The 72,089-nt window shown below is 46.4% G+C and overlaps 1 protein-coding gene across 5 annotated transcripts; it reads left to right on the top strand.

Moving 5' to 3' along the window:
• Positions 1–24,908: 24,908 nt before the first annotated feature.
• LOC109883520 (M-phase inducer phosphatase 2) lies at positions 24,909–49,223 on the top strand. 5 transcript variants are annotated; one of them, XM_031829388.1, is made up of 11 exons: positions 24,909–25,018; positions 25,270–25,431; positions 26,228–26,313; positions 26,730–26,781; positions 29,367–29,408; positions 29,570–29,888; positions 30,094–30,285; positions 34,551–34,733; positions 39,067–39,228; positions 41,841–42,185; positions 48,703–49,223. In XM_031829388.1, exons 1-11 carry the CDS (start codon positions 25,011–25,013, stop codon positions 48,841–48,843), a joined length of 1,692 nt encoding a protein of 563 aa, XP_031685248.1. In that variant the 5' UTR covers positions 24,909–25,010; the 3' UTR covers positions 48,844–49,223. The 5 variants fall into 5 exon arrangements, with proteins under 5 accessions (XP_031685248.1, XP_031685249.1, XP_031685250.1 ...); XM_031829389.1 differs by having other exon boundaries at positions 24,918–25,111; XM_031829387.1 differs by having other exon boundaries at positions 24,929–25,018; positions 25,173–25,431.
• The last annotated feature ends 22,866 nt before the right edge of the window (positions 49,224–72,089 follow it).

Raw genomic sequence — 72,089 nt, forward strand, 5'->3', positions numbered from 1 at the left:
TCCATTCCGTCCTCCCTATTGTCATAAGTAACCTGTCTTATATAACCATACCAAATGTAACATATGAACCCCTCTCCGATTCCCGAGATTAGGTTTACTATGTTACGTCTAGTCTATGAGACCAGGCTGCAGTAACACGGGATAATCGAGCTTCAAAGACCACAGGCCTGGTTTCAACAACCCTCCTGATACAGTACAGCAGGAAGAAACATTTCACCTATTCAAGAGACGAGGTTGTCATGTAGATCTGACCACATTGAGAATCATCTATATCTGACCACATTGAGAATCATGTAGATCTGACCACATTGAGAATCATCTCAATCTGATCACATTGAGAATCATGTAGATCTGACCACATTGAGAATCATCTCAATCTGATCACATTGAGAATCATCTCAATCTGATCACATTGAGAATCATGTAGATCTGACCACATTGAGAATCATCTCAATCTGATCACATTGAGAATCATGTAGATCTGACCACATTGAGAATCATCTCAATCTGATCACATTGAGAATCATGTAGATCTGACCACATTGAGAATCATCTCAATCTGATCACATTGAGAATCATGTAGATCGGACCACATTGAGAATCATCTATATCTGACCACATTGAGAATCATGTAGATCTGACCACATTGAGAATCATGTAGATCTGACCACATTGAGAATCATCCAGATCTGACCACATTGAGAATCATGTAGATCGGACCACATTGAGAATCATGTAGATCTGACCACATTGAGAATCATCTCAATCTGATCACATTGAGAATCATGTAGATCTGACCACATTGAGAATCATCTCAATCTGATCACATTGAGAATCATGTAGATCGGACCACATTGAGAATCATGTAGATCTGACCACATTGAGAATCATCCAGATCTGACCACATTGAGAATCATCTAGATCTGACCACATTGAGAATCATCCAGATCTGACCACATTGAGAATCATTCAGATGTGACCACATTGAGAATCATCCAGATCTGACCACATTGAGAATCATCCAGATCTGACCACATTGAGAATCATTCAGATGTGACCACATTGAGAATCATCCAGATCTGACCACATTGAGAATCATCTACAGAATTGGAGAGCGCTTGATTTTTTTTCAAATGGTTCCAAACAAGACAGTTTATTAGAAATATTGCAAAAATTCAAAATGAGAATGTTTAATAGGTTTTGCTCTAAATTCAAACTTTCAATCAACTGGTTTACATATTGAACCTAATTGGACCAACTCTAGTATATAATGAGATGCTGTGGTAACCTGTTAGTGAATGGGACTCTGTGGTAACCTGTTAGTGAATGGGACTCTGTGGTAACCTGTTAGTAAATTGGACTCTGTGGTAACCTGTTAGTGAATGAGACTCTGTGGTAACCTGTTAGTGAATGAGACTCTGTGGTAACCTGTTAGTGAATGAGACTCTGTGGTAACCTGTTAGTGAATGAGACTCTGTGGTAACCTGTTAGTGAATGAGACTCTGTGGTAACCTGTTAGTGAATGAGATTCTGTGGTAACCTGTTAGTGAATGAGACTCTGTGGTAACCTGTTAGTGAATGAGACTCTGTGGTAACCTGTTAGTGAATGGGACTCTGTGGTAACCTGTTAGTGAATGGGACTCTGTGGTAACCTGTTAGTGAATGAGACTCTGTCGTAACCTGTTAGTGAATGGGACTCTGTGGTAACCTGTTAGTGAATGAGACTCTGTGGTAACCTGTTAGTGAATGAGACTCTGTGGTAACCTGTTAGTGAATGAGACTCTGTGGTAACCTGTTAGTGAATGGGACTCTGTGGTAACCTGTTAGTGAATGAGACTCTGTGGTAACCTGTTAGTGAATGAGACTGTGGTAAACTGTAATGACAGCCTCCTCCCAGGTGGTCTGGGGGTTCTACATATAAACAGCATTTAATGGAGGTGAGAATTGGAGGGCTGGACTTTAACACCACACTTGTGTTGACACTTCCTGTGTGAGCCAAATGGCCCCTATTACCTTTATACTGCACTCATTTTGAGCAGGGCCCATTAGTGAACTACTGTATATAGGGAATAGGATTCCATTTGGGATGCACTGTCTACTAACTGTCCCTGCCTCCTGTAAGGCTCTGTAGTGAAAGGACAGAGGCATCACCCTGGAGATGAGAGCTGAATGCTCTGTCCTTCTCTAACTAGGATTATACTGGAAGGCCATTTCCTCCCTTCACATTCTCTGTCTGCTTATATTATATCCACATGTCACTTCCTGTCTCTCTTTCCCCTGTTGGGTTTATAGTGAAATAAGGCTTCTGCATTATTCAACATGGAAAACAGATTAGATTTTGGTCATCATGTCAACCTTTTCATTATTCAACATGGATAACAGATTAGATTTTGGTCATCATGTCAACCTTTTCATTATTCAACATGGATAACAGATTAGATTATGGTCATCATGTCAACCTTTTCATTATTCAACATGGATAACAGATTAGATTATGGTCATCATGTCAACCTTTTCATTATTCAACATGGATAACAGATTACATTATGGTCATCATGTCAACCATTTCATTATTTAACATGGATAACAGATTAGATTATGGTCATCATGTCAACCTTTTCATTATTCAACATGGATAACAGATTAGATTATGGTCATCATGTCAACCTTTTCATTATTCAACATGGATAACAGATTAGATTAGAGGAGGTGGAGGAGGTGGTGGAGGGTGAGGAGGTGGAGGAGGAGGTGGGGGTGACGAGGTGGAGGTGGCAGGCAGAAGGGTGAGGAGGTGGAGGTGAAGGGTGAGGAGGTGGAGGAGGTGGTGAATGGTGAGGAGTTGGAGGAGGAGGTGAAGGGTGAGGAGGTGGAGGAGGAGGTGGAGGGTGAGGAGGTGGAGGTGAAGGGTGAGGAGGTGGAGGGTGAGGAAGTGGAGGAGGTTGTGGAGTGTGAGGAGGTGGAGGTGAAGGGTGAGGAGGTGGTGGAGGGTGAGGAGGTGGAGGAGGAGGTGTAGTGTGAGGAGGTGGAGGGTGAGGAGGTGGAGGTGGAGGGTGAGGAGGAGGTGAAGGGTGAGGAGGTGGAGGGTGAGGAGGTGCAGGAGGAGGTGGAGGGTGAGGAGGTGGAGGAGGTGGTGGAGGATGAGGTGGAGGAGGAGGTGGAGTGTGAGGAGGTGGAGGGTGAGGAGGTGGAAGTGGGGGTGAGGAGGTGGAGGTGGCAGGCAGGAGGGTGAGGAGGTGGAGGAGGAGGTGGGGGTGAGGAGGTGGAAGTGGGGGTGAGGAAGTGGTGGAGGGTGAGGTGGTGGAGGTGGCAGGCAGGAGGGAGAGGAGGTGGAGGAGGAGGTGGGGGTGAGGAGGTGAAAGTGGGGGTGAGTAGGTGGTGGAGGGTGAGGAGGTGGAGGGTGAGGAGGTGGAGGGTGAGGTGGAGGGTGAGGAGGTGGAGGAGGAGGTGAAGGGTGAGGAGGTGGAGGAGGAGGTGGAGGGTGAGGAGGTGGAGGTGAAGGGTGAGGAGGTGGAGGAGGAGGTAAAGGGTGAGGAGGTGTAGGTGGAGGGTGAGGAGGTGGAGGAGGTGGTTGAGGGTGAGGAGCTGGAGGAGGTGGTGGATAACAGATTAGATTATGGTCATCATGTCAACCTTTTCATTATTCAACATGGATAACAGATTAGATTATGGTCATCATGTCAACCTTTTCATTATTCAACATGGATAACAGATTAGATTATGGTCATCATGTCAACCTTTTCATTATTCAACATGGATAACAGATTAGATTATGGTCATCATGTCAACCTTTTCATTATTCAACATGGATAACAGATTAGATTATGGTCATCATGTCAACCTTTTCATTATTCAGCTCCATGGAACATAATGCAAATATATTTTCACCAGAAATCGAGATGGAAACGTCATTATAGATTTAATATAGAGTTCCCTATTTTGGTCAGCATTGGTCAGCATTGAATCTCTCGCTCTCTCTCTCTCTCTCGCTCGCTGTCTCTCTCTCACGCACACCTGATTGAAATGTGGAGGTGGAAATGTGGAGGTGGCAGGCAAGAGGGTGAGGAGGTGGAGATAGCAGGCAGGTGGTGGAGGGTGGTGGAGGGTGAGGAGGTGGAGGGTGAGGAGGTGGAGGAGGTGGTGGAGGGTGAGGAGGTGGAAGTGGAGCGTGAGGAGGTGGAGGGTGAGGAGGTGGAGGAGAGGGTGGAGGGTGAGGAGGTGGAGGAGGTGGTGGAGTGTGAGGAGGTGGAAGTGGAGCATGAGGAGGTGGAGGGTGAGGAGGTGGATGATGTGGTGGAGGGTGAGGAGGTGGAAGTGGAGCGTGAGGAGGTGGAGGGTGAGGAGGTGGAGGAGGTGGTGGAGGGTGAGGGGGGGGACGAGGAGGTGGTGGAGGGTGAGGAGGTGGAGGAGGAGGTGGAGTGTGAGGAGGTGGAGGGTGAGGAGGTGGAGGAGGTGGTGGAGGTGGAGGAGGAGGCGGGGGTGAGGAGGTGGAAGTGGGGGTGAGGAGGTGGAGGTGGGTGAGGAGGTGGAGGAGGTGGTGGAGGGTGAGGAGGTGGAGGTGGAGGTGAAGGGTGAGGAGGTGGAGGAGGAGGTGGAGGGTGAGGAGGTGGAGGAGGAGGCGGGGGTGAGGAGGTGGAAGTGGGGGTGAGGAGGTGGTGGAGGGGTGAGGTGGTGGAGGTGGCAGGCAGGAGGGTGAGGAGGTGGAGGAGCAGGTGGATGGTGAGGAGGTGGAGGATGAGGAGGTGGAGGAGGTGGTGGAGGGTTGAGGAGGTGAAAGTGGGGGTGAGGAGGTGGTAGAGGGTGAGGAAGTGGAGGAGGAGGTGGAGGGTGAGGAGGTGGAGGAGGTGGAGGAGGAGGTGGGGGTGAGGAGGTGGAATTGGGGGGGAGGAGCTGGTGGAGGGTGAGGAGGTGGAGGAGGTGGTGGAGGGTGAGGAGGTGGAGAGTGAGCAGGTGGAGGTGGAGGAGGTGGTGAAGGGTGAGGAGGTGGAGGAGGAGGTGGAGGGTGAGGAGGTGGAGGGTGAGGAAGTGGAGGAGGAGATGGAGGGTGAGGAGGTGGAGGAGGTGGTGGAGGGTGAGGAGGTGGAAGTGGAGCGTGAGGAGGTGGAGGAGGTGGTTGAGGGTGAGGAGCTGGAGGAGGTGGTGGAGGGTGAGGAGGTGGAGGAGGTGGTGGAGGGTGAGGAGGTGGAGGAGGAGGTGGGGGGTGACGAGGTGGAGGTGGCAGGCAGAAGGGTGAGGAGGTGGAGGTGAAGGGTGAGGAGGTGGAGGAGGTGGTGAATGGTGAGGAGTTGGAGGAGGAGGTGAAGGGTGAGGAGGTGGAGGAGGAGGTGGAGGGTGAGGAGGTGGAGGTGAAGGGTGAGGAGGTGGAGGGTGAGGAAGTGGAGGAGGTTGTGGAGTGTGAGGAGGTGGAGGTGAAGGGTGAGGAGGTGGTGGAGGGTGAGGAGGTGGAGGAGGAGGTGTAGTGTGAGGAGGTGGAGGGTGAGGAGGTGGAGGTGGAGGGTGAGGAGGAGGTGAAGGGTGAGGAGGTGGAGGGTGAGGAGGTGCAGGAGGAGGTGGAGGGTGAGGAGGTGGAGGAGGTGGTGGAGGATGAGGTGGAGGAGGAGGTGGAGTGTGAGGAGGTGGAGGGTGAGGAGGTGGAAGTGGGGGTGAGGAGGTGGAGGTGGCAGGCAGGAGGGTGAGGAGGTGGAGGAGGAGGTGGGGGTGAGGAGGTGGAAGTGGGGGTGAGGAAGTGGTGGAGGGTGAGGTGGTGGAGGTGGCAGGCAGGAGGGAGAGGAGGTGGAGGAGGAGGTGGGGGTGAGGAGGTGAAAGTGGGGGGTGAGTAGGTGGTGGAGGGTGAGGAGGTAGAGGGTGAGGAGGTGGAGGGTGAGGAGGTGGAGGAGGAGGTGAAGGGTGAGGAGGTGGAGGAGGAGGTGGAGGGTGAGGAGGTGGAGGTGAAGGGTGAGGAGGTGGAGGAGGAGGTAAAGGGTGAGGAGGTGTAGGTGGAGGGTGAGGAGGTGGAGGAGGTGGTTGAGGGTGAGGAGCTGGAGGAGGTGGTGGAGGGTGAGGAGGTGGATGTGGAGGGTGAGGGGGTGGTGGAGGTGGTGGAGGGTGAGGAGGGTGGTGGTGGAGGGTGAGGAGGTGGAGGGTGAGGAGGTGGAGGTGGAGGGTGAGGAGGTGGAGGAGGAGGTGAAGGGTGAGGAGGTGGAGGGTGAGGAGGTGGGAGGAGGTGGTTGAGGGTGAGGAGGTGGAGGTGGAGGTGAAGGGTGAGGAGGTTGGTGGAGGGTGAGGAGGTGGAGGAGGAGGTGTAGTGTGAGGAGGTGGAGGGTGAGGAGGTGGAGGGTGAGGAGGAGGTGAAGGGTGAGGAGGTGGAGGGTGAGGAGGTGCAGGAGGAGGTGGAGGGTGAGGAGGTGGAGGTGAAGGGTGAGGAGGTGGTGAAGGTTGAGGAGGTGGAGGAGGAGGTGAAGGGGTGAGGAGATGGAGGAGGTGGTGGAGAGTGAGGAGGTGGTGGAGGGTGAGGAGGTGGAGGAGGAGGTGGAGGGTGAGGAGGTGGAGGATGAGGAGGTGGAGGAGGTGGTGGAGGGTGAGGAGGTGGAGGGTGAGGAGGTGGTGGATGGTGAGGAGGTGGAGGTGGAGGGTGAGGGGGTGGATGTGGAGGGTGAGGGGGTGGAGGAGGTGGTGGAGGGTGAGGAGGTGGTGGAGGGTGAGGAGGTGGAGGGTGAGGAGGTGGAGGAGGAGGTGAAGGGTGAGGAGATGGAGGGTGAGGAGGTGGAGGAGGTGGTTGAGGGTGAGGAGGTGGAGGTGAAGGGTGAGGAGGTGGAGGAGGTGGTGAAGGGTGAGGAGGTGGAGGAGGAGGTGAAGGGTGAGGAGGTGGAGGTGAAGGGTGAGGAGGTGGAGGAGGAGCGTGAGGAGCTGGAGGAGGTAGTGGAGGGTGAGGAGGTGGAGGAGGTGGTGGAGGGTGAGGAGGTGGATGTGGAGGGTAAGGGGGTGGTGGAGGGTGAGGTGGTGGAGGTGGCAGGCAGAAGGGTGAGGAGGTGGAGGTGACAGGCAGGACGATGAGGAGGTGGAGGAGCAGGTGGAGGGTGAGGAGGTGGAGGATGAGGAGGTGGAGGAGGTGGTGGAGGGTGAGGAGGTGGAGGTGAGGAAGTGGAGGAGGAGGTGGAGGGTGAGGAGGTGGAGGGTGAGGAGGTGGAGGAGTTGGTGGAGGGTGAGGAGGTGGAGGAGGTGGTGGAGGGTGAGGAGGTGGAGGGTGAGGAGGTGGTGGAGGGTGAGGAGGTGGAGGGTGAGGAGGTGGTGGAGGGTGAGGAGGTGGAGGGTGAGGAGATGGATGTGGAGGAGATGGAGGGTGAGGAGTTGGAGGTGGAGTGTGAGGAGGTGGAGGAGGTGGTGGAGGGTGAGGAGGTAGAGGAGGTGGAGGTGGCAGGCAGGAGGGTGAGGAGGTGGAGGTGGCAGGCATCAGGAGATGGAGGAGGTGGAGGGTGAGGTGGAGGAGGAGGTGGAAGGTGGCAGGCAGGAGGGTGAGGAGGAGGTGGAGGTGGAGGAGGGTGAGGAGGTGGAGGTGGCAGGCAGGAAGGTGAGGAGGTGGAGGAGGAGGTGGAGGGTGAGGTGAAGGAGGAGGTGGAGGAGTAGGTGGAGGTGGAGGTGGAGATGGCAGGCAGAAGGGTGAGGAGGTGACGTGATGTTACACTAATCCATTGAAAGTGACAGAATACTGATAGAATTAAAAGAAGAGAACACAGATGTGACCCTGCTCATTGTGGTTCTAAAAAGATTTAATAGATGCGTATCAAGTTGCACTTGGCATTCACAGAAATGTGTGAACGATCTCAATGAGCATTGTCTTTCCATAGACCCCAGTCTCAGTCCATAGCTAACTATCTTTAGGTGCACATAAACCGCTGCATCCCGCTGAGAGACCAAGGTGTTCCTTTGATCCAATTAGGACACTAGGAAGATCAAATACCCTGTATCCATGGAGAAAACTGCTACATTCCGCTGAGACAAAGGTGTCCCTTTGAGCCAATCAGGACACTAGGAAGATCAAATACCCTGTATCCATGGAGAAACACCAGACAGACTGAAATTAATGTTCTATCATGAACAGGCTGATAATGATAGACTACTAGCCAGTCTGTCGTCAACACAGACAAGACAACAGGCCTCATAACAGGCCTCACAACAGGCCTCATAAAAGGCCTCACAACAGGCCTCATAAAAGTCCTCAAAACAGGCCTCAGAACATGCCTCATAACAGGTCTCATTATGTTGCTGGACCCCAGGAAGAGTAGCTGCTGCCATGACAGGAACTAATGGGGATCCATAATAAACCCCAGGGAGAGTAGCTGCTGCCTTGGCAGGAACTAATGGGAATACATAATAAACCCCAGGAAGAGTAGCTGCTGCCTTGACAGGAACTAATGGGGATCCATAATAAACCCCAGGAAGAGTAGCTGCTGCCTTGGCAGGAACTAATGGGAATACATAATAAACCCCAGAAAGAGTAGCTGCTGTCTTGGCAGGAACTAATGTGGATCCATAATAAACCCCAGGAAGAGTAGCTGCTGCCTTGGCAAGAACTAATGGGGATCCATAATAAACCCCAGGAAGAGTAGCTGCTGCCTTGACAGGAACTAATGGGGATCCATAATAAACCCCAGGAAGAGAAGCTGTTGCCTTGGCAGGAACTAATGGGGATCCATAATAAACCTCAGGAAGAGTAGCCGCTGCCTTGACAGGAACTAATGGGGATCCGTAGTCAACCCCAGGAAGAGTAGCCGCTGCCTTGACAGGAACTAATGGGGATCCGTAGTCAACCCCAGGAAGAGTAGCCGCTGCCTTGGCAGGAACTAATGGGGATCCGTAGTCAACCCCAGGAAGAGTAGCCGCTGTCTTGGCAGGAACTAATGGGGATCCGTAGTCAACCCCAGGAAGAGTAGCCGCTGTCTTGGCAGGAACTAATGGGGATCCGTAGTCAACCCCAGGAAGAGTAGCCGCTGTCTTGGCAGGAACTAATGGGGATCCATAATAAACCCCAGGAAGAGTAGCTGCTGTCTTGGCAGGAACTAATGTGGATCCATAATAAACACAAATACCAGAGGCCATTAGAAAGGGACAATGGCTAATGAGTATTTAGGAGGAAGATAGTGGTCAATAGTTTGACATTAAATAGGACCACACAGGCTGAGCTGGCTAAAGGACCTGCTTTTAGATATCTAGTGACATCTACTGGCCACTGTAAGAGAAGACGGGAAAGTCTAGGGTGCATCTCCTACTCTTCATCCTAATGCTCTAGAAGTCCTTCCCTCACATTTCTAAGTATTGGATTGATGTAACCCTGGACTGGAGAGAGTTTCTCCATATCTCTTACACCACTTCTTCCCACGCTTTGGGAGAGAGCATTTCCAGAGTGGTAGAGGTGAAGCGAGAGGTTTCACCTTTGGGACAGCCATAAGCCCTATTGTTAGGGAGGAATCATGAGCAACTCATCATTATATACAGATCTCTGGTGGTATTGGGTCGCACGGCAACAGTGGCTTCCTTTCCTGCCTCCACCAGGCCTCTAGGGATACCTAGTGGTCATAGTAGGAGAAGACTGTCAAAGCCACACTAGACAAGGGAGCATCTCTATAGTCTACAGTGGCTTCCTCTCCTTGTCCCCTTGTCTCCTTTCCTCCATTCGGACTGAGATTAAATGCAGATTCCTGGTACCATCCACCATGTTGCTTTCACCTACTCAGTGTTTTTTTTCAGATGAGCAAAATGTTGAAGTCCTGCAACCAGTGAGGTCTGACCTCCTGACAACCTACCCACTCGACCCCATCCTCTCCTCCCTTCTCCAGACCATCTCTGGACACCTTCTCCCATTCCTCACTTCCCTCAACAACTCCATTGAACTTTGTTTGAACTTTGAAATTGTTACACTGGTAAAAGGTCATCCTTACCCCATGCAATCACTACCCAGTCCTACAGTGCCAGCCTGTGGAGAATATAAGGAGGTGCATCGAAACAAATGTAATTGAACTTTGAGTGCTTAAAATGACCAGTAGGTGGCGCCAGACAACGGGGACATTGATTCTAATTATTCTGACCAGTCATAGCAGTGACATTGATTCTAACTATTCTGACCAGTCATAGAAGTGACATTGATTCTAATTATTCTGACCAGTCATAGAAGTGACATTGATTCTAATTATTCTGACCTGTCATAGAAGTGACATTGATTCTAATTATTCTGACCTGTCATAGAAGTGACATTGATTCTAACTATTCTGACCTGTCATAGAAGTGACATTGATTCTAATTATTCTGACCTGTCATAGAAGTGACATTGATTCTAATTATTCTGACCTGTCATAGAAGTGACATTGATTCTAACTATTCTGACCTGTCATAGAAGTGACATTGATTCTAATTATTCTGACCTGTCATAGAAGTGACATTGATTCTAATTATTCTGACCTGTCATAGAAGTGACATTGATTCTAATTATTCTGACCTGTCATAGAAGTGACATTGATTCTAATTATTCTGACCTGTCATAGAAGTGACATTGATTCTAATTATTCTGACCTGTCATAGAAGTGACATTGATTCTAACTATTCTGACCTGTCATAGAAGTGACATTGATTCTAACTATTCTGACCTGTCATAGAAGTGACATTGATTCTAACTATTCTGACCTGTCATAGAAGTGACATTGATTCTAACTATTCTGACCTGTCATAGCAGTGACATTGATTCTAACTATTCTGACCTGTCATAGAAGTGACATTGATTCTAACTATTCTGACCTGTCATAGCAGTGACATTGATTCTAACTATTCTGACCTGTCATAGCAGTGACATTAACATAAATAACATGAGCATGTCTACTTCTGCTAAGCTTCCCAGTAAAGCAATGAAAACAAACCATAACAAAGCGCTACTCTGCCTTTTTACCAACACTATAAACAAGGCAGGTCCTACAGGTCCTAGTTTCTACCTTTTTACCAGCACTATCAACAAGGCAGGTCCTACAGGTCCTAGTTTCTACCTTTTTACCAACACTATCAACAAGGCAGGTCCTACAGGTCCTAGTTTCTACCTTTTTACCAGCACTATCAACAAGGCAGGTCCTACAGGTCCTAGTTTCTACCTTTTTACCATCACTATCAACAAGGCAGGTCCTACAGGTCCTAGTTTCTACCTTTTTACCAACACTATCAACAAGGCAGGTCCTACAGGTCCTAGTTTCTACCTTTTTACCAGCACTATCAACAAGGCAGGTCCTACAGGTCCTAGTTTCTACCTTTTTACCAACACTATCAACAAGGCAGGTCCTACAGGTCCTAGTTTCTACCTTTTTACCAACACTATAAACAAGGCAGGACCTACAGGTCCTAGTTTCTACCTTTTTACCAACACTATAAACAAGGCAGGTCCTACAGGTCCTAGTTTCTACCTTTTTACCAACACTATAAACAAGGCAGGTCCTACAGGTCCTAGTTTCTACCTTTTTACCAACACTATAAACAAGGCAGGTCCTACAGGTCCTAGTTTCTACCTTTTTACCAACACTATAAACAAGGCAGGTCCTACAGGTCCTAGTTTCTACCTTTTACCAACACTATAAACAAGGCAGGTCCTACAGGTCCTAGTTTCTACCTTTTTACCAACACTATAAACAAGGCAGGTCCTACAGGTCCTAGTTTCTACCTTTTTACCAACACTATAAACAAGGCAGGTCCTACAGGTCCTAGTTTCTACCTTTTTACCAACACTATAAACAAGGCAGGTCCTACAGGTCCTAGTTTCTACCTTTTTACCAACACTATAAACAAGGCAGGTCCTACAGGTCCTAGTTTCTACCTTTTTACCAACACTATAAACAAGGCAGGTCCTACAGGTCCTAGTTTCTACCTTTTTACCAACACTATAAACAAGGCAGGTCCTACAGGTCCTAGTTTCTACCTTTTTACCAACACTATAAACAAGGCAGGTCCTACAGGTCCTAGTTTCTACCTTTTTACCAACACTATAAACAAGGCAGGTCCTACAGGTCCTAGTTTCTACCTTTTTACCAACACTATAAACAAGGCAGGTCCTACAGGTCCTAGTTTCTACCTTTTTACCAACACTATAAACAAGGCAGGTCCTACAGGTCCTAGTTTCTACCTTTTTACCAACACTATAAACAAGGCAGGTCCTACAGGTCCTAGTTTCTACCTTTTTACCAACACTATCAACAAGGCAGGTCCTACAGGTCCTAGTTTCTACCTTTTTACCAACACTATAAACAAGGCAGGTCCTACAGGTCCTAGTTTCTACCTTTTTACCAACACTATAAACAAGGCAGGTCCTACAGGTCCTAGTTTCTACCTTTTTACCAACACTATAAACAAGGCAGGTCCTACAGGTCCTAGTTTCTACCTTTTTACCAACACTATAAACAAGGCAGGTCCTACAGGTCCTAGTTTCTACCTTTTTACCAACACTATAAACAAGGCAGGTCCTACAGGTCCTAGTTTCTACCTTTTTACCAACACTATAAACAAGGCAGGTCCTACAGGCCCTAGTTTCTACCTTTTTACCAACACTATCAACAAGGCAGGTCCTACAGGTCCTAGTTTCTACCTTTTTACCAACACTATCAACAAGGCAGGTCCTACAGGTCCTAGTTTCTGCCTTTTTACCAACACTATAAACAAGGCAGGTCCTACAGGTCCTAGTTTCTACCTTTTTACCAACACTATAAACAAGGCAGGTCCTACAGGTCCTAGTTTCTACCTTTTTACCATCACTATAAACAAGGCAGGTCCTACAGGTCCTAGTTTCTACCTTTTTACCAACACTATAAACAAGGCAGGTCCTACAGGTCCTAGTTTCTACCTTTTTACCAACACTATAAACAAGGCAGGTCCTACAGGTCCTAGTTTCTACCTTTTTACCAACACTATAAACAAGGCAGGTCCTACAGGTCCTAGTTTCTACCTTTTTACCAACACTATAAACAAGGCAGGTCCTACAGGTCCTAGTTTCTACCTTTTTACCAACACTATCAACAAGGCAGGTCCTACAGGTCCTAGTTTCTACCTTTTTACCAGCACTATCAACAAGGCAGGTCCTACAGGTCCTAGTTTCTACCTTCTTACCAGCACTATCAACAAGGCAGGTCCTACAGGTCCTAGTTTCTACCTTCTTACCAGCACTATCAACAAGGCAGGTCCTACAGGTCCTAGTTTCTACCTTTTTACCAGCACTATCAACAAGGCAGGTCCTACAGGTCCTAGTTTCTACCTTTTTACCAACACTATCAACAAGGCAGGTCCTACAGGTCCTAGTTTCTACCTTTTTACCAACACTATAAACAAGGCAGGTCCTACAGGTCCTAGTTTCTACCTTTTTACCAACACTATCAACAAGGCAGGTCCTACAGGTCCTAGTTTCTACCTTTTTACCAACACTATAAACAAGGCAGGTCCTACAGGTCCTAGTTTCTACCTTTTTACCAACACTATCAACAAGGCAGGTCCTACAGGTCCTAGTTTCTACCTTTTTACCAGCACTATCAACAAGGCAGGTCCTACAGGTCCTAGTTTCTACCTTCTTACCAGCACTATCAACAAGGCAGGTCCTACAGGTCCTAGTTTCTACCTTCTTACCAGCACTATCAACAAGGCAGGTCCTACAGGTCCTAGTTTCTACCTTTTTACCAACACTATCAACAAGGCAGGTCCTACAGGTCCTAGTTTCTACCTTTTTACCAACACTATAAACAAGGCAGGTCCTACAGGTCCTAGTTTCTACCTTTTTACCAACACTATAAACAAGGCAGGTCCTACAGGTCCTAGTTTCTACCTTTTTACCAACACTATAAACAAGGCAGGTCCTACAGGTCCTAGTTTCTACCTTTTTACCAACACTATAAACAAGGCAGGTCCTACAGGTCCTAGTTTCTACCTTTTTACCAACACTATAAACAAGGCAGGTCCTACAGGTCCTAGTTTCTACCTTTTTACCAACACTATAAACAAGGCAGGTCCTACAGGTCCTAGTTTCTACCTTTTTACCAACACTATAAACAAGGCAGGTCCTACAGGTCCTAGTTTCTACCTTTTTACCAACACTATAAACAAGGCAGGTCCTACAGGTCCTAGTTTCTACCTTTTTACCAACACTATAAACAAGGCAGGTCCTACAGGTCCTAGTTTCTACCTTTTTACCAACACTATAAACAAGGCAGGTCCTACAGGTCCTAGTTTCTACCTTTTTACCAACACTATCAACAAGGCAGGTCCTACAGGTCCTAGTTTCTACCTTTTTACCAACACTATAAACAAGGCAGGTCCTACAGGTCCTAGTTTCTACCTTTTTACCAACACTATAAACAAGGCAGGTCCTACAGGTCCTAGTTTCTACCTTTTTACCAACACTATAAACAAGGCAGGTCCTACAGGTCCTAGTTTCTACCTTTTTACCAACACTATAAACAAGGCAGGTCCTACAGGTCCTAGTTTCTACCTTTTTACCAACACTATAAACAAGGCAGGTCCTACAGGTCCTAGTTTCTACCTTTTTACCAACACTATAAACAAGGCAGGTCCTACAGGCCCTAGTTTCTACCTTTTTACCAACACTATCAACAAGGCAGGTCCTACAGGTCCTAGTTTCTACCTTTTTACCAACACTATCAACAAGGCAGGTCCTACAGGTCCTAGTTTCTGCCTTTTTACCAACACTATAAACAAGGCAGGTCCTACAGGTCCTAGTTTCTACCTTTTTACCAACACTATAAACAAGGCAGGTCCTACAGGTCCTAGTTTCTACCTTTTTACCATCACTATAAACAAGGCAGGTCCTACAGGTCCTAGTTTCTACCTTTTTACCAACACTATAAACAAGGCAGGTCCTACAGGTCCTAGTTTCTACCTTTTTACCAACACTATAAACAAGGCAGGTCCTACAGGTCCTAGTTTCTACCTTTTTACCAACACTATAAACAAGGCAGGTCCTACAGGTCCTAGTTTCTACCTTTTTACCAACACTATAAACAAGGCAGGTCCTACAGGTCCTAGTTTCTACCTTTTTACCAACACTATCAACAAGGCAGGTCCTACAGGTCCTAGTTTCTACCTTTTTACCAGCACTATCAACAAGGCAGGTCCTACAGGTCCTAGTTTCTACCTTCTTACCAGCACTATCAACAAGGCAGGTCCTACAGGTCCTAGTTTCTACCTTCTTACCAGCACTATCAACAAGGCAGGTCCTACAGGTCCTGGTTTCTACCTTTTTACCAGCACTATCAACAAGGCAGGTCCTACAGGTCCTAGTTTCTACCTTTTTACCAACACTATCAACAAGGCAGGTCCTACAGGTCCTAGTTTCTACCTTTTTACCAACACTATAAACAAGGCAGGTCCTACAGGTCCTAGTTTCTACCTTTTTACCAACACTATCAACAAGGCAGGTCCTACAGGTCCTAGTTTCTACCTTTTTACCAACACTATAAACAAGGCAGGTCCTACAGGTCCTAGTTTCTACCTTTTTACCAACACTATCAACAAGGCAGGTCCTACAGGTCCTAGTTTCTACCTTTTTACCAGCACTATCAACAAGGCAGGTCCTACAGGTCCTAGTTTCTACCTTCTTACCAGCACTATCAACAAGGCAGGTCCTACAGGTCCTAGTTTCTACCTTCTTACCAGCACTATCAACAAGGCAGGTCCTACAGGTCCTAGTTTCTACCTTTTTACCAGCACTATCAACAAGGCAGGTCCTACAGGTCCTAGTTTCTACCTTTTTACCAACACTATAAACAAGGCAGGTCCTACAGGTCCTAGTTTCTACCTTCTTACCAGCACTATCAACAAGGCAGGTCCTACAGGTCCTAGTTTCTACCTTTTTACCAGCACTATCAACAAGGCAGGTCCTACAGGTCCTAGTTTCTACCTTCTTACCAGCACTATCAACAAGGCAGGTCCTACAGGTCCTAGTTTCTACCTTCTTACCAGCACTATCAACAAGGCAGGTCCTACAGGTCCTAGTTTCTACCTTTTTACCAGCACTATCAACAAGGCAGGTCCTACAGGTCCTAGTTTCTACCTTTTTACCAACACTATAAACAAGGCAGGTCCTACAGGTCCTAGTTTCTACCTTCTTACCAGCACTATCAACAAGGCAGGTCCTACAGGTCCTAGTTTCTACCTTTTTACCAACACTATAAACAAGGCAGGTCCTACAGGTCCTAGTTTCTACCTTTTTACCAACACTATAAACAAGGCAGGTCCTACAGGTCCTAGTTTCTACCTTTTTACCAACACTATAAACAAGGCAGGTCCTACAGGTCCTAGTTTCTACCTTTTTACCAACACTATAAACAAGGCAGGTCCTACAGGTCCTAGTTCCTACCTTTTTACCAACACTATCAACAAGGCAGGTCCTACAGGTCCTAGTTTCTACCTTTTTACCAACACTATAAACAAGGCAGGTCCTACAGGTCCTAGTTTCTACCTTTTTACCAACACTATAAACAAGGCAGGTCCTACAGGTCCTAGTTTCTACCTTTTTACCAACACTATAAACAAGGCAGGTCCTACAGGTCCTAGTTCCTACCTTTTTACCAACACTATCAACAAGGCAGGTCCTACAGGTCCTAGTTTCTACCTTTTTACCAACACTATAAACAAGGCAGGTCCTACAGGTCCTAGTTTCTACCTTCTTACCAGCACTATCAACAAGGCAGGTCCTACAGGTCCTAGTTTCTACCTTTTTACCAACACTATAAACAAGGCAGGTCCTACAGGTCCTAGTTTCTACCTTTTTACCAACACTATAAACAAGGCAGGTCCTACAGGTCCTAGTTTCTACCTTTTTACCAACACTATAAACAAGGCAGGTCCTACAGGTCCTAGTTTCTACCTTTTTACCAACACTATAAACAAGGCAGGTCCTACAGGTCCTAGTTTCTACCTTTTTACCAACACTATAAACAAGGCAGGTCCTACAGGTCCTAGTTTCTACCTTTTTACCAACACTATAAACAAGGCAGGTCCTACAGGTCCTAGTTTCTACCTTTTTACCAACACTATAAACAAGGCAGGTCCTACAGGTCCTAGTTTCTACCTTTTTACCAACACTATAAACAAGGCAGGTCCTACAGGTCCTAGTTTCTACCTTTTTACCAACACTATAAACAAGGCAGGTCCTACAGGTCCTAGTTTCTACCTTTTTACCAACACTATAAACAAGGCAGGTCCTACAGGTCCTAGTTTCTACCTTTTTACCAACACTATAAACAAGGCAGGTCCTACAGGTCCTAGTTTCTACCTTTTTACCAACACTATAAACAAGGCAGGTCCTACAGGTCCTAGTTTCTACCTTTTTACCAACACTATAAACAAGGCAGGTCCTACAGGTCCTAGTTTCTACCTTTTTACCAACACTATAAACAAGGCAGGTCCTACAGGTCCTAGTTTCTACCTTTTTACCAACACTATAAACAAGGCAGGTCCTACAGGTCCTAGTTTCTACCTTTTTACCAACACTATAAACAAGGCAGGTCCTACAGGTCCTAGTTTCTACCTTTTTACCAACACTATAAACAAGGCAGGTCCTACAGGTCCTAGTTTCTACCTTTTTACCAACACTATAAACAAGGCAGGTCCTACAGGTCCTAGTTTCTACCTTTTACCAACACTATAAACAAGGCAGGTCCTACAGGTCCTAGTTTCTACCTTTTTACCAACACTATAAACAAGGCAGGTCCTACAGGTCCTAGTTTCTACCTTTTTACCAACACTATAAACAAGGCAGGTCCTACAGGTCCTAGTTTCTACCTTTTTACCAACACTATAAACAAGGCAGGTCCTACAGGTCCTAGTTTCTACCTTTTTACCAACACTATAAACAAGGCAGGTCCTACAGGTCCTAGTTTCTACCTTTTTACCAACACTATAAACAAGGCAGGTCCTACAGGTCCTAGTTTCTACCTTTTTACCAACACTATAAACAAGGCAGGTCCTACAGGTCCTAGTTTCTACCTTTTTACCAACACTATAAACAAGGCAGGTCCTACAGGTCCTAGTTTCTACCTTTTTACCAACACTATAAACAAGGCAGGTCCTACAGGTCCTAGTTTCTACCTTTTTACCAACACTATAAACAAGGCAGGTCCTACAGGTCCTAGTTTCTGCCTTTTTACCAACACTATAAACAAGGCAGGTCCTACAGGTCCTAGTTTCTACCTTTTTACCAACACTATAAACAAGGCAGGTCCTACAGGTCCTAGTTTCTACCTTTTTACCAACACTATAAACAAGGCAGGTCCTACAGGTCCTAGTTTCTACCTTTTTACCAACACTATAAACAAGGCAGGTCCTACAGGTCCTAGTTTCTACCTTTTTACCAACACTATAAACAAGGCAGGTCCTACAGGTCCTAGTTTCTACCTTTTTACCAACACTATCAACAAGGCAGGTCCTACAGGTCCTAGTTTCTACCTTCTTAACAACACTATCAACAAGGCAGGTCCTACAGGTCCTAGTTTCTACCTTTTTACCAACACTATAAACAAGGCAGGTCCTACAGGTCCTAGTTTCTACCTTTTTACCAACACTATAAACAAGGCAGGTCCTACAGGTCCTAGTTTCTACCTTTTTACCAACACTATAAACAAGGCAGGTCCTACAGGCCCTAGTTTCTACCTTTTTACCAACACTATAAACAAGGCAGGTCCTACAGGTCCTAGTTTCTACCTTTTTACCAACACTATAAACAAGGCAGGTCCTACAGGTCCTAGTTTCTACCTTTTTACCAACACTATAAACAAGGCAGGTCCTACAGGTCCTAGTTTCTACCTTTTTACCAACACTATAAACAAGGCAGGTCCTACAGGTCCTAGTTTCTACCTTTTTACCAACACTATAAACAAGGCAGGTCCTACAGGTCCTAGTTTCTACCTTTTTACCAACACTATAAACAAGGCAGGTCCTACAGGTCCTAGTTTCTACCTTTTTACCAACACTATAAACAAGGCAGGTCCTACAGGTCCTAGTTTCTACCTTTTTACCAACACTATAAACAAGGCAGGTCCTATAGGCTCTAGTTGTGTTGCACCTGGACTACTGTCCAGTCATGTGGTCACGTGCCACAAAGAGGGACCTCGGAAAATTACAATTGTCTCAGAACAGGGCAGCACGGCTGGCCCTGAAATGTACACAGAGAGCTAATATTAATAATATGCATATCAATCTCTCCTGGCTCAAAGTTGAGGAGAGATTGACTTCATCACTACTTGTATTTATGAAGAGGTATTGACATGTTGAATGCACCGAGCTGTTTGTCTAAACTACTGGCACACAGCTCGGACACCCATGCATACCCCACAAGAAATGTCACCAGCGGTCTCTTCACAGTCCTCAAGTCAAGAACAGACTATGGGAGGCACACAGTACTACATAGAGCCATGACTACATGGAACTCTATTCCACATCAGGTAAATGATGCAGCAGTAAAATTAGATTTAAAAAACTGAAAAATACACCTTATGGAACAGCGGGGACTGTGAAGAGACACACACAGACACACATCAAATCAAATCAAATGTATTTATATAGCCCTTCGTACATCAGCTGATATCTCAAAGTGCTGTACAGAAACCCAGCCTAAGACCCCAAACAGCAAGCAATGCAGGTGTAGAAGCACGATGGCATACACATGATATGACACGCACTTTACATACATGGACATGTGGATGTTGTATTGTAAATATGTGATAGTGGAGTAGTGGCCTGAGGGAACACACTTAATGTGTTGTGAAAAATGTTATGAAATGTCATGTAATATTTTAAATTGGATGTAACTTCCTTAATGTTGCCGGACCCAAGGAAGAGTAGCTGCTGCCTTGGCAGGAACTAATGGGGATCCATAATAAACCCCAGGAAGAGTAGCTGCTGCCCTGGCAGGAACTAATGGGGATCCATAATAAACCCTAGGAAGAGTAGCTGCTGCCTTGACAGGAACTAATGAGGATCCATAATAAACCCCAGGAAGAGTAGCTGCTGCCTTGACAGGAACTAATGGGGATCCATAATAAACCCCAGGAAGAGTAGCTGCTGCCTTGACAGGAACTAATGGGGATCCATAATAAACCCCAGGAAGAGTAGCTGCTGCCTTGACAGGAACTAATGGGGATCCATAATAAACCCCAGGAAGAGTAGCTGCTGCCTTGGCAGGAACTAATGGGGATCCATAATAAACCCCAGGAAGAGTAGCTGCTGCCTTGGCAGGAACTAATGGGGATCCATAATAAACCCCAGGAAGAGTAGCTGCTGCCTTGGCAGGAACTAATGGGGATCCATAATAAACCCCAGGAAGAGTAGCTGCTGCCTTGGCAGGAATTAATGGGGATCCATAATAAACCCCAGGGAGAGTAGCTGATGCCTTGGCAGGAACTAATGGGCATCCATAATAAACCCCAGGAAGAGTAGCTGATGCCTTGGCAGGAACTAATGGGGATCCATAATAAACCCCAGGAAGAGTAGCTGATGCCTTGGCAGGAACTAATGGGGATCCATAATAACCCCAGGAAGAGTAGCTGCTGCCTTGGCAGGAACTAATGGGGATCCATAATAAACCCCAGGAAGAGTAGCTGCTGCCTTGGCAGGAACTAATGGGGATCCATAATAAACCCCAGGAAGAGTAGCTGCTGCCTTGGCAGGAACTAATGGGGATCCATAATAAACCCCAGGGAGAGTAGCTGCTGCCTTGGCAGGAACTAATGGGCATCCATAATAAACCCCAGGAAGAGTAGCTGATGCCTTGGCAGGAACTAATGGGGATCCATAATAAACCCCAGGAAGAGTAGCTGATGCCTTGGCAGGAACTAATGGGGATCCATAATAAACCCCAGGGAGAGTAGCTGCTGCCTTGGCAGGAACTAATGGGCATCCATAATAAACCCCAGGGAGAGTAGCTGCTGCCTTGGCAGGAACTAATGGGGATCCATAATAAACCCCAGGAAGAGTAGCTGCTGCCTTGGCAGGAACTAATGGGGATCCATAATAAACCCCAGGAAGAGTAGCTGCTGCCTTGGCAGGAACTTATGGGCATCCATAATAAACCCCAGGAAGAGTAGCTGCTGCCTTGGCAGGAACTAATGGGCATCCATAATAAACCCCAGGAAGAGTAGCTGCTGCCTTGGCAGGAACTAATGGGCATCCATAATAAACCCCAGGAAGAGTAGCTGCTGCCTTGGCAGGAACTAATGGGGATCCATAATAAACCCCAGGAAGAGTAGCTGCTGCCTTGGCAGGAACTAATGGGGATCCATAATAAACCCCAGGAAGAGTAGCTGCTGCCTTGGCAGGAACTAATGGGGATCCATAATAAACCCCAGGGAGAGTAGCTGCTGCCTTGGCAGGAACTAATGGGCATCCATAATAAACCCCAGGGAGAGTAGCTGCTGCCTTGGCAGGAACTAATGGGGATCCATAATAAACCCCAGGAAGAGTAGCTGCTGCCTTGGCAGGAACTAATGGGGATCCATAATAAACCCCAGGAAGAGTAGCTGCTGCCTTGGCAGGAACTTATGGGCATCCATAATAAACCCCAGGAAGAGTAGCTGCTGCCTTGGCAGGAACTAATGGGCATCCATAATAAACCCCAGGAAGAGTAGCTGCTGCCTTGGCAGGAACTAATGGGCATCCATAATAAACCCCAGGAAGAGTAGCTGCTGCCTTGGCAGGAACTAATGGGGATCCATAATAAACCCCAGGAAGAGTAGCTGCTGCCTTGGCAGGAACTAATGGGGATCCATAATAAACCCCAGGAAGAGTAGCTGCTGCCTTGGCAGGAACTAATGGGGATCCATAATAAACCCCAGGAAGAGTAGCTGATGCCTTGGCAGGAACTAATGGGGATCCATAATAAACCCCAGGAAGAGTAGCTGATGCCTTGGCAGGAACTAATGGGGATCCATAATAAACCCCAGGGAGAGTAGCTGCTGCCTTGGCAGGAACTAATGGGCATCCATAATAAACCCCAGGGAGAGTAGCTGCTGCCCTGGCAGGAACTAATGGGGATCCATAATAAACCCCAGGAAGAGTAGCTGCTGCCTTGGCAGGAACTAATGGGGATCCATAATAAACCCCAGGAAGAGTAGCTGCTGCCTTGGCAGGAACTTATGGGCATCCATAATAAACCCCAGGAAGAGTAGCTGCTGCCTTGGCAGGAACTAATGGGCATCCATAATAAACCCCAGGAAGAGTAGCTGCTGCCTTGGCAGGAACTAATGGGCATCCATAATAAACCCCAGGAAGAGTAGCTGCTGCCTTGGCAGGAACTAATGGGGATCCATAATAAACCCCAGGAAGAGTAGCTGCTGCCTTGGCAGGAACTAATGGGGATCCATAATAAACCCCAGGAAGAGTAGCTGCTGCCTTGGCAGGAACTAATGGGGATCCATAATAAACCCCAGGAAGAGTAGCTGCTGCCTTGGCAGGAACTAATGGGGATCCATAATAAACCCCAGGAAGAGTAGCCGCTGCCTTGGCAGGAACTAATGGGGATCCATAATAAACCCCAGGAAGAGTAGCCGCTGCCTTGACAGGAACTAATGGGGATCCATAATAAACCTCAGGAAGAGTAGCTGCTGCCTTGGCAGGACCTAATGGGGATCCATAATAAACCCCAGGAAGAGTAGCTGCTGCCTTGGCAGGACCTAATGGGGATCCATAATAAATACAAATACAAATAATGGGGTATTCTGTGTAGATGGGTGAGAAAAATAGTCAATTTAATCCATTTTGAATTCAGGCTGTGGTTTAGGCTGTGGTTTAAAAATGTGGTTTATAAGTCAATGGGTATGAATATTTTCTTTCTGAAGACACTGTATGTTTTGTTTTGCTGGATGTCTAGGCCACATTTTCCGTACTTGACTCACATGTTATTTTCTTTCCAACTACCTAAAAGCTAGCTAGTTGGAGTCTGTGTTTACTTCCGTTTGTGTACCACCATACGATGAAGCAATGCACGAGTTGAAAGTATCGAACGCACCGCAGCCAAGTGCGGCACTTCCAACTAGCGTTGTGGACTGCTCCATTGGCAATGAATGACTTCCTCCGGAACCAATGCATCTGGTGGACATGAGGCTTCATCTCAATATCTGCAGTGCTGCTCGTGGCAAACGTCATTTCGCTGAATACCTTTAACACACAGAGTATGATTACTGTGGATAGTCAGATTAATATAATAGTTTGATTCAAATGTTCACATGCTTTACAAGATTAACGATTTCCCTAATAATCCTGTTTACATGGACACACCTGTAATCAGACTACCTTAAACGGCACACTGATAAATGCGGGAAATCGCCTATCAAAATAAACGTTTTACGTTATTTACATCATGTTATTTTAGGGAAGAATATTTTATTTCTGAGTTCGGGCATATAGTTTGTATGTGAAAACTACTCTTAACGCCTCATTTCCACCAGATACATCAAACTCTTTGCGTTCCGGAGGAAGTCATTCATTGTCAATGGAGCAGTCCGGGACGCTAGTTGGGAGTTACCGCACTAGGCTGCGGTGCGTTATGTGTACCATATGCGTCAATATTTTCAACTGTTGTGTTTCTTTACCGTGAGGTGGTACAAATGGAGGTGCAGACATAGATATTCTTCTAAAATGCATATTTGTGTTCAATCTAGAGCGTATAGCGAGGACGGAAGTCAACTGTCATTTTCCCAAGTGCGATTCCAAACATAAGAATGTGAAAAGTTGTGTATGTACTAAGTTTACCGGAAGTCCTATAATCATACTTGCGAGGTCTTGAAAACAAAGCACGCTATATCAAACTCTGTGCCTATAGTTGTTTCTTCGCCATATGAATGTTTATTTTTTGCCGTGTGATTGGTTGTGTTGGTCATGTGGTTATTCTCCAACTGGCGCTTCAAATCATACTTGCGAGGTCTTGAAAACAAAGCACGCTATATCAAACTCTGTGCCTATAGTTGTTTCTTCGCCATATGAATGTTTATTTTTTGCCGTGTGATTGGTTGTGTTGGTCATGTGGTTATTCTCCAACTGGCGCTTCAAATCTTCCGCGGGAAGAATGCGTTTATTATAGGCGAAGAGGAAGAGAGAGGCTCAACTTGGTGGAAAATCTGTCTCCCTTCAGCAGGTGGCGCTTTTTCGTTGTTTCGCCCACCAGTTTTTCTATGCAGATCAATGGGTGTCGAATTTGGTCCCCCTCCCAAAAAAACATATTTGCTACTTGAAGTTTATTTGATCGAATAGAAGTTTCGTAATGCTTAATTTGTCACGAATGTACTGATATAAGTAGGACGGGTGACAAACACTTTATATATAGGAGTTGTCTAGAGATACCTATGCTTATTCATGTAAGAGACTCGTAGTAAAAGCGTCTCTCTCCGTTGAATAAAGGCGGTTGAAGTTAACAACCGTCAATTCATATTCTAAAATGCTTATCATTGGCTACCTGTCATGACTACGCTGCTGTCATGAATTTGATTGGTTCGTAGACGAGTATGTCATGGCAATGACATCCCATTTTCATGCGGAAAAGTCTCAACTGAATCCTTGGGACCTCCTAGCTCTTACGTCACCCCATTAAAGTTTAAATTTAAAACGGTTAAGGTTATGATTAAAGGTTATGATTGAAGGTTACGATTGATGTTAGGGTAAGGGTTAAGGTTATGATTGAAGGTTACGATTGATGTTAGGGTAAGGGTTAAGGTTATTGTATGAACGTCCCAATGATCCCGAATAGCACTAGCGATGTTCCTGCCAGACAACCTCGCAGAAATGGAAACGCCTCTGATTGCACGTGCAAGGATGTAACGTCGTCTCTGATTGGACGGGCATGGATGTAACGTCGTCTCTGATTGGCTGAAAGCATTGTGAGCTTGTGAGCTTCTATTTTGAACGTAAATACAGTCAGCTGCATTTCCTTCCTCAGAGCTTGAGTGGTGCCTTGTCAGGGAGAGTACACAGCTGTGCAGCTCTCTGACAGAATATAAAATATGTACTTTTATTAGGACAAGATGTTGTTGTAAGTTTGGGTTTTTCCAAGACGGGGTCTGCAAACAGCTTGCCATGGTTGTTTTGTCTTTAGTACACTCATTCTACAAAGTTTCCTAATTTGGTTAGTTAGCTTGATTTTTCGGGCTGTGTATATTCACCGATATTTTGGCCTTTCTAAACAGGCATCTAAATTGAATTCCATTCAAGGAACTGTCATTGGATTTACCTTGTAAGGATGGATTTGGAAAACGTTACTAAAGATTTCGGTCCAATCACCAGTTGCTTGACCAGCAGACCCGACAGAGTCCCGGGCCTTTCCTCCATGTCGGACACGGTGATGACCTCGCCTTGCATCAACCTCTTCTCTCCTGGACCCACACATCTACTGTCTCCCGTCACTAATCTGGCCCTAAACATGAACAATCTAGCTGGACTTGGGAGGTAAGAGTGTAATACAGTGTATGTTGCTATGCTATGTTTTCAGCTCACCGTGCTTTTTCTACACCTGCATTGCTTGCTGTTTGGGGGTTTAGGCTGAGTTTCTGTACAGCACTTTGAGACATCAGCTGATGTACGAAATGCTTCATAAATACATTTGATTTTGATTTGTGAAAGCTGCAGGATAACTACATTTGTGACATTACATCGGGAGTCTGTGTGTTGTTTGCATTGTTCTGGTGGTTTGCGACAGAAAGTAACCCCACCACCATATAGGCGGTTTCACCGCAAAAAAAAAACGCTTCCTGTCAACAAAGGCATATGTATAATCTGTAGAAACGTAATCTTTATGATCCCTAATATTTCGTACTCTCACCCCAAATCTACCACGGTCTAATTTACACAGCAGGAATATGGGTTGGACGTTTATCTGATAGTAAGAGACAAATTTCACTGTACATCAGTTAAGTAGAGTTTCTAGAGATTTTACATATGCCTTTAGGTGAAAGGAAAAACGTTATTTTTTGAATCCGGTTATATTGTGGTAGGGTTATTTTATAACCATTAGTCCAAACCCGATCATGGGTCCAACCAGTCTCGCAACTAAACTAAAATAGTTTCACCTGCACAAATACAGGTAGGTCCCTCATTCGCTCGCAAAGCGTTTTGCAACAGAATCGGCATAATGAATACTCCCCAGCTAGCTTGGTAGTTAGCTAACTATTTCAAGCTAATGGTAATTGCTAGTTTGGCTGGTTGTTAGAAAAGTTAAGTGATTATGTAACCCGTTCCTTTACAGCCAACAGTGTGATACTCCAAAGCGGAAACAACGTGTTCCCCTTCTGAAGATTCCTTCCGTCGCCTCTGACTGCTCCTCTGATGCAGGTAAGACAACGTCATAAGACGGCTGCAAATGTTTCACCCCAATAAGTGTCAATCAAATGCTGGCGTTAGGAACTTGGCTTGCTATTTTAAAAGGTCAAATATATTTGAACCAGGTGTGTAGCCTTTATAGGCCTTTATATTTGGTCATGTCCCATTTATAATTCTGCTCTTTTCACTTGTGTAGTTTGACCACCTTGAATAAATGTGTAGGATATTTTACTTTTTTACCAGTACAGGACAATACATGAATCAGATTTTTAGTTATTAACAGGGCAGGAAAAAAGCCAAAATGTACATGATTAAATATGATCTCCTGTGTCACCGTGTAGACCTGTGGGGTAAATGTGTTCTGATTTTAATTAGTCAAATGTTTATGATCAGATGACCTGATGAGACGTTTCTCCATCTTACTCCAGGTGTTGGTATGGATTCCCCCAGCCCCATGGACCCCATCCATGTTGAGGAGACGTAAGCAAGATTCCTCTTGTCTGTCCCAATCTATCTCTCTGTTTCAGCAATGCTTACCCTCCCTTCCTCTGTACTATCCCTCCTCTTCCTCATCCCAATGGAACACGGTTAGTGTCATCTGCTCAGCTGTGTTCTGGGATTAGGCATTAGTGAAGATTCATTCATTTTCATAAAGCAGATTAACAGACAAGATGTTCTTATACTATAGAACTTTCCCTAGTAGAAGAAGGATGGACTCATTGGAGATGTTGAACACCACTGGGATGTCAGTCCTAAGTCATTTATCACCCTAGTAGAAGGATGGACTCATTGGAGATGTTGAACACCACTGGGATGTCAGTCCTAAGTCATTTATCACCCTAGTAGAAGGATGGACTCATTGGAGATGTTGAACACCACTGGGATGTCAGTCCTAAGTCATTTATCACCCTAGTAGAAGGATGGACTCATTGGAGATGTTGAACACCACTGGGATGTCAGTCCTAAGTCATTTATCACCCTAGTAGAAGGATGGACTCATTGGAGATGTTGAACACCACTGGGATGTCAGTCCTAAGTCATTTATCACCCTAGTAGAAGGATGGACTCATTGGAGATGTTGAACACCACTGGGATGTCAGTCCTAAGTCATTTATCACCCTAGTAGAAGGATGGACTCATTGGAGATGTTGAACACCACTGGGATGTCAGTCCTAAGTCATTTATCACCCTAGTAGAAGGATGGACTCATTGGAGATGTTGAACACCACTGGGATGTCAGTCCTAAGTCATTTATCACCCTAGTAGAAGGATGGACTCATTGGAGATGTTGAACACCACTGGGATGTCAGTCCTAAGTCATTTATCACCCTAGTAGAAGGATGGGCTCATTGGAGATGTGGAACACCACTGGGAAGTCAGTCCTAAGTCATTTATCACCCTAGTAAAAGGATGGGCTCATGGGAGATGTATAACCCATAATTAGTCAGATGCACCATTCCCCTTGCTCGGATATAGAAGCAAACGGTTATAGTGGTGTTACGGATGGATATTTATACCTGCCTTTTTTTTCTTATAGAAGTGTTATACAGTTTCTAAAATGTTAATTATTTATTGTGGAAGGCATTATCTCCTAGCAGTGGGCTTCAGAGGAGTAATGGGAAAGTAATTCTGCTTTGAAAGTTTATAAACTTGTAACCTCACTTTTAAGAAAATGGCCTTTGAATGTTTGGATACTACTACTGGAGAGCTGTTCTTTGTCTACCCCCATTCAGCATTATTTATACCGTCTTAACCCTTAAAGAGATGGGTGGGGCTAACCTGTGAGGCCATGTGCTAAACAGAGTGATTTAATGGTTAAAGGTGGTGAAAGTAGTAGCCTACAATAAGGGAAAACTCCAGGTAAAAATACACTATCTAGTCTTTGGCCTTGATCCTGATCTGACTTTGGTGCAGGTCATGTTCCTCAGATTACAGTCTGGTAAACACACACTATATCAAATCTATGTTTATTTGTCACATGCACAGGATACAGAAGTTGTAAACGGTTCAGTGAAGTGGTTATTTGCGTAGTAGCTAATTCTACGGCACTTTTATTCTTGTTTTTCAATGAAAATGGTTTTCGGATTTGACTAATATTACTACACAGATCATACAAGTAATGCTAGCTAGAGAGCCAGTAAGCTAATGTTCGCTAGCTAGGTAACAGTATGCTTTAACTTGCAATGAAAATGACTTTCTGACAATGATGAATGAGTCACAGCAGACTGGAACCATTTAACTCTGTTTTGTTTGTAGCTACATCTTGTTTGGCAGCGTTGTGTCAAGTCACTGGTTCACACTGACATGGCCTGTGCAGAAAGTAGCCCATCACTTTTTCCTTCTGATCTGTCGATGGCGACTGCCAAATTCAGGGCATCAATGTTGTAGAAAAAAGTAGCACAATTTATGTAAATAAAATAAAAAAGCCGTGGTAGAAAGCATTACCTACACATACTGAGCATCTCAGGTTATGCTGCATGGTAGACGAATCTAAACTCCTCTCCCGACAGTGTCCAGCCCATCAATTATCTCAGCCAATCATGTGCTAGCGGGAAGTTTCATGTCTTTTTCTGTAGCTACACTCATAATTTAACAATTTTATTTGTGTTTACAGATGGAATAGAAGTGTTTTATTAAGGCACATGAAATGTACCAGAAGGCATTTCAAAATACAAAATGTTTGATAAACATGTCGAAGAGGTTCAAATGCCTCTCCAGTGAGGTAGTGACGTGCGATATACTTCTAGCTTCCTGAAACGAGTCACTTATTAGCAGCCTCCCCTGTCGTTCTCCTCGTGTCTCTTTCTGTCTGTGTACTCTCATCTCTTCCCCTCACTGCTTATTTAGCATACAGGCTCTGCTCTGTTGTACAGTGATAAGGAGAGACCACCTCTTGCCCCTCTCTGTCCTCTTCTTCAGTAGAGGCCTGTCCTGAGAAGGTCATTTAGTTGCAGACCTCTTCTGGCCTGGTTAGTGGCGAAGGCTTCCTGGGTCCTTTTCGCTGTGTAGGGCAGGGATCTCAATAAATTGGTGTGTCGCTGAATGTAAATGTTTGTCTCTGGCAGGTTTGAGAAGGCCGTTCTCCATTCTGGAAGAGTTGTCAATGAGTAAGTGCTTAGTCCCTGGTGATCAATGAATATCTTTTTAATATCCTTTTTTCTGGGGAGTCGTTTCCTCTTTTCAATGTTCATGATCCAAACTCCATATTGATTTAGTGACTGGCTCATCTGTGTTTACTGACGGTGTTGGTCCTCTTCCCCACTTACAGAAACATGCCAATCCGAAGAATCAACTCTCTGCCACTGCAGCTGCTGGGCTTCAGCCCGGCTCTGAAGGGTCCGGTCCCCGGGAGCCAGAGTCAGCATCGCCATGGGGCCTTTGGACGGCTCGGTTCAGCCCACGATACAGCCACCTCCTCTGGGCACAGCGGTCACGGTGGACAGGGAAACAAGGAGAACCAGGAAAGCTTTGAGTTTAAGAAGCCCACCAAGCCCATGTCACCCTGCCGTATGAGGTCCTTCCATAGTGAAGGAGAGGAGAACAAGGACTTTGCCCCCTGGCCCAAGGACTTTGGCCCAGCGCTCGTGGTGGGTAGCACGGACACACACACACACACACACACTCCCACGTCATCAATATGTGACAGTGGACCAGCGGTTGTGGTGGGTAGCACGGACACACACACACACACACTCCCTCGTCATCAATATGTGACAGTGGACCAGCAGTTGTGTTGACGTTCAGACGACATCAAAGTTAACCCTTCCGTTGCTCCTGCTTTTCTTCCTGTAGCTATCTCCGTCCCAACACCTCAGCTCATTGGGTGACAGAAGACCCATCTTCCCGCATCGCTGCTCCCTTGACGACGACGGTTTCCTTGACATTCTGGATGACTGTGAGGAGGAGTGTGACATGCCCATGGGGATGTCCAGCCTGCTGACCGCTCCGCTTGTGAGGGACCGCACCACGCCAGGAGATGACTCGGTATGGATGTCTGGTTTTAGTCTGGTTCTGATTTCTTCAAAGAAAGACAGGCAGTCATTTTACTTTTGAGTAATTTTTTAAAGGAAGTTTACCCCAAAATACAGAAATTCCAAAGTGATTCCTTGCATTGAAACCAGTTCAGTGGAATTTGTCGCCTCTCTCTCCCTGTAGCGCTGTACTGAAACTGCTGCAAAAATGGGTCATGTGACGTTGCGAGATGCAGGCCTCTCTGCTCCTTTACCTGTGAATTCATGATTCAGAAATCCCTGAAGTGTGAACATTAGTTGTTTTATTGAAATCGTACAGAATAAAGTGCTCTCGGTTTCGAGTGAGGAAATGTGTACTTTTCCACATAAACCATTAGCCACAGAAGGGGAGATGGGTAAGGGCTGCACATGTGCTCCCTCGTGGGGGAAATGCTGCTATGTAGAACCGTCACCATATGCCCGTTACTGTAGTTCAGTGACCGGATCTGGAGCGCCCGTTACTGTAGTTCAGTGACCGGATCTGGAGCGCCCGTTACTGTAGTTCAGTGACCGGATCTGGAGCGCCCGTTACTGTAGTTCAGTGACCGGATCTGGAGCGCCCGTTACTGTAGTTCAGTGACCGGATCTGGAGCGCCCGTTACTGTAGTTCAGTGACCGGATCTGGAGCGCCCGTTACTGTAGTTCAGTGACCGGATCTGGAGCGCCCGTTACTGTAGTTCAGTGACCGGATCTGGAGCGCCCGTTACTGTAGTTCAGTGACCGGATCTGGAGCGCCCGTTACTGTAGTTCAGTGACCGGATCTGGAGCGCCCGTTACTGTAGTTCAGTGACCGGATCTGGAGCGCCCGTTACTGTAGTTCAGTGACCGGATCTGGAGCGCCCGTTACTGTAGTTCAGTGACCGGATCTGGAGCGCCCGTTACTGTAGTTCAGTGACCGGATCTGGAGCGCCCGTTACTGTAGTTCAGTGACCGGATCTGGAGCGCCCGTTACTGTAGTTCAGTGACCGGATCTGGAGCGCCGTTACTGTAGTTCAGTGACCGGATCTGGAGCGCCCGTTACTGTAGTTCAGTGACCGGATCTGGAGCGCCCGTTACTGTAGTTCAGTGACCGGATCTGGAGCGCCCGTTACTGTAGTTCAGTGACCGGATCTGGAGCGCCCGTTACTGTAGTTCAGTGACCGGATCTGGAGCGCCCGTTACTGTAGTTCAGTGACCGGATCTGGAGCGCCCGTTACTGTAGTTCAGTGACCGGATCTGGAGCGCCCGTTACTGTAGTTCAGTGACCGGATCTGGAGCGCCCGTTACTGTAGTTCAGTGACCGGATCTGGAGCGCCCGTTACTGTAGTTCAGTGACCGGATCTGGAGCGCCCGTTACTGTAGTTCAGTGACCGGATCTGGAGCGCCCGTTACTGTAGTTCAGTGACCGGATCTGGAGCGCCCGTTACTGTAGTTCAGTGACCGGATCTGGAGCGCCCGTTACTGTAGTTCAGTGACCGGATCTGGAGCGCCCGTTACTGTAGTTCAGTGACCGGATCTGGAGCGCCGTTACTGTAGTTCAGTGACCGGATCTGGAGCGCCCGTTACTGTAGTTCAGTGACCGGATCTGGAGCGCCCGTTACTGTAGTTCAGTGACTGGATCTGGAGCGCCCGTTACTGTAGTTCAGTGACCGGATCTGGAGCGCCGTTACTGTAGTTCAGTGACCGGATCTGGAGCGCCGTTACTGTAGTTCAGTGACCGGATCTGGAGCGCCCGTTACTGTAGTTCAGTGACTGGATCTGGAGCGCCGTTACTGTAGTTCAGTGACCGGATCTGGAGCGCCGTTACTGTAGTTCAGTGACCGGATCTGGAGCGCCCGTTACTGTAGTTCAGTGACCGGATCTGGAGCGCCGTTACTGTAGTTCAGTGACCGGATCTGGAGCTCCCGTTACTGTAGTTCAGTGACCGGATCTGGAGCGCCCGTTACTGTAGTTCAGTGACCGGATCTGGAGCGCCCGTTACTGTAGTTCAGTGACCGGATCTGGAGCGCCCGTTACTGTAGTTCAGTGACTGGATCTGGAGCGCCCGTTACTGTAGTTCAGTGACCGGATCTGGTTTGAGAAGAGAAAGTGGCAAACGAAGCGTCTGGAGGTGGTGGTGTTCGTATTGTGGTATTACCATTGCATCATATCATGTGGACTAACACCTAGCTGCTCTGCAGGTTAGCATATGTTCCCTATGTATGGGGAGACAATAGAATTCTCTGCAGCACAAACATTCCTCATTCGTGGACTTTGGAGGACAATTTCTACAGCTGCAGCACCAGTCTGCTGAACCAGGGATGTGTTGGTCCATCTGCAGCACCCGTCTGTGTTGGTCCATCTGCAGCACCCGTCTGTGTTGGCCCATCTGCAGCACCCGTCTGTGTTGGTCCATCTGCAGCACCCGTCTGTGTTGGTCCATCTGCAGCACCCGTCTGTGTTGGTCCATCTGCAGCACCCGTCTGTGTTGGTCCATCTGCAGCACCCGTCTGTGTTGGTCCATCTGCAGCACCCGTCTGTGTTGGTCCATCTGCAGCACCCGTCTGTGTTGGTCCATCTGCAGCACCAGTCTGTGTTGGTCCATCTGCAGCACCAGTCTGTGTTGAAGCAGGGATGTGTTGGGGCTGCGGTCCAGCTACTGCTGTGGCTAGAGTGGTGGGGGCCACCTGACGCCATCGGTCACCCTCGTCTGTGAATAAGGGCGTAACGTGACGTTTGTCCGTAGCAAGGATTCCCCAGAGAGTGGTTACTCATCTCCACTGCTGTGGCAGTCGGCTACATAACAAGGATTCCCCAGAGAGTGGTTACTCATCTCCACTGCTGTGGCAGTCGGCTACATAACAAGGATTCCCCAGAGAGTGGTTACTCATCTCCACTGCTGTGGCAGTCGGCTACATAACAAGGATTCCCCAGAGAGTGGTTACTCATCTCCACTGCTGTGGCAGTCGGCTACATCACAAGGATTCCCCAGAGAGTGGTTACTCATCTCCACTGCTGTGGCAGTCGGCTACATAACAAGGATTCCCCAGAGAGTGGTTACTCATCTCCACTGCTGTGGCAGTCGGCTACATAACAAGGATTCCCCAGAGAGTGGTTACTCATCTCCACTGCTGTGGCAGTCGGCTACATAACAAGGATTCCCCAGAGAGTGGTTACTCATCTCCACTGCTGTGGCAGTCGGCTACATAACAAGGATTCCCCAGAGAGTGGTTACTCATCTCCACTGCTGTGGCAGTCGGCTACATAACAAGGATTCCCCAGAGAGTGGTTACTCATCTCCACTGCTGTGGCAGTCGGCTACATAACAAGGATTCCCCAGAGAGTGGTTACTCATCTCCACTGCTGTGGCAGTCGGCTACATAACAAGGATTCCCCAGAGAGTGGTTACTCATCTCCACTGCTGTGGCAGTCGGCTACATAACAAGGATTCCCCAGAGAGTGGTTACTCATCTCCACTGCTGTGGCAGTCGGCTACATAACAAGGATTCCCCAGAGAGTGGTTACTCATCTCCACTGCTGTGGCAGTCGGCTACATAACAAGGATTCCCCAGAGAGTGGTTACTCATCTCCACTGCTGTGGCAGTCGGCTACATAACAAGGATTCCCCAGAGAGTGGTTACTCATCTCCACTGCTGTGGCAGTCGGCTACATAACAAGGATTCCCCAGAGAGTGGTTACTCATCTCCACTGCTGTGGCAGTCGGCTACATAACAAGGATTCCCCAGAGAGTGGTTACTCATCTCCACTGCTGTGGCAGTCGGCTACATAACAAGGATTCCCCAGAGAGTGGTTACTCATCTCCACTGCTGTGGCAGTCGGCTACATAACAAGGATTCCCCAGAGAGTGGTTACTCATCTCCACTGCTGTGGCAGTCGGCTACATAACAAGGATTCCGTCTTTGAATTCACTGACAATGGAGCAGAGGCCTGCATCCAGCAACGTCATGAGTTACGTGACCCGCTGACACGTGACCCATTGGTTGACACGTGACCCGTTACGTGACCCCCCCCTTTTTTTTTTTTACAGTTGTGTCTGTACACTAATACAGGGGGCGAGAGGGCAAACTCCACGAAACAAATTTTCAATGTATGGAATCACTTGGTAGTTACTGGATTCTGGGTAAACTTCTCCTTTAACTGTGGCTCTTATCCAGTGCAACACTGTCCGGTGTTCAGTAGGAACAACTACACTATCAGCGCAGTCCGTGCTAAGTGTTCACGGTAGCATCAAACTAACTTTGTCTTTGTCCTCTTCCTCAGCCCGTGGTTCGTTGTCGGCCTCGGGGTCTATTCCGCTCGCCCTCCATGCCCAGCCAGGCGAACCGCACACCTCTGAAGCGCCCCCAGGATGAGAACACGCCTGTCAGAGTGAAGAGACGACGCAGCCTGGCGGAAACTCATGGCACCACCATGGACCAGGACGACAGCTCTCCCAGCAAGATGGTACGTACCTGCTCATAGTACTTCCTGCATAATATCTTCACCCCCTAGTCAACTGGTCCTGGTACTTCCTGCTCAATGTCTCCACCCCCTAGTCAACTGGTCCTGGTACTTCCTGCTCAATGTCTCCACCCCCTAGTCAACTGGTCCTGGTACTTCCTGCTCAATGTCTCCACCCCCTAGTCAACTGGTCCTGGTACTTCCTGCTCAATGTCTCCACCCCCTAGTCAACTGGTCCCGGTACTTCCTGCTAAATGTCTCCACCCTTACACAGTCGGTGAGTTTTTTTTGAGGGGATCGATTTGAGCAAGGAGAACCACAGAATCACTAATCTTGATGAGAAAATCATTTTGTTACAAATTACGATTGAAGTGGATTTTTTTTCCATCACTGGCTTACACACAATACCCCATAATGTCACTGGCCTACACACAATACCCCATAATGTCACTGGCCAACACACAATACCCCATAATGTCACTGGCCAACACACAATACCCCATAATGTCACTGGCCAACACACAATACCCCATAATGTCACTGGCCAACACACAATACCCCATAATGTCACTGGCTTACACACAATACCCCATAATGTCACTGGCTTACACACAATACCCCATAATGTCACTGGCCAACACACAATACCCCATAATGTCACTGGCTTACACACAATACCCCATAATGTCACTGGCTTACACACAATACCCCATAATGTCACTGGCCAACACACAATACCCCATAATGTCACTGGCCAACACACAATACCCCATAATGTCACTGGCTTACACACAATACCCCATAATGTCACTGGCTTACACACAATACCCCATAATGTCACTGGCCAACACACAATACCCCATAATGTCACTGGCTTACACACAATACCCCATAATGTCACTGGCCTACACACAATACCCCATAATGTCACTGGCCAACACACAATACCCCATAATGTCACTGGCCAACACACAATACCCCATAATGTCACTGGCTTACACACAATACCCCATAATGTCACTGGCCAACACACAATACCCCATAATGTCACTGGCTTACACACAATACCCCATAATGTCACTGGCTTACACACAATACCCCATAATGTCACTGGCTTACACACAATACCCCATAATGTCACTGGCTTACACACAATACCCCATAATGTCACTGGCTTACACACAATACCCCATAATGTCACTGGCTTACACACAATACCCCATAATGTCACTGGCTTACACACAATACCCCATAATGTCACTGGCCAACACACAATACCCCATAATGTCACTGGCCAACACACAATACCCCATAATGTCACTGGCTTACACACAATACCCCATAATGTCACTGGCCAACACACAATACCCCATAATGTCACTGGCTTACACACAATACCCCATAATGTCACTGGCTTACACACAATACCCCATAATGTCACTGGCTTACACACAATACCCCATAATGTCACTGGCTTACACACAATACCCCATAATGTCACTGGCTTACACACAATACCCCATAATGTCACTGGCTTACACACAATACCCCATAATGTCACTGGCTTACACACAATACCCCATAATGTCACTGGCTTACACACAATACCCCATAATGTCACTGGCTTACACACAATACCCCATAATGTCACTGGCTTACACACAATACCCCATAATGTCACTGGCTTACACACAATACCCCATAATGTCACTGGCTTACACACAATACCCCATAATGTCACTGGCCAACACACAATACCCCATAATGTCACTGGCCAACACACAATACCCCATAATGTCACTGGCTTACACACAATACCCCATAATGTCACTGGCTTACACACAATACCCCATAATGTCACTGGCTTACACACAATACCCCGTAATGTCACTGGCTTACACACAATACCCCGTAATGTCACTGGCTTACACACAATACCCCGTAATGTCACTGGCCTACACACAATACCCCATAATGTCACTGGCTTACACACAATACCCCATAATGTCAGGGGGTCATACAAATCCAAGTAACAAGTGTGTGGATGTATACATAGATGGTGATAATGAAGGGTGTTGAGAGGTGCCAAAACAAATTAACAAATAAGTACCAAAATGCCACAACCAAAAACAACAGTTTGTCTGTGTGGAGAGTCTCCTCGATGTATTTATCCCCGGGACACACCCGAGCCCAGGTGTCCCAGTTGGCTGATGACCCACCCGGCTTCGCCCACTGACATCCTATTAAGGAGAACGAGCAAAGAGAGAATTCGTCAGACAGAGTAGGAGGGTCATGACCACCTAGGACCCCGGAACACCACACCAACCAAACACAAACAATACTGCTCTGGTAAACGCTACCCAACTGCCCCAGCCAACCTCGTCCTCCCCAGACCTCAGCAACCTTTGCTCACAGGAAGCAACATTTTTAATAGGAAAGAAAGAAACCGAGGACAGCAGGGAACAGAAGACCGGAGTGACTGGACAACACAAACAGTGGACAGCAGGGAACAGAAGACCGGAGTGACTGGACAACACAAAACAGTGGACGACACACACACCCTTGGGGACAGCGTGTATATGAACGTGTGTCCACCGATCAACGCGTTCAGGAACGGGGCACACGAGAGAGCGCGTCAGCAATGACATTATCAGTTCCCCTGATGTGCCGCACAGCGACATGGAATGCCTGTAAAAACAAACACCATCTCATTATCCTCTGGTTAGGACACATCATAGACCTCAAGAAGGTGAGAGGGTTATGGTCGGTGTAGACCGCAATAGGTACTACTCCCGCTCGACATACACTTTGTGTCGTAGCGCCCATAAGAGTGCTAGGGCTTCTTTTTCCACAACTGAGTAGTTCAACTGATAAGGGTTAAACTTTTTGGAAAAGAAACTAACAGGCCTCTCAACACCGGACACATCTGCAGCAGGACCCACGTGACTGGTGTCTCCTCAAGGAGCAGCTAGCACCGGAGTTGAGGTAAGCAATCTCTTTGCATCTTCAAAAGCCTGTTGACAAGAGAGAAGGCCGACACTCATAACTGAATACTTTTTCAATATTGTGTTCTATTAAGTTTGTAGGTGTATCAGAAAATAACACTGGAAAACTCAGAATCAAACCTGACCAACTTGTCTCGTCTATCAGCAGGTAGATGAGCTAGAAGGCTATCCAAAACATCCAGTGACTGAATTTTTCAATCTACCCTGCAGTATGCAATAGTTGGGACCAGGGACATCCTCTCTATGCACAGGCCTAACATGACAAAAAGAAGAACCCAGCGATATAACAGTACTGGCCTAAATAACAGGCTTACCATCCTCTGCAGACTCCCACTGAGTTTGGAAAAGAATAATGGTCAAATGTTGCACAATCCGGGTTGTGGAAAGCTCTTCGAGACTTACCCAGAAAGACTCACTACTGTAATCACTGCCAGAGGTGACGGACATGTATTGACTCAGGGGGGTTGAATTCTTGTCTAATCAAGATACACTGAGTGGACAAAACATGAGGAACATCTGCTCTTTCCATGACAGACTGACCAGGTGAATCCAAATCACATGTTATTGGTCACATGGTTAGCAGATGTGATTGGTCACATGGTTAGCAGATGTGATTGGTCACATGGTTAGCAGATGTGATTGTGTAGTGAAATGCTTTTCAAGGTAAAATAATGATTCATTATTGATGTTACTTGTTAAATCCACTTCAATCCATGTAGATGAAGGGGAGGAGACAGGTTAAAGAAGGGTTTTTAAGTCTTGAGACAATTGAGACATGGATTGTGTGTGTTTGCCATTCAGAAGGTGAATGGACAAGACAAAATATTTAAGTGTCTTTGAACGGGGGTAGGGTAGTAGGTGCCAGGCACACCAGTTTGTCAAAAACTGCAACGCTGCTGAGTTTTTCACGCTAAACCGTTTCCTGTATGTGCCACGAACAGTCCACCACCCAAAGGACATCCAGCCAACTTGACAGAACTGTGGGAAGCATTGGAGTCAACATGGGCCAGCATCCCTGTGGAACGCTTTAGACGCCTTGTAGAGTCAACATGGACCAGCATCCCTGTGGAACGCTTTCAACACCTTGTAGAGTCAACATGGACCAGCATTCCTGTGGAACGCTTTAGACACCTTGTAGAGTCAACATGGACAATGTCTAGGGGTGTGAATACAATCAAACTGGACAATGTCTAGGGGTGTGAACACAATCTGAAAGCTCTGTACAAACTCCGGCTGTTATTCTACATGAGCCCCTGAAATTACCACACCACTCCCCCCCCCCCCCCCCCTCTCTCTTTCTCTTCTTTCTCTCGCTCTCTCGCTCCATCCAGGTATGTTCTGAGCGCCACATACAACGCTCCAAATCATTCTGTAACCACACAGAGATTGAGAAGCTGCTGGACAAGGAGCTGATTGGAGATTTCACCAAATCCTTCGCCCTGTCTACCGTGGAGGGAAAACACCAGGACCTCAAATACATCAGTCCTGAGATGGTGAGGAACAGTCACCCTTTCATTTCTTTACCACGATAGCTTGTTCTGTCCCTTTACCTGAGTTGGTGAGGACCAGTGTTTAGCTGTAGCCACCCCCCCCCCCCCCCCCCCCCCCCCCCGAAAAATGAAACATGATAACATTTTGCATTGGATCAGCCACAGGAGGTTGGTGGCACCTTTTAATTGGGAGGACGGGCTCGTGGTAATTGCTTCAGTGGAAGGGTATTAAATACATCACACACACACATGGTTGCCATAATAAATAACACATTCATAAATGGCAAAGACGACAGTCAAAAAATGAATGGTTATAACAATGTTTTTGTAGTGTTTGTTCTATATCTAGGAGATATAAGAGCAGCAGCTGTGTAGCACCCAGTTGGGGAGAGATGCTGTATGGAAAAGATACGGTGCCTGTGGATTTCTTCACACTTTATTTTTACAAAGTGGGATTAAAATAGATTTGTCAACGATCTACACAAAATACTGGGTCAGTGGAATCATTTTTGGGGGGATAATAACTAAAATAGTCATTGCATGAGTAGTCAGCCCCTTTTGTTTAGACGAGCCAACATTCTGTTCAGGAGTTAAATGTGGCATCTTCAATGATAGGGGTTGACATGTCTTTTTTTGAATGACTACTCCTTCCTCTGTCCCCCATACATACATACATACATACATACATACATACATACATACATACATACATACATCTGTAATGTCCCTCAGTCTAGTAGTGAATGACCACTCCTTCCTCTGTCCCCCATACATACATACATACATCTGTAATGTCCCTCAGTCTAGTAGTGAATGACCACTCCTTCCTCTGTCCCCCATACATACATACATACATCTGTAATGTCCCTCAGTCTAGTAGTGAATGACTACTCCTTCCTCTGTCCCCCATACATACATACATCTGTAATGTCCCTCAGTCTAGTAGTGAATGACCACTCCTTCCTCTGTCCCCCATACATACATACATCTGTAATGTCCCTCAGTCTAGTAGTGAATGACCACTCCTTCCTCTGTCCCCCATACATACATACATACATCTGTAATGTCCCTCAGTCTAGTAGTGAATGACCACTCCTTCCTCTGTCCCCCATACATACATACATACATACATACATACATACATACATACATCTGTAATGTCCCTCAGTCTAGTAGTGAATGACCACTCCTTCCTCTGTCCCCCATACATACATACATCTGTAATGTCCCTCAGTCAAGTATTGCATTTCATGCACAGATTTAACGATAAAGACCAGGGAGCTTTTGAAAAGCCTCAGAAGGGCAGTGATTTGGTAGATGGGTAACAAATCAGAAAGTGAATATCTCTTCATGGTCAAGTATTGTATTAAACCACCCAGACACCAAGATAGTTGACCATATGAACTGCAGAACAGGAAGGACACTGTTCAGGGAGCCATGAGGCCATTGGTGATTTTTAAAACATCGTTCAATGGCTGTGATGGAAGAACTGAGGATGGATCAACAACATTGTACTGATAGTGACTGAGCTGACAGTGTCTAACTGTCACCAATGGCCTCCATGTTTCCCTGAGTACAAATATACAGAATAATAATTGTGTATACAAACAAGGTACTAAAATAATACTGCAAAAAACCACAGCAAAGGAATATACTTTTTGGCCTGAAGTCAAAGCCTTTTATGTTTGGGGTAAAAAATAGAAAATAAATTATATTTAATCTATCTACACACACTACCCCATAATGACAAAGCGAAAAACTGTTTTTTAGATTTAAAAAAAAATATGTTTATTTGATTTCTTTTAGAAAAAAAAGATCTTAGAAGATACTTATTTTCCACCATAATTTGCTAATAAATTCATTAAAAATCCTACAATGTGATTTTCTGGATTTTTCATTTTTTTCATTTTGTCTCATAGTTGAAGTGTACCTACGATGAAAATTACAGGCCTCTCTCATCTTTTTAAGTGGGAGAACTTGCACAATTGGTGGCTGACTAAATACTTTTTTTGCCCCACTGTATACGACTCATCAGGCTGATGTATTAATATGCTTTAGATTGACCTCTTGTCGAGAGGATCTATAACCTGGGACAAACCTGTCTGTCTGTATTGCAGATGGTGTCTGTCTGTATTGCAGATGGTGTCTGTCTGTATTGCAGATGGTGTCTGTCTGTATTGCAGATGGTGTCTGTCTGTATTGCAGATGGTGTCTGTCTGTATTGCAGATGGTGTCTGTCTGTATTGCAGATGGTGTCTGTCTGTATTGCAGATGGTGTCTGTCTGTATTGCAGATGGTGTCTGTCTGTATTGCAGATGGTGTCTGTCTGTCTGTATTGCAGATGGTGTCTGTCTGTCTGTATTGCAGATGGTGTCTGTCTGTCTGTATTGCAGATGGTGTCTGTCTGTCTGTATTGCAGATGGTGTCTGTCTGTCTGTATTGCAGATGGTGTCTGTCTGTCTGTATTGCAGATGGTGTCTGTCTGTCTGTATTGCAGATGGTGTCTGTCTGTCTGTATTGCAGATGGTGTCTGTCTGTATCGCAGATGGTGTCCTCTCTGAGTGGCCAGCTGGATCCTCTATAACCTGGGACTAACCTGTCTGTCTGTTCCTCAGATGGTGTCCGCTCTGAGCGGCCAGCTGCATCATGTTGTCGAGAGGATCGTGGTGATTGACTGTCGCTACCCGTATGAGTTTGAGGGGGGCCACATCAAAGGAGCCCTGAACCTCTACCAGGAGGAGCAGGTAGAGGAGTACCTCCTACGCACCCCGATCGCCCCCCTCTCCCCTGACCACAGGGTCCTCCTCGTCTTCCACTGTGAGTTCTCCTCAGAGCGAGGGCCCAGGATGTGTCGTTTCGTACGTGAGAGGGACAGGGCGATGAACGAGTACCCTAACCTGCACTACCCAGAACTCTACGTCCTCAAGGGCGGCTACCAAGAGTTCTTCCATCACTTCCGGGTAAAACACAATCCTAGATGACAAGACATTTTGATCTCTAGAATCAGAGGTGTGCTCATTGAAATGATCGTTACCATGCAGCCATGTCATATTTATTTCTATAACAAAATACACGTAGTTAGGATACAGCGTTTGACGGGGGGCCTCGGCGTTTGACGGGGGGCCTCAGCGTTTGTCGGGGGCCTCGGCGTTGACGGGGGGCCTCGGCGTTTGACGGGGGCCTCGGCATTTGACGGGGGGCCTCGGCGTTGACGGGGGGCCTCGGCGTTTGACGGGGGCCTCGGCGTTTGACGGGGGCCTCGGCGTTTGACGGGGGCCACAGCATTTGACGGGGGGCCTCGGCGTTGACGGGGGGCCTCGGCGTTGACGGGGGGCCTCGGCGTTTGACGGGGGCCTCGGCGTTTGACGGGGGGCCTCGGCGTTTGACGGGGGGCCTCGGCGTTTGACGGGGGCCACAGCATTTGACGGGGGCCTCGGCGTTTGACGGGGGCCTCAGCGTTTGACCGGGGCCTCAGCGTTTGACGGGGGCCACGGCGTTTGACGGGGGCCTCAGCGTTTGACGGGGGGCCACAGCATTTGACGGGGGCCACAGCGTTTGACGGGGGCCTCGGCGTTGACATCTACTCACACGTGTTCAATGTATTTGCGTCTGTTGTCAAAGCAACGATGTATAAAGTTAAAAATAATAAAGAAAACAATGTAAGAATCACAATAAATGGTAACAGTCAACAGTAGAATATAACTGTCATCCTCACCAGTACATCTACTACTGCTACCATCATCAGTAGTAACTCTTTACTCTGCAGACATTAGTGTTCAGTGTCCCTCAGTCTGTGGCAGGGAAATACATAGACCGGTCTCTATATCCAGACTGTCCTCTCTGGGCAGCCAGGTTTGTCTGTGACGACCGGTCTCTATATCCAGACTGTCCTCTCTGGGCAGCCAGGTTTGTCTGTGACGACCGGTCTCTATATCCAGACTGTCCTCTCTGGGCAGCCAGGTTTGTCTGTGACGACCGGTCTCTATATCCAGACTGTCCTCTCTGGGCAGCCAGGTTTGTCTGTGACGACCGGTCTCTATATCCAGACTGTCCTCTCTGGGCAGCCAGGTTTGTCTGTGACGACCGGTCTCTATATCCAGACTGTCCTCTCTGGGCAGTCAGGTTTGTCTGTGACGACCGGTCTCTATATCCAGACTGTCCTCTCTGAGCAGCCAGGTTCGTCTGTGACGACCGGTCTCTATATCCAGACTGTCCTCTCTGGGCAGTCAGGTTTGTCTGTGACGACCGGTCTCTATATCCAGACTGTCCTCTCTGGGCAGCCAGGTTTGTCTGTGACGACCGGTCTCTATATCCAGACTGTCCTCTCTGGGCAGCCAGGTTTGCCTGTGACGACCGGTCTCTATATCCAGACTGTCCTCTCTGGGCAGCCAGGTTTGTCTGTGACGACCGGTCTCTATATCCAGACTGTCCTCTCTGGGCAGCCAGGTTTGTCTGTGACGACCGGTCTCTATATCCAGACTGTCCTCTCTGAGCAGCCAGGTTCGTCTGTGACGACCGGTCTCTATATCCAGACTGTCCTCTCTGAGCAGCCAGGTTCGTCTGTGACGACCGGTCTCTATATCCAGACTGTCCTCTCTGGGCAGCCAGGTTTGTCTGTGACGACCGGTCTCTATATCCAGACTGTCCTCTCTGGGCAGCCAGGTTTGTCTGTGACGACCGGTCTCTATATCCAGACTGTCCTCTCTGGGCAGCCAGGTTTGCCTGTGACGACCGGTCTCTATATCCAGACTGTCCTCTCTGGGCAGCCAGGTTCGTCTGTGACGACCGGTCTCTATAGCCAGACTGTCCTCACTGAGTCTGTACCTACTCAATGTTTTCCTCAGTTTTCTATCAGTCACAGTGGTCAGGTAGTACATGGTGGCAGACTGTCTGTTTAGAGACAAATAGCATTGAAGTTGACCTTTTTGTGGTGTCTTTCCAACAGGTGATTTTATTTTAGTTTTGTGATTATTTGGTTGGGCCAGATTTTCTGAGTGTTGTCCTGAGGCTCTATGAGGTTGGTTTCGGTTGGTGAACTGAGCCTCAGAACCAGCTGGCTGAGTGCTGTCCTGAGTCTCTATGGGGTTGGTTTGGGTTAGTGAACTGAGCCTCAGAACCAGCTGGCTGAGTGCTGTCCTGAGTCTCTATGGGGTTGGTTTGGGTTAGTGAACTGAGCCTCAGAACCAGCTGGCTGAGTGCTGTCCTGAGTCTCTATGGGGTTGGTTTGGGTTAGTGAACTGAGCCTCAGAACCAGCTGGCTGAGGGGACTCTTATCTGGTTTCATCTCTTGACATTGTAGAGCTGTGTGATGGAATGTTTTGGGGTCACTTGTTTTTAGATGGTTGTGAAATGTGATGTCTCCTTTTTTCTATGTGAATGAGGTGTGGGTTTTGGTCCAATTCTGATCTACATGAGTTATTTGGAGGGTTTCTTTGTACTTCCAACACAGTCTGGCAAAACTCTGCATGCAGTATTTCGTTTGGCTGTTTGTCCCTTGTGGTAAATTCATTATGAGAGATTGGACCCCATACTTCACTGCCATGTAGAGCAATTGGTTCTAGAACTGATATGAAAATGTTGAGCCAGATTCTAATTGGATTTTCTAATTTAATGTTCCTTTTAATGGCATAGAATGTCTCTCAGCTCATTCACAGCCTTGTGAAAGATACCTGTGTTGCTGATATTTAGTCGGTTTTGGTGTGTTCTAATAGAACTGTGTCCAAATACAATTTATATTTGTCATCCTGATTTCCAGAAAAAAAAATTGGAATATATTTTGGAATATATATTTTTTTAGATTAACGGTCAGAGCCCAGGTCTGACAGAACCTGTGCAGATGATTTAGGTGCTGCTGTAACTTCTCCTCAGTGGGAGACGGCAGACCCTCCTCAGTGGGAGACGGCAGACCCTCCTCAGTGGGAGACGGCAGACCCTCCTCAGTGGGAGACGGCAGACCCTCCTCAGTGGGAGACGGCAGACCCTCCTCAGTGGGAGACGGCAGACCCTCCTCAGTGGGAGACGGCAGACCCTCCTCAGTGGGAGACGGCAGACCCTCCTCAGTGGGAGACGGCAGACCCTCCTCAGTGGGAGACGGCAGACCCTCCTCAGTGGGAGACGGCAGACCCTCCTCAGTGGGAGACGGCAGACCCTCCTCAGTGGGAGACGGCAGACCCTCCTCAGTGGGAGACTGCAGACCCTCCTTAGTGGGATCAAAACTGGAGGAGGCAGCAGGAGGAGGTAGGGAACTGGTCTGTCTGCCCAATATAAAGGATCAATACTGGCGGAGGATAAAAAATAGCATAAATAGGAAAGTAATCGAGTTTAATTTGAGGACCAGGATGTTGACAGCTGGGCCATACAGATTCCATGGTACAGGGTATGGGTTGTTTTATATTTTTTTATTTCACCTTTATTTAACCAGGTAGGCTAGTTGAGAACAAGTTCTCATTTGCGACCTGGCCAAGATAAAGCATAGCAATGTGAACAGACAACACAGAGTTACACATGGAGTAAACAATTAACAAGTCAATAACACAGTAGAAAACAAAGGGGGGGTCTATATACAATGTGTGCAAAAGGCATGAGGAGGTAGGCGAATAATCACAATTTTGCAGATTAACACTGGAGTGATGAATGATCAGATGGTCATGTACAGGTAGAGATATTGGTGTGCAAAAGAGCAGAAAAGTAAATAAATAAAAACAGTATGGGGATGAGGTAGGTAAAAATGGGTGGGCTATTTACCAATAGACTATGTACAGCTGCAGCGATCGGTTAGCTGCTCAGATAGCAGATGTTTGAACTTCAGCGGATTTTGCAATTCGTTCCAGTCACAGGCAGCAGAGAACTGGAAGGAAAGGCGGCCAAATGAGGTGTTGGCTTTAGGGATGATCAGTGAGATATACCTGCTGGAGCGCGTGCTACGGATGGGTGTTGCCATCGTGACCAGTCAACTGAGATAAGGCGGAGCTTTACCTAGCATGGACTTGTAGATGACCTGGAGCCAGTGGGTCTGGTGACGAGTATGTAGTGAGGGCCAGCCGAGTATGTAGTGAGGGCCAGCCGACTATATCAACGAAAGATTCAAGACTTTTAAGCTAAAATGATTTTATAGAATTCTTGCCACAAACAAAATGTTGAATATTTGGGGCATAAAATCATCGAAGCTCTGCAGATTTTGTTGTGAGGATACAGAATCAATAGACTGTTTATTTTGGTATTGCCCTCAGGTAGCCTGTTTCTGGTCTCAGGTTCAGGAATGGCTGAAAATGCATAGCATTGATCTAAAATTCACCCTAGAAATAGTACTGTTAGGAGATCTGGAGAGACCGGGTCAGTCAATTACTAAACTACTAATACTCTTAGTAAAAGTATTTATCTTCAACAGGCAATCTGTAGATTCTATTCGATAGATTGGCAGGTTGATTGGTCTGTCAGTCTCTGTCCCTCAACTTATTGCAGGCAGCAATGTAGTGCGCTGCCAACCCACAGCTCTCTGCGTCCTCCCCCAACAGGACGGGTAGCCTATCCTCATCAGAGAGGTCTTTGAAACCTTGAACAAGGTTTCAAATTTGGGGAAATGACACTCTCTAATTGTAAATTTGACATTTTGTCAGGAAATGCAGCTCCGTCTCAGGTTCTGCTGTGGTGCAGTGGTTGCACGCCCTTTCCTCTACAGGAAGTCAGGTTTTCATGTGTCTACCCTTCTCGATGGAAAGCCTTTGCTCACTGAGTCTGTACTTCTCATCACTAATCATGGTCAAATAGTTTGCCACGGTGTACTGTCAATTTAGGGCCAGATAGCACTGCGTTTTGCTTTGTGTTTGTGTTTCCCAACAAGTCATGTAGTTTTTGTTTTGACTGTGTTGTAATTTGGTTTATTCTGATTGATTGGATGTTCTGGTCCTGAGGCTTCAGTGTGTTAGTAGAACAGGTTAGTGAACTCAGGACCAGCTGGATGAGGGGACTGAGGCTTCAGTGTGTTAGTAGAACAGGTTAGTGAACTCAGGACCAGCTGGATGAGGGGACTGAGGCTTCAGTGTGTTAGTAGAACAGGTTAGTGAACTCAGGACCAGCTGGATGAGGGGACTGAGGCTTCAGTGTGTTAGTAGAACAGGTTAGTGAACTCAGGACCAGCTGGATGAGGGGACTGAGGCTTCAGTGTGTTAGTAGAACAGGTTAGTGAACTCAGGACCAGCTGGATGAGGGGACTGAGGCTTTAGTGTGTTAGTGAACTCAGGACCAGCTGGATGAGGGGACTGAGGCTTCAGTGTGTTAGTAGAACAGGTTAGTGAACTCAGGACCAGCTGGATGAGGGGACTGAGGCTTCAGTGTGTTAGTAGAACAGGTTAGTGAACTCAGGACCAGCTGGATGAGGGGACTGAGGCTTCAGTGTGTTAGTAGAACAGGTTAGTGAACTCAGGACCAGCTGGATGAGGGGACTGAGGCTTTAGTGTGTTAGTGAACTCAGGACCAGCTGGATGAGGGGACTGAGGCTTCAGTGTGTTAGTAGAACAGGTTAGTGAACTCAGGACCAGCTGGATGAGGGGACTGAGGCTTCAGTGTGTTAGTAGAACAGGTTAGTGAACTCAGGACCAGCTGGATGAGGGGACTGAGGCTTTAGTGTGTTAGTAGAACAGGTTTGTGAACTCAGCCCCAGGACCAGCTGGATGAGGGGACTGAGGCTTCAGTGTGTTAGTAGAACAGGTTTGTAAACTCAGGAACAGCTGGATGAGGGGACTGAGGCTTCAGTGTGTTAGTAGAACAGGTTAGTGAACTCAGCCCCAGGTCCAGCTGGATGAGGGGACTGAGGCTTTAGTGTGTTAGTAGAACAGGTTTGTGAACTCAGCCCCAGGACCAGCTGGATGAGGGGACTGAGGCTTCAGTGTGTTAGTAGAACAGGTTTGTAAACTCAGGAACAGCTGGATGAGGGGACTGAGGCTTCAGTGTGTTAGTAGAACAGGTTAGTGAACTCAGCCCCAGGTCCAGCTGGATGAGGGGACTTTGCTCAGCTCTTGGCATTGCAGGGTTTGGGAATGATAAGTGAGGGGGTCACTGTATTTGAGATGTTTTTATTGTCTGTGGATATTGGCCTAATTCTCCCCTGCAGGGTTTCAATTGGGTGAAATCTTGTTTTGTAAGTGGACCCCACACCTCACTGCCATAATGTGCAATTGGTTCAATAACGCATTCAATTAGTTTTAGCCAAATTGTAATAGGTATTTTTAATAGAATGTGATTTTAATTGCTTAGAATGCCCTGCGTGCTTCTCTCTCTGTTCATTCACTGCCTCATTAAGGTGACCAGTTAGACTAAATGAGTTTCTCAATTCACTTTATTGGCCTGATGTAACAATGTACATATTGCCAAAGCAGGCTGGCTGTATGTGTGTTGTAACTGGTCTCTCTCTCTGTGTGTAGATGCAGTGTGAGCCCCAGGGGTATGTGTGTTGTAACTGGTCTCTCTCTCTGTGTGTAGATGCAGTGTGAGCCCCAGGGGTACCGGCCCATGCACCACCAGGACTTTAAAGAGGACCTGAGGAAGTTCAGACTGAGGAGCAGTACCTGGGCCGGGGAGCGCAGCAAGAGAGACCAGTACAGCAGACTGAAGAAGCTGTGACCCTACTGCCCCCCTGTGACCCTACTGCCCCCCTGTGACCCTACTGCCCCCCTGTGACCCTACTGCCCCCCTGTGACCCTACTGCCCCCCCGTGACCCTACTGCCCCCCCGTAACCCTACTGCCCCCCCGTAACCCTACTGCCCCCCCGTAACCCTACTGCCCCCCCGTAACCCTACTGCCCGGGGGGGTTGTGATATATATAGTAGGGTTATATACACCACGGCTAAGGGAAGATATAGAAATGTATTCATGTCTACATTTGTTTTTACCACTTTTATTCTATCAGACAACTTAATGCATTTAAATTAAATTAAAATTATAAATTATATTATTTGAGCTAACCGTATATAAATAAAACCATTACTCTTTTGAAAGTTCATTACTGTCCCCAATACAACAAAAACACTACTTAAATACTGTTATTTTGTCTGTGAAATATTTAATTGAAGTATTGTGTAATTGCATTAATTCCCATGGAGGTTTGCTCCTGCTGGGGACTGCCAATGTGGCCGACTGCTGACTTCTAAGCCTCTCAATGGCCAATACTTAGCGTTAGCAATCCAGGTTCTCTGGCCGGGAGCATAGTAACTAAAGGCTGCCTCGCAATCCAGGGTTTTTATATAATGATCCATACCCTCCTCTAGATATCAACCCACCACTATACCTCCTCTAGATATCAACCCACCACTATACCTCCTCTAGATATCAACCCACCACTATACCTCCTCTAGATATCAACCCACCACTATACCTCCTCTAGATATCAACCCACCACTATACCTCCTCTAGATATCAACCCACCACTATACCTCCTCTAGATATCAACCCACCACTATACCTCCTCTAGATATCAACCCACCACTATACCTCCTCTAGATATCAACCCACCACTATACCTCCTCTAGATATCAACCCACCACTATACCTCCTCTAGATATCAACCCACCACTATACCTCCTCTAGATATAAACCCACTATACCTCCTCTAGATATAAACCCACTATACCTCCTCTAGATATAAACCCACTATAACTCCTCTAGATATAAACCCACCACTATAACTCCTCTAGATATAAACCCACCACTATACCTCCTCTAGATATCAACCCACCACTATACCTCCTCTAGATATCAACCCACTATACCTCCTCTAGATATAAACCCACTATACCTCCTCTAGATATAAACCCACTATACCTCCTCTAGATATAAACCCACTATACCTCCTCTAGATATAAACCCACTATACCTCCTCTAGATATAAACCCACCACTATACCTCCTCTAGATATCAACCCACCACTATACCTCCTCTAGATATCAACCCACCACTATACCTCCTCTAGATATCAACCCACCACTATACCTCCTCTAGATATCAACCCACCACTATACCTCCTCTAGATATCAACCCACCACTATACCTCCTCTAGATATCAACCCACCACTATACCTCCTCTAGATATCAACCCACCACTATACCTCCTCTAGATATCAACCCACCACTATACCTCCTCTAGATATCAACCCACCACTATACCTCCTCTAGATATCAACCCTCCTCTAGATATCAACCCTCCTCTAGATATCAACCCACCACTATACCTCCTCTAGATATCAACCCACCACTATACCTCCTCTAGATATCAACCCACCAATATACAGTGCCTTGCGAAAGTATTCGGCCCCCTTGAACTTTGCGATCTTTTGCCACATTTCAGGCTTCAAACATAAAGATATAAAACTGTATTTTTTGTGAAGAATCAACATCATGTGGGACACAATCATGAAGTGGAACGACATTTATTGGATATTTCAAACTTTTTTTAACAAATCAAACACTGAAAGATTGGGCGTGCAAAATTATTCAGCCCCTTTACTTTCAGTGCAGCAAACTCTCTCCAGAAGTTAAGTGATGATCTCTGAAGGATCCAATGTTGACCTAAATGACTAATGATGATAAATACAATCCACCTGTGTGTAATCAAGTCTCCGTATAAATGCACCTGCACTGTGATAGTCTCAGAGGTCCGTTAAAAGCGCAGAGAGCATCATGAAGAACAAGGAACACACCAGGCAGGTCCGAGATACTGTTGTGAAGAAGTTTAAAGCCGGATTTGGATACAAAAAGATTTCCCAAGCTTTAAACATCCCAAGGAGCACTGTGCAAGCAATAATATTGAAATGGAAGGAGTATCAGACCACTGCAAATCTACCAAGACCTGGCCGTCCCTCTAAACTTTCAGCTCATACAAGGAGAAGACTGATCAGAGATGCAGCCAAGAGGCCCATGATCACTCTGGATGAACTGCAGAGATCTACAGCTGAGGTGGGAGACTCTGTCCATAGGACAACAATCAGTCGTATATTGCACAAATCTGGCCTTTATGGAAGAGTGGCAAGAAGAAAGCCATTTCTTAAAGATATCCATAAAAAGTGTCATTTAAAGTTTGCCACAAGCCACCTGGGAGACACACCAAACATGTGGAAGAAGGTGCTCTAGTCAGATGAAACCAAAATTGAACTTTTTGGCAACAATGCAAAACGTTATGTTTGGCGTAAAAGCAACACAGCTCATCACCCTGAACATACCATCCCCACTGTCAAACATGGTGGTGGCAGCATCATGGTTTGGGCCTGCTTTTCTTCAGCAGGGACAGGGAAGATGGTTAAAATTGATGGGAAGATGAATGGAGCCAAATACAGGACCATTCTGGAAGAAAACCTGATGGAGTCTGCAAAAGACCTGAGACTGGGACGGAGATTTGTCTTCCAACAAGACAATGATCCAAAACATAAAGCAAAATCTACAATGGAATGGTTCAAAAATAAACATATCCAGGTGTTAGAATGGCCAAGTCAAAGTCCAGACCTGAATCCAATCGAGAATCTGTGGAAAGAACTGAAAACTGCTGCTCACAAATGCTCTCCATCCAACCTCACTGAGCTCGAGCTGTTTTGCAAGGAGGAATGGGAAAAAAATTAAGTCTCTCGATGTGCAAAACTGATAGAGACATACCCCAAGCGACTTACAGCTGTAATCGCAGCAAAAGGTGGCGCTACAAAGTATTAACTTAAGGGGGCTGAATAATTTTGCACGCCCAATTTTTCAGTTTTTGATTTGTTAAAAAAGTTTGAAATATCCAATAAATGTCGTTCCACTTCATGATTGTGTCCCACTTGTTGTTGATTCTTCACAAAAAAATACAGTTTTATATCTTTATGTTTGAAGCCTGAAATGTGGCAAAAGGTCGCAAAGTTCAAGGGGGCCGAATACTTTCGCAAGGCACTGTACCTCCTCTAGATATATACCCACCACTATACCTCCTCTAGATATAAACCCACTATACCTCCTCTAGATATAAACCCACCACTATACCTCCTCTAGATATAAACCCACCACTATACCTCCTCTAGATATAAACCCACCACTATACCTCCTCTAGATATAAACCCACCACTATACCTCCTCTAGATATAAACCCACCACTATACCTCCTCTAGATATAAACCCACCACTATACCTCCTCTAGATATAAACCCACCACTATACCTCCTCTAGATATAAACCCACCACTATACCTCCTCTAGATATAAACCCACCACTATACCTCCTCTAGATATAAACCCACCACTATACCTCCTCTAGATATAAACCCACCACTATACCTGCTCTAGATATATATATAAACCCACCACTATACCTCCTCTAGATATATATATAAACCCACCACTATACCTCCTCTAGATATAAACCCACCACTATACCTCCTCTAGATATAAACCCACCACTATACCTCCTCTAGATATCAACCCACCACTATACCTCCTCTAGATATAAACCCACCACTATACCTCCTCTAGATATAAACCCACCACTATACCTCCTCTAGATATAAACCCACCACTATACCTCCTCTAGATATAAACCCACCACTATACCTCCTCTAGATATAAACCCACCACTATACCTCCTCTAGATATATATATAAACCCACCACTATACCTCCTCTATATATATATATATAAACCCACTATACCTCCTCTAGATATAAACAACAGAAAAGGCTGGGGGTTATAATAACAGAAGGCTGGGGGCATAATAACAGAAGGCTGGGGGCATAATAACAGATGGCTGGGGGCATAATAACTAAAGGCTGGGGGTATAATAACAGATGGCTGGGGGTATAATAACAGAAGGCTGGGGGTATAATAACTACAGGCTGGGGGCATAATAACAGAAGGCTGGGGGTATAATAACTAAAGGCTAGGGGTATAATAACTAAAGGCTGGGGGTATAATAACAGAAGGCTGGGGCTATAATAACAGAAGGCTGGGGGCATAATAACAGAAGGCTGGGGGCATAATAACAGATGGCTGGGGGTATAATAACAGAAGGCTGGGGGTATAATAACAGAAGGCTGGGGGCATAATAACTACAGGCTGGGGGGGTATAATAACTACAGGCTGGGGGCATAATAACAGAAGGCTGGGGGCATAATAACAGAAGGCTGGGGGTATAATAACTAAAGGCTGGGGGTATAATAACAGAAGGCTTGGGGTATAATAACAGAAGGCTGGGGACATAATAACAGAAGGCTGGGGGTATAATAACAGAAGGCTGGGGGTATAATAACAGAAGGCTGGGGGCATAATAACTACAGGCTGGGGGGTATAATAACTACAGGCTGGGGGCATAATAACAGAAGGCTGGGGGCATAATAACAGAAGGCTGGGGGTATAATAACAGAAGGCTGGGGGTATAATAACAGAAGGCTGGGGGCATAATAACAGATGGCTGGGGGCATAATAACAGAAGGCTGGGGGTATAATAACAGATGGCTGGGGGCATAATAAGTAAAGGCTGGGGGTATAATAACAGAAGGCTGGGGGCATAATAACAGATGGCTGGGGGTATAATAACTACAGGCTGGGGGCATAATAACAGAAGGCTGAGGGTATAATAACTACAGGCTGGGGGCATAATAACAGATGGCTGGGGGCATAATAACAGAAGGCTGGGGGTATAATAACTACAGGCTGGGGGCATAATAACAGATGGCTGGGGGCATAAAAACAGAAGGCTGGGGGCATAATAACAGAAGGCTGAGGGTATAATAACTACAGGCTGGGGGCATAATAACAGATGGCTGGGGGCATAATAACAGAAGGCTGAGGGTATAATAACTACAGGCTGGGGGCATAATAACAGATGGCTGGGGGCATAATAACAGAAGGCTGGGGGCATAATAACAGAAGGCTGGGGGCATAATAACAGAAGGCTGGGGGTATAATAACAGAAGGCTGGGGGTATAATAACAGAAGGCTGGGGATATAATAACAGAAGGCTGTGGGCATAATAACTACAGGCTGGGGGCATAATAACAGAAGGCTGGGGGCATAATAACTACAGGCTGGGGGCATAATAACAGAAGGCTGGGGGCATAATAACAGAAGGCTGGGGACATAATAACAGAAGGCTGGGGGTATAATAACAGAAGGCTGGGGGTATAATAACAGAAGGCTGGGGATATAATAACAGAAGGCTGAGGGTATAATAACTACAGGCTGGGGGCATAATAACAGAAGGCTGGGGGTATAATAACTAAAGGTTGCCTCTCCATACTTGGTCTTGGGCTTTGGGGTAGTTAAAAGGCCAGAGGACCTGAGGGACCTACTGGGTACATAACTTAAAGCATGTCTGACATGTATTGAGGTGCACAATCATGGATTGATTTAAAAACCAATTGAAGAATATTATAATGTATTCTAAAACTGACAGGCAGCCAGTACAGAGATGTTAAAACTGGTGTAATGTCTGTTCTCCGTCTGGTCTTGATCAGTACCCGTGCTGCAGCATTCTGTATGTTATGCAGTTGACCAATGGCTTTCTTGGGTAGACCAGACAGGAGAGCATTGCAGTAGTCAAGCTGGCTTGTAATGGATGAGTCTTTCTGTATCAGCCTGAGAGAGAAACAGCTGCACCTTGGCAATGTTCCTCAGGTGGTAAACATCTATTTTGGTCACATTCCTAATGTGTGATGCACAATTGAGTTCAGAATCTAAATTAACACCTAGGTTTCTTACCGTGTGTTTTATCTTTATTGCCTGTGAATTAAAATGTGTGGCCAGATTCTCTCTGTGCTTTGGCTCCATTACCAAGTACCCTGGTCTTATCTTGATTTAGCTGGAGGAAGTTGTGATCCACAGAAATGTAAAGTTGTGTATCGTCTGAATAGTAATAAAAATCAATGCTGTTTCTTCTGATAATGCTGCTAAAAAGTAACATATGCACACGGACCCAAAATCAAACCTTGTGAAATGCCACATGTGATATGCATTTTCTCTGAGTTATGTTCACAAAGGGTGACAAACCCTCTCTCTCTCTCTCTCTCTCTCTCTCTCTCCTCTCTCTCTCTCTCTCCTCTCTCTCTCTCTCTCTCTCTCTCTCTCTCAACACATCCTGTTATTCTGACTCTCGGCTCCAGACGAGGTCTGGCTTCACGCTAGCTGTTTAAGAGGAACCATGACTCATGTACTGCAGGTCAAAAATATGGAAGAGCTCAAACTCCAAGTTGGCTGTGTGGATCACATTTACGGAGGCTTGGTCACGCCAGACCTGGGTTCAAATACTATTTGAACCCTAATATTTAGTGTTTCCTTTCAACCTGGTCTCAGAGCATTTCGTATTATTCTGTATGTAAATCTGAGACACTCTGTTTAGTATGATATTGTAAGAATTTGATAAATTAATGATATGTCATGAATTCTAGCTAGGTGGCTGATGTTAGCTAGCTGGCTAACGTTAGCTAGGCTGGGGGTTGGGGTTAAAGTTAGGGAAATGTTTAGGAGTTAGGTTAAAGGGTTAGGAAAAAAGTTAGCTAACATCCTAAGTAGTTGCAAAGTACCCAAAAAATAGTAAGTAATTGAAAAGCCAGTTAGATAAAATGCTAAAGTTCCATGATGAGGTTTGACCTCTCAGCCTTTGGGTTGCTAGACGTTCGCATTATACGCCCGACCAACCACCCTACTTTCATTTTTGCTTTAAGTAACCATCTATCTTATGTAACCATGCCAAAAGTAACATATAATGCTAATGTCAGTGTTTCGGATTTACATCTACTATCTTACGTCTAGTCTATGAGACCAGGTTGTTCCTTTAGCCTGCCTGGAGTGCCAGGGGGGCGGGGTTTGCACTTTAACTGTGCTTGATTGAGTTTGGCTGATGCAACGAAACAAATAGAAAAATACAATGATTTCAAATAGTACCCAGGTCTGGGTCACACCTAAAGCAACTGAAAAGCATGTGTCATGAAATTGGTTTTTGTCATTGGTTGCTTTTCACAGATTTGAAGATGTTGGAATGTACATAGTCTGATGTTCCTAGCTACATGTTTGTTAAAGAGGAAGGAAACAGTCTCAGCAGATTCAGTTCCTTTTAAGGCAGACACAGCTATTCCCTATAAAGTGCACTACTTTAGACCAGGGCCCATAGGGGTAGTGCACTACTTTAGACCAGGGCAGTGCACTACTTTAGACCAGGGCCCATAGGGGTAGTGCACTACTTTAGACCAGGGCCCATAGGGGTAGTGCACTACTTTAGACCAGGGCCCATAGGGGGGAATAGGGCACTACTTTAGACCAGGGCCCATAGGGGGGAATAGGGCACTACTTTAGACCAGGGCCCATAGGGGGGAATAGGGCACTACTTTAGACCAGGGCCCATAGGGGGGAATAGGGCACTACTTTAGACCAGGGCCCATAGGGGGGAATAGGGCACTACTTTAGACCAGGGCCCATAGGGGTAGTGCACTACTTTAGACCAGGGACCATAGGGGTAGTGCACTACTTTAGACCAGGGACCATAGGGGTAGTGCACTACTTTAGACCAGGGCCCATAGGGGTAGTGCACTACTTTAGACCAGGGCCCATAGGGGGAATAGGGCACTACTTTAGACCAGGGCCCATAGGGGGGAATAGGGCACTACTTTAGACCAGGGCCCATAGGGGGGAATAGGGCACTACTTTAGACCAGGGCCCATAGGGGGGAATAGGGCACTACTTTAGACCAGGGCCCATAGGGGGGAATAGGGCACTACTTTAGACCAGGGCCCATAGGGGGGAATAGGGCACTACTTTAGACCAGGGCCCATAGGGGGGAATAGGGCACTACTTTAGACCAGGGCCCATAGGGGGGAATAGGGCACTACTTTAGACCAGGGCCCATAGGGGGGAATAGGGCACTACTTTAGACCAGGACCCATAGGGGGGAATAGGGCACTACTTTAGACCAGGGCCCATAGGGGGGAATAGGGCACTACTTTAGACCAGGGCCCATAGGGGGGAATAGGGCACTACTTTAGACCAGGGCCCATAGGGGGGAATAGGGCATAATACAGACAGATTATGACATAAAACGTTTCTGGAAAATAAAAAACAAGTAAAACTCTGATAGATACAATTCTATATGCCCCACTTCTCTCTTCTCTCTCTGTCTCTCTGTCTCTCTCACTTTCTCTCTTCTCTCTCTTCTCTCTCTGTCTCTCTCACTTTCTCTCTTCTCTCTCTCTGTATTTACAATGGTGTTTGTTCTTCACTGGTTGCCCTTTTCTCGTGGCAACAGGTCACAAATCTTGCTGCTGTGATGGCACACTGTGGAATTTCACCCAGTAGATATGGGAGTTTTTCAAAATTGGATTTGTTTTCGAATTCTTTGTGGATCTGTGTAATCTGAGGGAAATATGTCTCTCTAATATGGTCATACATTGGGCAGGAGGTTAGGAAGTGCAGCTCAGTTTCCACCTCATTTTGTGGGCAGTGAGCACATAGCCTGTCTTCTCTTGAGAGCCATGTCTGCCTACGGCGGCCTTTCTCAATAGCAAGGCTATGCTCACTGAGTCTGTACATAGTCAAGGCTTTCCTTAATTTTGGGTCAGTCACAGTGGTCAGGTATTCTGCCGCTGTGTACTCTCTGTGTAGGGCAAAATAGCATTCTAGTTTGCTCTGCTTTTTTGTTAATTCTTTCCAATGTGTTAAGTAGTTATCTTTTTGTTTTCTCATGATTTGGTTGGGTCTAATTGTGCTGCTGTCCTGGGGCTCTGTAGTGTGTGTTTGTGTTTGTGAACAGAGCCCCAGGACCAGCTTGCTTAGGGGACTCTTCTCCAGGTTCATCTCTCTGTAGGTGATGGCTTTGTTGTGGAAGGTTTGGGAATCGCTTCCTTTTAGGTGGTTATAGAATTTAACGGCTCTTTTCTGGATTTTGATAATTAGTGGGTATCGGCCTAATTCTGCTCTGCATGCATTATTTGGTGTTCTACGTTGTACACGGAGGATATTTTTGCAGAATTCTGCGTGCAGAGTCTCAATTTGGTGTTTGTCCCATTTTGTGAAGTCTTGGTTGGTGAGCGGACCCCAGACCTCACAACCATAAAGGGCAATGGGCTCTATGACTGATTCAAGTATTTTTAGCCAAATCCTAATTGGTATGTTGAAATTTATGTTATTTTTCAAGGGCGTAGAAGGCCCTTGCCTTGTCCCTCAGATCGTTCACAGATTTTTGAAAGTTACCTGTGGCGCTGATGTTGAGCCCGAGGTATGTATAGTTTTTTTGTGTGCTCTAGGGCAACGGTGTCCTGATGGAATTTGTATTTGTGGTCCTGGCAACTGGACCTTTTGTGAAACACCATTATTTTTGTGTTTCTGAGATTTACTGTCAGGGCCCAGGTCTGCCAGGGCCCCGGTCTGTCAGGGCCCCGGTCTGTCAGGGCCCCGGTCTGACAGCATCTGTGCAGAAGATCTAGGTGCTGCTGTAGGCTCTCCTTGGTTGGGGACAGAAGCACCAGATCATCAGCAAACAGTAGACATTTGACTTTAGATTCCAGTAGGGTGAAGCCAGGTGCTGCAAACTGTTCTAGTGCCCAGTTTCTTGCCAATTGCTCGCATGGAATAGCCTTCATTTCCCTGAACAAGAATAGACTGACGAGTTTCAGAAGAAACTTATTTGTTTCTGGGCATTTTGAGCCTGTAATCGAACCCACAAATGCTGATGCTTCAGTTACTCAACTAGTCTAATGAAGGCCAGTTGTATTGCTTCTTTAATCAGTTGGATTAGCTAACACAACGTGTCATTGGAACACAGGAGTGATCGGTGCTTATTATGGGCCTCTATACGCCTATGTAGATATTCCATTATAAAAAATCTCCAGTTTCCAGCTACAACAGTCATTTACAGCATTAACAATGTCTACACTATATTTCTGATCAATTTGATGTTATTTTAACGGACCAAAAATGTGCTTTTCTTTCAAAAACAAGGACATTTCGAAGTGACCCCAAACTTTTGAGCGGTAGTGTATATATTCAAATATCTTGCCTATCTTAATTTCCATTATTAACGATTAATATGCGTAATAATGTTGGCAGTTTGTGCAAAGGACTGTTACCTATAACCAGGATTGTTACCTCTAACCAGGATTGTTACCTCTAACCAGGATTGTTACCCCTAACCAGGATTGTTACCTCTAACCAGGATTGTTACCTATAACCAGGATTGTTACCTATAACCAGGATTGTTACCTCTAACCAGGATTGTTATCTATAACCAGGATTGTTACCTCTAACCAGGATTGTTACCTATAACCAGGATTGTTACCTCTAACCAAGATTGTTACCTCTAACCAGGATTGTTACCTATAACCAGGATTGTTACCTCTAACCAGGATTGTTATCTATAACCAGGATTGTTACCTCTAACCAGGATTGTTATCTATAACCAGGATTGTTACCTATAACCAGGATTGTTACCTCTAACCAGGATTGTTACCTCTAACCAGGATTGTTATCTAGAACCAGGATTGTTACCTTTAACCAGGATTGTTACCTATAACCAGGATTGTTACCTCTAACCAGGATTGTTACCTCTAACCAGGATTGTTATCTATAACCAGGATTGTTACCTCTAACCAGGATTGTTACCTCTAACCAGGATTGTTACCTCTAACCAGGATTGTTATCTAGAACCAGGATTGTTACCTTTAACCAGGATTGTTACCTAGAACCAGGATTGTTACCTAGAACCAGGATTGTTATCTAGAACCAGGATTGTTACCTAGAACCAGGATTGTTACCTAGAACCAGGATTGCCATTGCATTAAATTTTTGTCAAGCAATTATTATTTTAGCAAACAATTATTGTGATTCCTCCTATGTTGTCCCTAACATAACACAATGTGTGTGGGACACTCACTCACTCACTCACTCAGTCACTCACTCAACCCACTCATTTCCCCCACAATCAACCATAAGCTCAGATGCTCAACGGTTGTTACATCCCAGAGCCCAACTCAAGAAAGGACCTGATTTATGAATGCATATAGAGTTATAGCTGTTTGAGAAAGCATGAAAGATTGAGCAAAAATGTGAGATTTGATTAACCATTGTCCAGTCCTAGGTGATGGAGATCCTTTCCCTGAAACACCCACACGCTGGTTCCCCCTTGTGACCATTTCCCCAAGCATCTCTGTGCAATCAGACCTTTGATGATTTTGTGCCACCAGGGCCACAATATTATACCGCCTTTCTGATTGTCCGAGTGTGACCTCCCCCCCATGGGTTACTGCAGCTAGTGTTGCCAGCACTGCCACTACCTGGGTGGGGGCCACCCCCCCCCCCCCTCTCCATGGGTTACTGCAGCTAGTGTTGCCAGCACTGCCACTACCTGTGCCCCCTCCCCATGGGTTACTGCAGCTAGTGTTGCCAGCACTGCCACTACCTGGGCCCCCCCCTCCCCATGGGTTACTGCAGCTAGTGTTGCCAGCACTGCCACTACCTGGGCCCCCCCTCCCTATGGGTTACTGCAGCTAGTGTTGCCAGCACTGCCACTGCCTGGGTGGGCCCCCCCCCTCCCCATGGGTTACTGCAGCTAGTGTTGCCAGCACTGTCACTGTCTGGGTGGGGCCCCCCATCTCCATGGGTTACTGCAGCTAGTGTTGCCAGCACTGCCACTACCTGGGTGCCCCCCCCCCCCCATCTCCATGGGTTACTGCAGCTAGTGTTGCCAGCACTGCCACTACCTGGGTGGGCCCCCCCCTCTCCATGGGTTACTGCAGCCCCCCCCCCTCTCCATGGGTTACTGCAGCTAGTGTTGCCAGCACTGCCACTACCTGGGTGCCCCCCCCCCCATCTCCATGGGTTACTGCAGCTAGTGTTGCCAGCACTGCCACTGTCTGGGTGGGGCCCCCCATCTCCATGGGTTACTGCAGCTAGTGTTGCCAGCACTGCCACTACCTGGGTGCCCCCCCCCCCCATCTCCATGGGTTACTGCAGCTAGTGTTGCCAGCACTGCCACTACCTGGGTGGGCCCCCCCCTCTCCATGGGTTACTGCAGCCCCCCCCCCCCCTCTCCATGGGTTACTGCAGCTAGTGTTGCCAGCACTGCCACTACCTGGGTGCCCCCCCCCCCCATCTCCATGGGTTACTGCAGCTAGTGTTGCCAGCACTGCCACTGCCTGGGTGGGCCCCCCCCCCTCTCCATGGGTTACTGCAGCTAGTGTTGCCAGCACTGCCACTACCTGGGTGCCCCCCCCCCCATCTCCATGGGTTACTGCAGCTAGTGTTGCCAGCACTGCCACTGCCTGGGTGGGCCCCCCCGGGTGGGCCCCCCCTCCCCATGGGTTACTGCAGCTAGTGTTGCCAGCACTGCCACTGCCTGGGTGGGGGAACCCCACCGGAATCCCCACCGGCTAGGTACAAGGTCGTCAAGGTTCTCATTAGCAGCTTTGAGAGTGTCCTTGTATAGTATGCTCACTCATCAGGAGGCTTTGCAGGACCAACCCTGCCAGGCAGAATCTAGAGGGGGCGGTGCTGCTCTAGGTCTCTGACCACATTCATCTTCCTGTTTCGGCTGCGTATAGGCAGCTTACAGCCCATGAAACAGGCTTATCTTTAGTGTATGGGTTGTTCAGGCGGGTTTCTAGGGTTGGGGACCGTTCCAATATGATAGGAAAACAAATCAACTGCATGTATCATTTATTTTAAAATGTATATGCCAAATCTGCACAAAATTTTAAAAACTCTCTCTCATAGCCCCTGCTCACAGACACATATTGGTTCTGGGATATGCAACCATTTCCTTTCTCACTCACTCAACACCACACTTTACCAAACACCAAAAACACACACCACACCTTCCATCACAATAGGCCCAGACTAGAGGTCGACCGAATATGATTTTTCAACACCGATACAGATTATTGGATGACCAAAAAGGCCGATTTTTACAATACTTATTTTAACTTATATAATACATCAATAAAAATCTATTTAGCCTCAAATAAATAATGAAACATGTTCAATTTGGTTTAAATAAGGCAAAAACAAAGTCTTGGAGAAGTAAAAGTGCAATATGTGCCATGTAAAAAAGTTTCAGTTCCTTGCTCAGAACATGAGAACATATGAAAGCTGGTGGTTCCTTTTAACATGAGACTTCAATATTCCAAGGTAAGAGGTTTTAGGTTGTAGTTAATATAGTATTTATAGGACTATTTCTCTCTATACCATTTGTATTTCAATAACCTTTGACTATTGGATGTTTTTATAGGCACTATAGTATTGCCAGTGTAACAGTATAGCTTCCGTCCACCTCCTCGCCCCTACCTGGGCTCGAACCAGGAACACATCGACAACAGCCACACTCGAAGCAGCGTTACCCATCGCTCCACCAAAGCATCGGCAAGGGGAATAACTACTCCAAGTCTCAGAGCGAGTGACGTTTGAAACGCTATTAGCGCACACCCAGCTAACTAGCTAGCCATTTCACATTGGTTACACCAGCCATTAGGCTGATAGGCTTGAAGTCATAACCAGTGCTGTGCTTGTGAAGAGCTGCTGGCAAAACGCACAAAGTGCTGTTTGAATGAATGCTTACGAGCCTGCTGCTGCCTACCATCGCTCAGTCAGACTGCTCTATTAAATCATAGACTTAATTATAACATAATAACGCACAGAAATACGAGCCTTTGGTCATTAATATGGTCGAACCCGGAAACTATCATTTCGAACACAAAACGTTTATTATTTCAGTGAAATACGGAACCGTTCGGTATTTTATCTAACGGGTGGCATCCATCAGTCTAAATATTCCTGTTACATTGAAGGTTGTGCAATGTTATGTCATAATTATGTAAAATTCTGGCAAATTAGTTTCGCAATGAGCCAGGCTGCCCAAACTGTTGCATATACCCTGACTCTGTGTGCAATGAGACCGCAGTGTGCATGCGGTCTCTCCTTCACTGCAGCCGAAGTGAGTAAGACATTTAAACGTGTTAACCCTCGCAAGGCTGCAGGCCCAGACGGCATCCCCAGCCGCGCCCTCAGAGCATGCGCAGACCAGCTGGCCGGTGTGTTTACGGACATATTCAACCAATCCCTATACCAGTCTGCTGTTCCCACATGCTTCAAGAGGGCCACCATTGTTCCTGTTCCCAAGAAAGCTAAGGTAACTGAGCTAAACGACTACCGCCCCGTAGCACTCACATCCGTCATCATGAAGTGCTTTGAGAGACTAGTCAAGGACCATATCACCTCCACCCTACCTGACACCCTTGACCCACTCCAATTTGCTTACCGCCCAAATAGGTCCACAGACGATGCAATCTCAACCACACTGCACACTGCCCTAACCCATCTGGACAAGAGGAATACCTATGTGAGAATGCTGTTCATCGACTACAGCTCGGCATTCAACACCATAGTACCCTCCAAGCTCGTCATCAAGCTCGAGACCCTGGGTCTCGACCCCGCCCTGTGCAACTGGGTACTGGACTTCCTGACGGGCCGCCCCCAGGTGGTGAGGGTAGGCAACAACATCTCCTCCCCGCTGATCCTCAACACTGGGGCACCACAAGGGTGCGTTCTGAGCCCTCTCCTGTACTCCCTGTTCACCCACGACTGCGTGGCCACGCACGCCTCCAACTCAATCATCAAGTTTGCGGACGACACAACAGTGGTAGGCTTGATTACCAACAACGACGAGACGGCCTACAGGGAGGAGGTGAGGGCCCTCGGAGTGTGGTGTCAGGAAAATAACCTCACACTCAACGTCAACAAAACTAAGGAGATGATTGTGGACTTCAGGAAACAGCAGAGGGAACACCCCCCCATCCACATCGATGGAACAGTAGTGGAGAGGGTAGCAAGTTTTAAGTTCCTCGGCATACACATCACAGACAAACTGAATTGGTCCACTCACACAGACAGCATCGTGAGGAAGGCACAGCAGCGCCTCTTCAACCTCAGGAGGCTGAAGAAATTCGGCTTGTCACCAAAAGCACTCACAAACTTCTACAGATGCACAATCGAGAGCATCCTGGCGGGCTGTATCACCGCCTGGTATGGCAACTGCACCGCCCTCAACCGTAAGGCTCTCCAGAGGGTTGTGAGGTCTGCACAACGCATCACCGGGGGCAAACTACCTGCCCTCCAGGACACCTACACCACCCGATGCTACAGGAAGGCCATAAAGATCATCAAGGACATCAACCACCCGAGCCACTGCCTGTTCACCCCGCTGTCATCCAGAAGGCGAGGTCAGTACAGGTGCATCAAAGCTGGGACCGAGAGACTGAAAAACAGCTTCTATCTCAAGGCCATCAGACTGTTAAACAGCCACCACTAACATTGAGTGGCTACTGCCAACACACTGTCAATGCCACTGACTCTACTCCAGCCACTTTAATCATGGGAATTGATGGGAAATGATGTAAATATATCACTAGCCACTTTAAACAATGCTACCTTATATAATGCTACTTACCCTACATTATTCATCTCATATGCATACGTAGATACTGTACTCTATATCATCGACTGCATCCTTATGTAATACATGTATCACTAGCCACTTTAACTATGCCACTTGGTTTACATACTCATCTCATATGTATATACTGTACTCGATATCATCTACTGTATCTTGCCTATGCTGCTCTGTACCATCACTCATTCATATATCCTTATGTACATATTCTTTATCCCCGTACATTGTGTATAAGACAGTAGTTTTTTTTGGAATTGTTAGTTAGATTACTTGTTCGTTATTACTGCATTGTCGGAACTAGAAGCACAAGCATTTCGCTACACTCGCATTAACATCTGCTAACCATGTGTATGTGACAAATAAATTTGATTTGATTTGATTTGAATGAACACAAGAGAAATGACACAATTTCACCTGGTTAATATTGCCTGCTAACCTGGATTTATTTTAGCTAAATATGCAGGTTTAAAAAGATATACTTGTGTGTATTGATTTTAAGAAAGGCATTGATGTTTATGGTTAGGTACAGTCGTCCAACGATTGTGATTTTTTCGCAAATGCGCTTTTGTTAAATCATCCCCCAGCGTTGCATCGAGTCTATGTAACGCAGGACACGGTAGATAAACGAGTAATATCATCAACCCTGTGTAGTTATAACTAGTGATTATGATTTTTATAAGATACGTTTAATGCTAGCTAGCAACTTACCTTGGCTTCTACTGCATTCGCGTAACAGGCAGGCTCCTCGTGGAGTGCAATGAGAGGCAGGTGGTTAGAGCGTTGGACTAGTTAACTGTAAGGTTGCAAGATTGGATCCACTGAGATGACAAGGTGAAAATCTGTCATTCTGCCCCTGAACGAGGCAGTTAACCCACCGTTCCTAGGCCAGTTAACCCACCGTTCCTAGGCCAGTTAACCCACCGTTCCTAGGCCAGTTAACCCACCGTTCCTAGGCCAATTAACCCACCATTCCTAGGCCAGTTAACCCACCGTTCCTCGGCCGTCGTTGAAAATAACAATGTGTTCTTTAACTGACTTGCCAAGTTAAATAAAGGTATAAAAAATAAATCCACAAAATCGGCGCCCAAAAATGCCGATTTCTGATTGTTATGAAAACTTGTAATCTGCCCTAATTAATCGGCCTTTCCGATGAATCGGTCGACCTCTAGTCCACACATACCCACATACTGTGCCTTCATTGTCCTCTGTTTGCTGTGTTTTATCTCCACCATGTTGATTGAGTACTTTTGTGTTCCATTTGTTATTTTGCTAGTTACTGTAGTATTTACTGTAGTGAGTCACAGTGTATTACGGCACGTTTTCCAATCAAATCAAATGTCATTGGTCACATGGTTAGCAGATGTTTATGCAAGTGTAGCGAAATGCTGGTGCTTCTACTTCCGACAATGCAGTAATATCTAACAAGTAATCTAACAAATTCACAGCAACTACCAACTACAAGTGTAAAGGAATGAATAAGAATATGTACATATTCATATGAATGAGCGATGGCCGAACGGCGTAGGCAAGATGCAGTAGATGGTATAGAGTACAGTATATACATATGAGATGAGTAATGTAGGGTATGTAAACATTATATGAAGTGGCATTGTTTGAAGTGGCTAGTGATTCCTTTATTAGTGTCCAGAGATTTGAGTCAGTATGTTGGCAGCAGACTCTCTATGTTAGTGATGGCTGTTCCCCCTCTATGTTAGTGATGGCTGTTCCCTCTCTATGTTAGTGATGGCTGTTCCCTCTCTATGTTAGTGATGGCTGTTCCCTCTCTATGTTAGTGATGGCTGTTCCCTCTCTATGTTAGTGCTGGCTGTTCCCTCTCTATGTTAGTGATGGCTGTTCCCTCTCTATGTCTCTATGTTAGTGATGGCTGTTCCCTCTCTGTTAGTGCTGGCTGTTCCCTCTCTATGTTAGTGATGGCTGTTCCCTCTCTATGTTAGTGCTGGCTGTTCCCTCTCTATGTTAGTGATGGCTGTTCCCTCTCTATGTTAGTGATGGCTGTTCCCTCTCTATGTTAGTGCTGGCTGTTCCCTCTCTATGTTAGTGATGGCTGTTCCCTCTCTATGTTAGTGATGGCTGTTCCCTCTCTATGTTAGTGATGGCTGTTCCCTCTCTATGTTAGTGATGGCTGTTCCCTCTCTATGTTAGTGATGGCTGTTCCCTCTCTATGTTAGTGATGGCTGTTCCCTCTCTATGTTAGTGATGGCTGTTCCCCCTCTATGTTAGTGCTGGCTGTTCCCTCTCTATGTTAGTGATGGCTGTTCCCTCTCTATGTTAGTGATGGCTGTTCCCCCTCTATGTTAGTGATGGCTGTTCCCTCTCTATGTTAGTGCTGGCTGTTCCCTCTCTATGTTAGTGATGGCTGTTCCCTCTCTATGTTAGTGATGGCTGTTCCCTCTCTATGTTAGTGATGGCTGTTCCCTCTCTATGTCTCTATGTTAGTGATGGCTGTTCCCCCTCTATGTTAGTGATGGCTGTTCCCTCTCTATGTTAGTGCTGGCTGTTCCCTCTCTATGTTAGTGATGGCTGTTCCCTCTATGTTAGTGATGGCTGTTCCCTCTCTATGTTAGTGATGGCTGTTCCCTCTCTATGTTAGTGATGGCTGTTCCCTGTCTATGTTAGCGATGGCTGTTCCCTCTCTATGTTAGTGATGGCTGTTCCCTCTCTATGTTAGTGATGGCTGTTCCCTCTCTATGTTAGTGATGGCTGTTCCCTCTCTATGTCTCTATGTTAGTGATGGCTGTTCCCTCTCTGTTAGTGATGGCTGTTCCCTCTCTACGTTAGTGATGGCTGTTCCCTCTCTACGTTAGTGATGGCTGTTCCCTCTCTATGTTAGTGCTGGCTGTTCCCTCTCTATGTTAGTGCTGGCTGTTCCCTCTCTATGTTAGTGCTGGCTGTTCCCTCTCTATGTTAGTGCTGGCTGTTCCCTGTCTATGTTAGTGATGGCTGTTCCCTCTCTATGTTAGTGATGGCTGTTCCCTCTCTATGTTAGTGATGGCTGTTCCCTCTCTATGTTAGTGATGGCTGTTCCCTCTCTATGTTAGTGATGGCTGTTCCCTGTCTATGTTAGTGATGGCTGTTCCCTGTCTATGTTAGTGATGGCTGTTCCCTCTCTATGTTAGTGATGGCTGTTCCCTCTCTATGTTAGTGATGGCTGTTCCCTGTCTATGTTAGTGATGGCTGTTCCCTCTCTATGTTAGTGATGGCTGTTCCCTCTCTATGTTAGTGATGGCTGTTCCCTCTCTATGTTAGTGATGGCTGTTCCCTCTCTATGTTATTGATGGCTGTTCCCTCTCTATGTTAGTGATGGCTGTTCCCTCTCTATGTTAGTGATGGCTGTTCCCTCTCTATGTTAGTGCTGGCTGTTCCCTCTCTATGTTAGTGATGGCTGTTCCCTGTCTATGTTAGTGATGGCTGTTCCCTGTCTATGTTAGTGATGGCTGTTCCCTCTCTATGTTAGTGATGGCTGTTCCCTCTCTATGTTAGTGATGGCTGTTCCCTCTCTATGTTAGTGATGGCTGTTCCCTCTCTATGTTAGTGATGGCTGTTCCCTCTCTATGTTAGTGATGGCTGTTCCCTCTCTATGTTATTGATGGCTGTTCCCTCTCTATGTTAGTGATGGCTGTTCCCTCTCTATGTTAGTGATGGCTGTTCCCTCTCTATGTTAGTGCTGGCTGTTCCCTCTCTATGTTAGTGATGGCTGTTCCCTCTCTATGTTAGTGCTGGCTGTTCCCTCTCTATGTTAGTGATGGCTGTTCCCTCTCTATGTTAGTAAAAAAAAAAAAAAACTGGAATGAATAGGTGTCCAAACTTCTGACTGGTACTGTACCTCCCAGTTTCCTTGTTTAACCACAACCGGTTAATTAACTAATCATATGATATGTACACGAGAGTAATGTTGTTACGTTAAACAGCTGGTAGACGAGAATGTTTCCATATGTCCACTAGAGGGCAGTGTTTGACCAGGCATTAGCTACACTACAGACCTGGCAGTATTCTCTTCTCTCAGCCACCAGTGTGATACCAGGTACAGTGGTGGAAATACTGAAGAGTTTGTTAAAATGAATATTTTTCTGTGTGAGCCCAATGTTTTGTCATTTTAAATTCACATCAGGTAAATGGGTTGGTATCATCTTGAGTAGGCGAGTATTTAAACACAGAACGGATGTTTTTCATAGCTACTTAAATCAGCATTATGCTGAGGTCGACTATGCAGATCTGAGACGTCCATAAAGTAGAGCAGTGCCCTTGAATGAATCCACAGGATTTGTCACTGCAGTTTCTGTTGGTTTTACTGTATCATGGGCAACGTGTGTGATGTCATGGGAGACGGTGTAATGTCGTGTGTGATGTCATGGGAGACGGTGTGTGATGACGTGTGTGATGTAATGGGAGATGGTGTGTGATGCCATGTGCGATGGTGTGTGATGTCATAGGATACGTATGGTGTGTGATGTCATGTGCGACGTGTGTGATGTCATGGGAGATGGTGTGTGAGGTCATGTGCGACGTCATGGGCGACGTGTGTGATGTCATGGGCGACATGTGTGATGTCATGGGCGACGTGTGTGATGTCATGGGAGACGGTGTGTGATGTCATGGGAGACGTGTGTGTGATGTCATGGGAGACGTGTGTGATGTCATGGGAGACGTGTGTGATGTCATGGGAGAGGGTGTGTGATGTCATGGGAGACGTGTGTGATGTCATGGGAGACATGTGTGATGTCATGGGAGACGGTGTGTGTGAGGTCATGGGAGACGGTGTGTGTGAGGTCATGGGAGACGTGTGTCATGTCATGGGAGATGTGTGTGAGAGGTCATGGGAGACGTGTGTGATGTCATGGGAGACGGTGTGTGTGAGGTCATGGGAGATGTGTGTGATGTCATGGGAGACGTGTGTGATGTCATGGGAGACGTGTGTGATGTCATGGGAGACGGTGTGTGATGTCATGGGAGACGGTGTGTGATGTCATGGGAGACAGTGTGTGATGTCATGGGAGATGTGTGTGATGTCGTGGGAGACGTGTTTGTGTCATGGGTCTCCTTATGTTACGGGGTGAAAACAGTTTTCATGGGCACACAAATCCTAAATAATAAATGCAACTGCAAAATCGAATGCTTCTAACCGAGTCAGATTACCTTGATACTTAAAACCTAAAACGATGATGTCATTAACGTGGTTCTTCAATAATTGTGCATAATACTTATTGGATGTGCATTTTGTGTCCAGCTGATTAGTTAGGCCTTGATATTTTCACACATAATCCTCTGATCTAGGAGGATCAACAGCTGTTGTGATTGGGCATGTGATGCATGTGATTGGGCATGTGATGCATGTGATTGGGCATGTGATTCATGTGATGCATGTGATTGGGCATGTGATTGGGCATGTGATGCAAATAACAGAGCAAGTACTGGAAAAAGGTGTTCCCGAGGATTGTCCAGGATATTTTGGTGTCTCATTCATTATGCTGGTAAAGACCGTTGTGTCTGGATCCATATGGGATCTAATATCCCCAGTGAATGGATGTTGATAATCTGTTGTAGTGGGCTTGATTTACAGCAGGGTTTCATTAGATTTAACAGAGAAAGCATCAAGGTAATGAGTTCATGTTTTCATGTGGTTTTGTGCCTCAGATTGGACACAGTGTGTAATTGTGTAGGATAGACTATTGCTTAAAACACCCAACGCTATTCTTATTCATTATTCTGGGTATAATGACAACAAATGACAGCTTAGTGGTCGTCTTCACGATGTGACCTGCTCCTGAAATAACATGACAAATACCCTGCGATTCTGAACAATACCAGGGGATTGAAGCAGCCTACTTGAACTTGAATTTGAAGCTCAGAAATTCAAGTACTTGAATAGGCCTACTTGAAAATCAGACATTTCCTCAATTTTGTGCTTGATAAATCCTTGTAATTATTGTTGCCAATTTATAAGTTCTTCTGCTCCCTTGCAATTATCTGTGGTTTCATTTTTAAAAAATTTGTTTTTGTGATCGATGTGGCCACTTTAGTCTCCCACCGCTTCAAGTGAAGGGCTTTTGTGGTAAAACCATGATTGGTAATTATGAGGATGACATCATCTGTTGGCTTCAACTTGGCTTTCCGTACAAATCCTTCCATTACAATAGGAACCTGGCTTTCCGTACAAACCCTTCCATTACAATAGGAACCTGGCTTTCCGTACAAATCCTTCCATTACAATAGGAACCTGGCTTTCCGTACAAACCCTTCCATTACAATAGGAACCTGGCTTTCCGTACAAACCCTTCCATTACAATAGGAACCTGGCTTTCCGTACAAATCCTTCCATTACAATAGGAACCTGGCCCTCCGTACAAACCCTTCCATTACAATAGGAACCTGGCTTTCCGTACAAACCCTTCCATTACAATATGAACCTGGCCCTCCGTACAAACCCTTCCATTACAATAGGAACCTGGCCCTCCGTACAAACCCTTCCATTACAATAGGAACCTGGCCCTCCGTACAAACCCTTCCATTACAATAGGAACCTGGCCCTCCGTACAAACCCTTCCATTACAATAGGAACCTGGCCCTCCGTACAAACCCTTCCATTACAATAGGAACCTGGCCCTCCGTACAAACCCTTCCATTACAATAGGAACCTGGCTTTCCGTACAAACCCTTCCATCACAATAGGAACCTGGCCCTCCGTACAAACCCTTCCATTACAATAGGAACCTGGCTTTTGGAGCATTCTCACCATTACAATAGGAACCTGGCTTTTGGAGCATTCTCACCATTACAATAGGAACCTGGCTTTTGGAGCATTCTCACCATTACAATAGGAACCTGGCTTTTGGAGCATTCTCACCATTACAATAGGAACCTGGCTTTTGGAGCATTCTCACCATTACAATAGGAACCTGGCTTTTGGAGCATTCTAACCATTACAATAGGAACCTGGCTTTTGGAGCATTCTCACCATTACAATAGGAACCTGGCTTTTGGAGCATTCTCACCATTACAATAGGAACCTGGCTTTTGGAGCATTCTCACCATTACAATAGGAACCTGGCTTTTGGAGCATTCTCACCATTACAATAGGAACCTGGCTTTTGGAGCATTCTCACCATTACAATAGGAACCTGGCTTTTGGAGCATTCTCACCATTACAATAGGAACCTGGCTTTTGGAGCATTCTCACCATTACAATAGGAACCTGGCTTTTGGAGCATTCTCACCATTACAATAGGAACCTGGCTTTTGGAGCATTCCCACCATTACAATAGGAACCTGGCTTTTGGAGCATTCCCACCATTACAATAGGAACCTGGCTTTTGGAGCATTCTCACCATTACAATAGGAACCTGGCTTTTGGAGCATTCTCACCATTACAATAGGAACCTGGCTTTTGGAGCATCCTCACCATTACAATAGGAAC

This window comes from Oncorhynchus kisutch, linkage group LG7, assembly GCF_002021735.2.
Source record: "Oncorhynchus kisutch isolate 150728-3 linkage group LG7, Okis_V2, whole genome shotgun sequence".
In the NCBI taxonomy this organism is placed as follows: Eukaryota; Metazoa; Chordata; class Actinopteri; order Salmoniformes; family Salmonidae; genus Oncorhynchus; species Oncorhynchus kisutch.

Bases quoted from the DNA above. Each gene is read 5' to 3' on its own strand.
- LOC109883520 (XM_031829387.1), top strand. From the start codon at position 25,226: ATGGATTTGGAAAACGTTACTAAAGATTTCGGTCCAATCACCAGTTGC. The intron at 26,782-29,366 runs GTAAGCAAGATT...TGTCTCTGGCAG, and splicing joins CCCATCCATGTTGAGGAGAC to GTTTGAGAAGGCCGTTCTCC. The intron at 34,734-39,066 runs GTACGTACCTGC...CGCTCCATCCAG, and splicing joins ACAGCTCTCCCAGCAAGATG to GTATGTTCTGAGCGCCACAT.